The following is a 72,089-nucleotide window of genomic DNA, read 5'->3' on the forward strand; positions in this document are numbered from 1 at the left end:
ATATATATATATATATAGTTGAAAGGATATAATATACGAGGAGTCTTGAAAAACGGGTAAAACAAAATCGCAAAATTTAAAAGCGCAACTCTAAAAAATAACGTAACTTGCGTAAGAAGAAACTACGGTTCTTAAACATATATATATATATATATATATATATATATATATATATATGGAAAGTAAGAGTAGAGGATCAAGATACAAAATATTAAGCTCCAAACTCAGTCTGCGAAGCTAAGGCTGGCCAGAGAATAGTTACATGCATATATATAATTCATAACCCAAAATACATAAAAGCAACCCTAGTTGTCCATAAACCTCTATGAGGTGCAAAAGTAAAACAAATATACATAGGAAGAATCTATACATATATATAACAAAACAGAACAAAAGTATAATCCCCAAAAACCCACTTCGCTGTGGAGAACTCCAAACACCTAGCGAGGAGCCTCTCAACCTGCATCTGAAAAATACAAACATCGTATGGGATGATAGCTGGGGGTTCTTAGCATGGTAAAGGTGCTACGTACATAAGATTTAAGGTCCTGGGAATGCCAGAGGCAATCCTAGAACGCTGACACTCAGATTATAAAACTTAAAGAACTAAAGTAGAAACCATAAGTCAAGGAGGTTTTCTAGGAATTCCTAACTTAACTAAGTCTTAAGCCTAACTAAATCCCTAACTTCTCTGCCTATTCTCCGTTCCTCCAACTCCGGTGAATTTACATAGACAAACTAACAGACAGTGGCAAACACAGGTAGAATACAAGTAATACAGATAGCAAGTATAACAACTAGCATGTTAAAATCACTTAGACAATCCCAATTAATGCACAAGCAAGCAAAACACACATATGCATATGATGTATGCCTGCCCTATGGCTAATGATATCATCTGTCGGTTATATAGCCAATCCGACATGTCCTGGTGGCTAACCATGGACTAAAACAACTATTAGGGAGTATGTGGGTTTGAGCTACAACCCCCTTGCTACTACCCGCTTAACCTAGAGCCAGTGGAATAACCACTACTGTGGCTACTACCCAGGAAGGTATTTAAAAGCTCAACCTGGAGCAAGTGGAATAATCTACTACTGCTGCTATTACCCAGGCATTACAAACATTGACCTGGAGCAAGCGGGACGAACCACAATCCTTGCTACTGCCCAGGTATCTCCAACATACATTCATTCAATTAATAATCAATCATTATTATTATTATCAAGACTCAAACATTGACCCGGAGCAAGCAGGACGAACCACAATCCTTGCTACTGCCCAGGCTTCTCATTCAAAAATTCATTATCTTATCAATTCTTTCATAATCGAAATTCCATAATTTAACTCAGTTTTCATAATTCTGCTTCCCCATCTCATACCCAAAGCAAGTGAATAATGCCACTGCCTACTACCTAAGGATTACATATCACACTCACTTACAATCCATCCTTTTTTCACTTTTTCAATCACAATTCATTACTCCAAACCTTTCTTCTCAGTTAAGTTAACTCACTCTCAAGATTTAACACTCTCACTATGCCTAAAACTAAGTTTTAGGGTCTTAGAAAGTAAAAATAGAAGTTTAGAGGTTTAAAATCATGTTTTAAGACACAAAACTCATTTTTGCTGAAAACAGGGTCACGCGTACACGTGCATGTTCACGCATACTGGTACGCGGAATCGTGATTACACTTTAATTATGTAAAGTTCATTGCTCTTTCTTTCCCTGGAAATGGCGCCAAAAACATGATGCCAAAACCACGGTTCACAACCCCGTGTAACTGACCAGCAAGTGCACTGGGTCGTCCAAGTAATACCTTACGTGAGTAAGGGTCGAATCCCACGGAGATTGTTGGTATGAAGCAAGCTATGGTCACCTTGCAAATCTCAGTTAGGCAGATATAAATTGATAATGGTGTTTTCGAATAATAATTAATAGAATAGGGATAGAAATACTTATGTAATTCATTGGTGAGAATTTCAGATAAGCGAATAGAGATGCTTCTCGTTCCTCTAAACCTCTGCTTTCCTGCTATCTTCATCCAGTCAGTCTTACTCCTTTCCATGGCTGGCTTTATGTGATACATCACCATTGTCAACGGCTACTTTCGGTCATCTCTCGGGAAAATGATCCAATGCCCTGTCACGGCACGGCTAATCGTCTGGAGGCTTCACCTTTGTCAATGGCTTCATCTTATCCTCTCAGTGAAAATGATCAACGCACCCTGTCACGGCACGGCTATTCATCTGTCGATTCTCGATCATGCTGGAATAGGATTTACTATCCTTTTGCGTCTGTCACTAACGCCCCGCAATCGCGAGTTTAGAGCTCGTCACAGTCATCCAATCATTGAATCCTACTTGGAATATCACAGACAAGGTTTAGACCTTCCGGATTCTCTTGGATGCCGCCATCATTCTAGCTTACACCACGAAGATTCTGGTTAGGAGATCTAAGAGATACTCATTCAGTCGAAGGTAGAACGGAAGTGGTTGTCAAGCACGCGTTCATAGGGAATGATGATGATTGTCACATTCATCACATTCAGATTGAAGTACGAATGAATATCTTAGAAGCGAAACAAGATGAATTGAATAGAAAACAGTAGTACTTTGCATTAATCTTTGAGGAACAGCAGAGCTCCACATCTTAATCTATGGAGTGTAGAAACTCTACCGTTAAAATTACATAAGTGAAAGGTCCAGGCATGGCCGAATGGCCAGCCCCTCTGATTTAAGAACCAGGCGTCCAAAGATGGTCAAAAAGACTTGTAAAAGGTCCTATTTATAATAAACTAGCTACTAGGGTTTACATGAGTAAGTAATTGATGCATAAATTCACTTCCGGGGTCCACTTGGTGTGTGCTTGGGCTGATCTTGAGTGTTGCACGTGTAGAGGTCCTTCTTGGAGTTGAACGCCAGTATTTGTGCCAGTTTGGACGTTCAACTCTGGTTTTGGATCCTTTTCTGGCGCTGGACGCCAGAATTGGGCTGAGAGCTGGCGTTGAATGCCAGTTTGCGTCATCTAAACTTGGCCAAAGTATGGACTATTATACATTGCTGGAAAGCCCTGGATGTCTACTTTCCAACGCACTTGGAAGCGCGCCATTTCGAGTTCTGTAGCTCCAGAAAATCCATTTTGAGTGCAGGGAGGTCAGAATCCAACAGCATCAGCAGTCCTTTTTCAACCTCTGAATCTGATTTCTGCTCAAGTCCCTTAATTTCAGTCAGAAAATACCTGAAATCACAGAAAAACACACAATCTCATAGTAAAGTCCAGAAATGTGAAATTAACATAAAAACTAATGAAAATATCCCTAAAAGTAACTAGATCATACTAAAAACATACTAAAAACAATGTCCAAAAAGCGTATAAATTATCCGCTCATCACAACACCAAACTTAAATTGTTGCTTGTCCCCAAGCAACTGAAAATCAAATAGGATAAAAAGAAGAGAATATACTATAAATTCCAAACTATCAATGAAACATAGCTTCAATCAAATGAGCGGGACTTATAGCTTTTTGCCTCTTGAATAGTCTTGGCATCTCACTTTATCCATTGAGGTTCAGAATGATTGGCATCTATAGGAACTCAGATTTCAGATAGTGTTATTGATTCTCCTAGTTCAGTATGATGATTCTTAAACACAGCTATTTCATGAGTCTTGGCCGTGGCCCTAAGCACTTTGTTTTCCAGTATTACCACCGGATACATAAATGTCACAGACACATAATTGGGTGAACCTTTTCAGATTGTGACTCAGCTTTGCTAAAGTCCCCAATTAGAGGTGTCCAGGGTTCTTAAGCACACTCTTTTTTTTTTTTTTGCTTTGGACCTTGACTTTAACCGCTCAGTCTCAAGTTTTCACTTGACACCTACACGCCACAAGCACATGGTTAGGGACAGCTTGGTTTAGCCGCTTAGACCAGGATTTTATTCCTTTAGGTCCTCCTATCCACTGATGCTCAAAGCCTTGGGATCCTTTTTATTTGCCCTTGCCTTTTGGTTTTAAGGGTTATTGGCTTTTTGCTCTTGCCTCTTGGTTTTAAGAGCTTTGGCTTTTTCTGCTTGCTTTTTCTTTTTTTTTCTATATTTTTTTCGTCTATTTTTTTTTTCTGCAAGCTTTATTCTTTGCTGCTTTTTCTTGCTTCAAGAATCATTTTTATGATTTTTCAGATTATCAAATAACATGTTTCCTAGTCATCATTCTTTCAAGAGCCAACATATTTAACATTCTTAAACAACAACTTCAAAAGACATATGCACTGTTCAAGCATTCATTCAGAAAACAAGAAGCACTGTCACCACATCAATATAATTAAGCTAAGTTCAAGGATAAATTCAAAACTCATGTACTTCTTGTTCTTTTGAATTAAAACATTTTTCATTTAAGAGAGGTGATGGATTCATAGGACATTCATAACTTTAAGACAAAGTTACTAACTACTAATGATCATGTAATGAAGACACAAACATAGATAAGCACATAACATAGAAAATGAAAAACAGAAGAAATAAGAACAAGGAATGAATCCACCTTAGTGATGGTGGCGTTTCCTTCTTGAGGAACCAATGATGTCCTTGAGCTCTTCTATGTCTCTTCCTTGTCTTTGTTGCTCCTCCCTCATTGCTTTTTGATCTTCTCTGATTTCATGGAGCATGATGGAGTGCTCTTGATGTTCCACCCTTAATTGTCCCATGTTGGCACTTAATTCTCCTAGGGAGGTGTTGAATTGCTCCCAATAGTTTTGTGGAGGAAAATGAATTTGAGGCATCTCCGGGATCTCATGGTGATGAGCTTCATATGCCTCTTGAGCTCCATGAGTGGGCTCTCTTGCTTGCTCCATCTTTTTCTTAGTGATGGGCTTGTCCTCTTTGATGAGGATATCTCCCTCTATGTCAATCCCAGCCGAATTGCATAGGTGGCAAATGAGGTGAGGAAAGGCTAACCTTGCCATGGTGGAGGACTTGTCAGCCACCTTGTAGAGTTCTTGAGGTATAATCTCATGAACTTCCACCTCTTCTCCAATCATGATGCTATGGATCATGATGGCCCGGTCTATAGTAACTTCAGACCGGTTGCTAGTGGGAATGATTGAGCATTGAATGAACTCCAACCATCCTCTAGCTACAGGCTTGAGGTCCAATCTTCTTAGTTGAACCGGCTTGCCTTTGGAGTCAATCTTCCATTGAGCTCCTTCTACACATATGTCCATAAGGACTTGGTCCAACCTTTGATTAAAGTTGACCCTTCTAGTGTAGGGGCGTTCATCTCCTTGCATCATGGGCAAGTTAAACGCCAACCTCACATTCTCCGGACTAAAATCTAAGTATTTCCCCCGAACCATTGTAACATAGTTCTTTGGATCCGGGTTCTTACTTTGATCATGGTTCTTGGTGATCCATGCATTGGCATAGAACTCTTGAACCATTAGGATGCCGACTTGTTGGATGGGATTTGTTAGAACTTTCCAACCTCTTCTTTGAATTTCATGTCGGATCTCCGGATACTCATTTCTTTTGAGTTTGAAAGGGACCTTGGGGATCACCTTCTTCTTGGCCACAACATCATAGAAGTGGTCTTGATGGGCTTTGGGGATGAACCTTTCCATCTCCCATGACTCGGATGTGGAAGCTTTTGTCTTCCATTTTCCCTTTCTAGAGGATTCTCCGGTCTTAGTTACCATCAATGGTAATGGAAAAACAAAAAGCTTATGCTTTTACCACACCAAACTTAGAATTTTGCTCGCCCTCGAGCAATAAAAGAAAGAATAGATGAAGAAGAAGAAGAAATGGAGGAGAGGGAGAGTGGGGAGTGTTTCGGCCAAGAAGGGGGTAGAGGGGTATGTTGTGTGAATTTGATGAAGAATGGAGGGCTTTATATAGGGAAGGGAGGGGGGAAAGGTTTCGGCCATATGGGTGGGTTTGGGTGGGAAATTGGTTTTAAATTTTTGAAGGTAGGTGGAGTTTATGAGGTAGGTTTATGGGGAAGAGTGGATGGATGTGAGTGGTGAAGAGGTGATGGGGAAGAGAGTTTGAGGTGATTGGTGAAGGGTTTTTGGGGAAGAGTGTTTATGGGGTTGTGTGAAAGAAAGTGGTGAGAAGAAGTGAGTGGAGGTAGGTGGGGATCCTGTGGGGTCCACAGATCCTGAGTGGATCTTGTGGGGTCCACAGATCCTGAGTGGATCCTGTGGGGTCCACAGATCCTGAGGTGTTCAAGGATTTACATCCCTGCACCCATTAGGCATGTAAAAATGCCTTTGCATACAACTCTGGGCGTTCAGCGCCAGGTTGGTGGCCATTTTGGGCGTTCAACGCCCATTTGTGTGCCATTTCTGGCGTTGAACGCCAGAACCATGCCTGTTCTGGCGTTCAGCGCCCAGAAGCTGCCCATTTTGGGCGTTCAGCGCCAGAACCATGCTCTGTTCTGGCGCTGAACGCCAGACAGATGATCCTCTAGGGTGTGATTTTTCTTTTGCTGTTTTTGATTCTGTTTTCAATTTTTATATTTATTTTGTGACTCCTCATGATCATGAACCTACAAAGACATATAACTAAGAAAAATATAGTTAGATAAATAAAAATTGGGTTGCCTCCCAACAAGCACTTCTTTAATGTCAATAGCTTGACAGTGGGCTCTCATGGAGCCTCACAGATGTGCAGAGCTTTGTTGAGACCCTCCAACACCAAACTTAGAGTTTGGATATGGGAGTTCAACACCAAACTTAGAGTTTGGTTGTGGCCTCCCAACACCAAACTTAGAGTTTAACTGTGGGGGCTCTGGTTGACTCTGCTTTGAGAGAAGCTTTTTCTGCTTCCTCTCCATGGTTGCAGAGGGAGATCCTTGAGTTTTAAACACAAGGGAGTCCTTATTCCATTGAAGGACTATTTCACCTCTGTCAACATCAATTACAGCTCTTGCTGTGGCCAGGAAAGGTCTTCCTAGGATGATGGATTCATCCTCTTCCTTTCCAGTATCCAGGACTATGAAATCAGCAGGGATGTAAAGGCCTTCAACCTTTACTAACACGTCCTCTACTTATCCATAAGCCTATTTTCTTGAACTGTCTGCCATCTCTAATGAGATTTTAGCAGCTTGCACCCCATAGATTCCCAGTTTCTCTATTACAGAGAGGGGCATGAGGTTTATTCCTGAACCAAGGTCACATAGAGCCTTAAAGATCATGGTGCCTATGGTACAGGGTATTATGAACTTTCCAGGATCCTGTCTCTTCTGAGGCAATGTCAGTTGATCCAGATCACTTAGTTCATTGATGAACAAGGGAGGTTCAACTTCCCAAGTATCAATACCAAATAATTTGGCATTCAGCTTTATGATTGCACCAAGAAACTTGGCAGTTTGCTCTTCAGTAACATCCTCATTCTCTTCAGAAGAGGAATACTCATCAGAGCTCATGAAGGGTATAAGGAGGTTCAATGAAATCTCTATGGTCTCTAGATGAGCCTCAGAGTCCTTTGGTTCCTCAGAGTGAAGCTCCTTATTGATCACTGGACGTCCCAGAAGGTCTTCCTCCTTGGGATTTACGTCCTCCACTCCCCTTGTAGGTTCGGCCATGGTGCTTATGTTAATGGCCTTGCACTCTCCTTTTGGATTCTCTTCTGTATTGCTTGGGAGAGTACTGGAAGGGATTTCAGTGATCCTTTTACTCAGCTGGCCCACTTGTGCTTCCAAATTTCTAATGGAAGATCTTGTTTCATTCATGAAACTTACAGTAGCCTTAGACAGATCAGAGACTAAGTTTGCCAAATTAGAAGTATTTTGTTCAGAGTTCTCTGTCTGTTGCTGAGTGGATGATGGAAAAGGTTTATTATTGCTAAACCTGTTTCTTCCACCATTATTAAAGCCTTGTTGAGGCTTTTGATCCTTCCATGAGAAATTTGGATGATTTCTCCATGATGAGTTATAGGTGTTTCCATAAGGTTCACCTAAATAATTTACCTCTGCTATTGCAGGGTTTTCAGGATCATAAGCTTCTTCTTCAGAAGATGCCTCTTGAGTACTGTTGGATGCAGCTTGCATTCCATGCAGACTCTGAGAGATCATATTGACTTGCTGAGTCAATATTTTATTCTGAGCCAATATGGCATTCAGAGTATCAACTTCAAGAACTCCCTTCTTCATAGGCGTCCCATTACTCACAGGATTCCTTTCAGAAGTGTACATGAACTGGTTATTAGCAACCATGTCAATGAGTTCTTGAGCTTCTGCAGGCGTTTTCTTTAGGTGAATGAATCCACCTGCAGAAGTGTCCAGTGACATCTTTGATAGCTCAGATAAACCATCATAGAATATATCCAGGATGGTCCATTCTGAAAGCATGTCAGAAGGACACTTTTTGGTCAACTGTTTGTATCTTTCCCAAGCTTCAAAGAGGGATTCACCTTCTTTCTGTCTGAAGGTTTGAACATCAGCTCTAAGCTTGCTCAGCTTTTGAGGAGGAAAGTACTTGGCTAAGAAAGCCGTGACCAGCTTATCCCAAGAGTTCAGGCTGTCTTTGGGTTGAGAATCCAACCATAATCTAGCTCTGTCTCTTACAGCAAAAGGGAAAAGCATGAGCCTGTAGACTTCAGGATCTACTCCATTAGTCTTAACAGTATCACATATCTGCAAGAATTCAGTTAAGAACTGAAAAGGATCTTCAGATGGAAGTCCATGAAACTTGCAGTTCTGCTGCATCAGAGAAACTAATTGAGGTTTCAGCTCAAAGTTGTTTGCTCCAATGGCAGGAATGGAGATGCTTCTTCCATGTAAATTGGAATTAGGTGCAGTAAAGTCACCAAGCATCTTCCTTACATTATTATTATTTTCGGCTGCCATCTCCTCTTCCTGTTCAAAAATTTCTGAATGGTTATCTCTGGATTGTTGTATTTTAGCTTCTCTTAATTTTCTCTTCAGAGTCCTTTCAGGTTCTGGATCTGCTTCAACAAGAATATTCTTGTCCTTGCTCCTGCTCATATGACAAAGAAGAGGGCACAGAAAAAATAATAATAATAATATGGATCCTTTATACCACAGTATAGGGATCCCTGTGTGAGTAGAAGAAGAGGGGGAGATAAAGAATGTAATATAATGGAAGAAACACAACTGTGAGGAGGGTTGAGATGTGAGATGAGATGTTAGTAGATGAATAAATAAATAGAATAAGATGGGAGAGGGAGAATTTTCGAAAATAATTTTTGAAAAAGAGTTAGTGATTTTTGAAAATAGTTTTTGAAAAATGTTAGTAATTTTTCGAAAATTTTTTAAAATCAAAAATAAAAATAAGAATAATTAGTTAATTAAAAAGAAATTTTTGAAAAAGAGGGAAGATATTTTCTAAAATTAGAGAGAGAGAGTTAGTTAGGTAGTTTTGAAAAAGTTAAGAAACAAACAAAAAGTTAGTTAGTTAGTTGAAACAAATTTTGAAAAGATAAGAAGTTAGGAGGTTAGAAAAGATATTTTGAAACCAACTTTTTGAAAAAGGTAAGATAAGAAGATATTTTAGAAATTAGTTTTGAAAAAGATTTGATTTTTAAAATCTCAATTAATGACTTGATTCATAAGAAATCACAAGATATGATTCTAGAACTTAAAGTTTGAATCTTTCTTAACAAGCAAGTAACAAACTTCAAATTTTTGAATCAAAACATTAATTGATTATGTTATTTTCGAAAATTTGATATAAAAATAAGAAAAAGATTTTTGAAAAATATTTTTGGAATTTTCGAAAATAACTAAGAATTTTGAAAAAGATTTAATTTTTGAAAAAGATTTTGAAAAAGATAAGATTTTCAAATTGAAAATTTGATTTGACTCATAAGAAACAACTTGATTTTAAAAATTTTGAAAAAGTCAATCCAAATTTTCGAATTTGATGAGAGAAAATGGGAAAGATATTTTTTTGATTTTTTGAAATTTTTATGATGAGAGAGAAAAACACTAAAGAGATGCAATGCATGAAATTTTTAGATCAAAACATGTGATGCATGCAAGAATGCTATGAATGTCAAGATGAACATCATAGACACAATTTTGAAAAATTTTTAATGCAAAGAAAACATGCAAGACACCAAACTTAGAATTCTTTAATGCTTAGACACTAAGAATTCAAGAATGCATATGAAAAACAAGAAAAGACACAAAATATGCAAATGCAAAGATCAAGCAAGAAGACTTACCAAGAACAACTTGAAGATCATGAAGAACACTATGAATGCATGAATTTTCGAAAAATGCAAGATGCACATGCAATTGACACCAAACTTATAACATGACTCATGACTCAAACAAGAAACACAAAAAAAATATTTTTGGTTTTTATGATTTTCTAATTTTTTTTTTTGGATTTTTATTTCAAAAATTATATGAAAAAGAAAAAAAATAAGGATTCCAAAATTTTTAATATGAGTTCCAGGAATCTTGCATTCTTAGTCTAAAGCTTCAATCCAGGAATTAGACATGGCTCACTAGCCAGCCAAGCTTTCAATGAAAGCTCCGGTCCAAAACACTAGACATGGCCAATGGCCAGCCAAGCTTCAACATGCAACATAAGAGAATATACTGCTCATTACTTATCGAAGTAACTTGCCTCTATGTTGATGGTTTGGAAGCCTCAGTCCAAAAGAATTTAGACATGGCTTTACAGCCAGCCAGGCTTCACATGCTTCATGAAACACTAGAATTCATTCTTAAAAATTCTGAAGAAAAATATATAAAATTTTTTTTTCCGAAAACAGATGAGAAAATTTTGAAATATTTTTGAAAAAATTTTTTTTTGAAAAGAAAACAAAAAGAAAATTACCTAATCTGAGCAACAAGATGAACCGTCAGTTGTCCAAACTCGAACAATCCCCGGCAACGGCGCCAAAAACTTGGTACGCGGAATCGTGATTACACTTTAATTATGTAAAGTTCATTGCTCTTTCTTTCCCTGGAAATGGCGCCAAAAACATGATGCCAAAACCACGGTTCACAACCCCGTGTAACTGACCAGCAAGTGCACTGGATCGTCCAAGTAATACCTTACGTGAGTAAGGGTCGAATCCCACGGAGATTGTTGGTATGAAGCAAGCTATGGTCACCTTGCAAATCTCAGTTAGGCAGATATAAATTGATAATGGTGTTTTCGAATAATAATTAATAGAATAGGGATAGAAATACTTATGTAATTCATTGGTGAGAATTTCAGATAAGCGAATAGAGATGCTTCTCGTTCCTCTAAACCTCTGCTTTCCTGCTGTCTTCATCCAGTCAGTCTTACTCCTTTCCATGACTGGCTTTATGTGATACATCACCATTGTCAACGGCTACTTTCGGTCATCTCTCGGGAAAATGATCCAATGCCCTATCACGGCACGGCTAATCGTCTGGAGGCTTCACCTTTGTCAATGGCTTCATCTTATCCTCTCAGTGAAAATGATCAACGCACCCTGTCACGGCACGGCTATTCATCTGTCAGTTCTCGATCATGCTGAAATAGGATTTACTATCCTTTTGCGTCTGTCACTAACGCCCCGCAATCGCGAGTTTGGAGCTCGTCACAGTCATCCAATCATTGAATCCTACTCGGAATACCACAGACAAGGTTTAGACCTTCCGGATTCTCTTGGATGCCGCCATCATTCTAGCTTACACCACGAAGATTCTGGTTAGGAGATCTAAGAGATACTCATTCAGTCGAAGGTAGAACGGAAGTGGTTGTCAGACACGCGTTCATAGGGAATGATGATGATTGTCACGTTCATCACATTCAGATTGAAGTACGAATGAATATCTTAGAAGCGAAACAAGATGAATTGAATAGAAAACAGTAGTACTTTGCATTAATCCTTGAGGAACAGCAGAGCTCCACACCTTAATCTATGGAGTGTTGAAACTCTACCGTTAAAATTACATAAGTGAAAGGTCCAGGCATGGCCGAATGGCCAGCCCCTCTGATCTAAGAACCAGGCATCCAAAGATGGTCAAAAAGACTTGTAAAAGGTCCTATTTATAATAAACTAGCTACTAGGGTTTACATGAGTAAGTAATTGATGCATAAATCCACTTTCGGGGCCCACTTGGTGTGTGCTTGGGCTGAGCTTGAGTGTTGCACGTGTAGAGATCCTTCTTGGAGTTGAACGCCAGTATTTGTGCCAGTTTGGGCGTTCAACTCTGGTTTTGGATCCTTTTCTGGCGCTGGACGCCAGAATTGGGCTGAGAGCTGGCGTTGAATGCCAGTTTGCGTCGTCTAAACTTGGCCAAAGTATGGACTATTATACATTACTGAAAAGCCCTGGATGTCTACTTTCCAACGCACTTGGAAGCGCGCCATTTCGAGTTCTGTAGCTCCAGAAAATCCATTTTGAGTGCAGGGAGGTCAGAATCCAACAACATCAGCAGTCCTTTTTCAACCTCTGAATCTGATTTCTGCTCAAGTCCCTTAATTTCAGTCAGAAAATACCTGAAATCACAGAAAAATACACAATCTCATAGTAAAGTCCAGAAATGTGAATTTAGCATAAAAACTAATGAAAACATCCCTAAAAGTAACTAGATCCTACTAAAAACATACTAAAAACAATGTCCAAAAAGCGTATAAATTATCCGCTCATCACATACGTGGAAGTGTAAATTTTTCCAACACGCATACGCGACATACTCCCGCGTACGCGAGCACGTCTGGCTGAACCAAACGGCCGCGTCGCATGTACCCTGCGTACGCGAGCCTCCCAAAAATGCCAAAAGCTGTTAAGTGTTGCAGAATTTGCCTTTCGCACACCAAACTTCCGACGTGCATAAATTTTTCGTTTTAAAATATTTTCATCCGTTCTTCGAACGGTGTACTCATTCTAGACAAATTTTATAAAAATTAGAGGTCTGGACGACAAGTTATGACTCGTTGAAGTTTATCAAAAATTAAAGAATTCATTAAAATTTCAAACCTCAACTTTCAAAACATATTAATTTTAAATCCTTTCAAAACCAAAACCAAATCTTATCATAACAGCATCATACCCTCCCAAATCATATTTCAATCCTCCTTATTCACTCCATAATCTATCAATTCACCATTTTCATCAATTTCAATTCAATAAATCAAGTTCAAAACACATTTCAATACTAACTCAATATTTCATCATAAATCCATATCATCATCAAACATCACATAGTCTCATCAACTTCATCATTCGCTACAATTACCATCAGTCATACAACATATAATCCAACCACTCAACTCAACAACATTAATAACAAGTACTCATATGTTCATTAATCAAATCAACAACCGACTTCAATCCAAACTTATCCTATGGTCATCTAGCCTAAGTTTTCACAAGATATTATATATTAAATACGAGAAACCTAAACCATACTTTGGCCGATTCTCGTAAGGCTCGGAACACTACAATTATCACCGTTCCGCACAAATCCACAGCCCCCAAAACCTCTCCGAATTGAATTCCAGCCATCAAGGTCCAACACTCAAGCTCCCAACTTCATCAATGTGTTCCAAATCAATAATATTCAATCTAATCCCACAACATATCATTATAAACAATATTCAAGCTTGATAATTTACAAATCAACAAGGGACTTGGGGTCCTTACCTACTCATGTCTCAACTGAACAAAACCCGCTAATTCTTGCGAGCTAATTCGAATCTAAAATACCAAAATCATATAAATTCTCAATTTTCACACCCCTCAAATTCGAAACTGTAAAGAAAAGATTTGGGTAATAAAAAGTGAATTCCTTACCAAATTATTGAATGGGTTTCGTAGAGGATTCCGAGACGAACGCGTGGCTATTGACGGTTCGTCAATCAAAGCTCCGGATTGAAAGTTATGGCGAATTGAAATCTAGCCAAGGGTTGGAAGCTTTTGGGAATGTTCTTCCCCCTCTTTGCTGAACCTTCAGCGTTTGCATGTAGAGGAGAGAGAAAATGAGCTGAGCTCATGTATATAGTGGGTTGGGTTAGGTTCGGTTCGGGTTCGATTCATTCAGTTTGGTCCGTTCGGACTAATTTTGGGCCAAATTCTTTAAAATTAGTGTCAAAATTCTTATTTTAATTAATTTTACCTCACTCAACTATAAAATTCTATCTTCTAATTTCTTGGATTAATAATTAATTTATTCACTAATTATTTACTAATTTTATAGGTTTTATACGATATATTTTAAAAAATATTATTTTCAGCGATTAGTTTTATTTCGATGAGTCAATTTCGAGTTTTGAAGTAAAATAAATGATAATATAATTTATTATTATGTTATTAATTTATTTTACATGCTATAATTATAATAGAGCCTAGATAATAATATTATTATTATTATCAAGTCCGATATTTGCCGATATAAGTAATTATCGGTATTTCTTGAAAAGTTTAGAGTTGCTAATATTTTATCAAATATCTTTTATTCTTAAGTTTCTAATGTCATTTATATTAATAACTCATGTATATTTAACCCTATATATATTATTACTTATGTTTTAACATATTCAGTTTTCATAATTATTCGTTTACGATATTTATAACTTGAGTCAATTCCGAATTTTGAAGTAAAATAAATGATAATATAATTTTATTATTATGTTATTAATTTATTTTACATGCTATAATTATAATAGAGTCTAGATAATATTATTATTATTATTATCAAGTCCGATATTTGCCGATATAAGTAATTATCAGTATTTTTTGAAAAGTTTAGAGTTACTAATATTTCATCAAATATCTTTTATCCTTAAGTTTCTAATGTCATTTATATTAGTAACTCATGTATATTTAACCCTATATATATTATTACTTATGTTTTAACATATTCAGTTTTCATAATTATTCGTTTACGATATTTATAATTTGAACTGCTGACTCCGCAGCTCCAGAAACTTGACACCTAGCCACTATATTATCATTAATCATTATCATTGCCATTAGTTCCATTCAATAGGCCGAAGCCATTAAGGGAACCAAAGGAAAAGAAATTGAAAACGTGGCTTGTATGCATGTGTATATATATATAACCAATGACACCTAATGATGCTTTAACCACCACAAATTTTCATTCATTACTATTATCCCCTAATCATCTCCCTTTTCCCTTCATTCACCACTGAGTTAGAGCTTGAAAAAAAAGAGAGAAACTGAGAGTGCTCTTATATGAACCGTGACCTCCCATCAATTTTTGGCTCCGATTTCTTGTGATCCGTAACTTCAATAAAAAAAAATTTAATCTGATAAAAATGTTCGTATCTTCTTCCTCTACACGTTGATGTCATTTTTGTTCGGTAAAATTTGATGGTGACGTAGCTCCCTTTCCCTTTGAATTTGGCTAATTGGAGTTCTAGGAGGCATAAACGATTTCTGACGTTTTCTTCTTCAGCAGTTCGGTCAAAAAGCTTCTCCGGAGTTTCTGTTGTTTTGATTTTGTACGTGTAAAACTCGCAAAATTAATAAATAATTATCCAATAAATTAATTATTATTTAAAGAAATTAGAAACTTAAATTTTATAGTTTAATGAGGTAGAAATAATTAAAATACAAAATTTGACACTAATTTTAAAGAATTTAGTCCAAAATTAGACCGAATAGGCCAAACCGATTAAACCGGATCCAAACCAAACCCAAGGCCCAACCCAACATCACATTAGTGAATGGCTTCAGCCACTCCCTCCCCCCACATTATGAGTTTCACGCTAGAAACATAAAGGGAGAAGGGGAAGAACTTCAAACCCTAACCCCAAGTTTCATCCCATCATATCTTTCAATCCGAAGTTCCGATAGTCGCACCGTTTGTGATCACGCGACCACCGCATCGAGCTCTACAAAACTCGCTAACCAATTTGGTAAAAAATCTATTTTTTTATCCAAACTTCCTCTCTTTATTTTCGAAATTCATAGGTTTTGGAATTGAAATTTGTGATGTTTTGCCATTTTAGGATCAAACTAGCTTGAGGAGATTATTGGGTTTTGGTCCCATAATACTTGAGAAAGGTAAGAACCCTAAACCCTCTTGTGGATTATTGAGATTGTGAGCTTTGAGATTGATTATAATGATACATGTGGAATTAGATTGAATTATGTTGGTATAAAGTCCAATTGGTGGTTGAACTTGTGGAATTTGAACCTTGGGAGCTGAATCTTATGATTGGAGAGGAGTTGGAGCCTTGGACGGTGGTGGAACAGAGATAATTGAGGTGTTTTGGGATTTATGAGGAATCGACCAAGGTATGATTTTGGTTTCTCGTAGGTAATATGTAATGTCGCGTGAAAACTTAGGCTAGTTAACCATATGATAAGTTGAACTATGTAAATTGTTGATTATTAGTGATTAATGATGAGAATTGTTGAATGGTTGAATGAATTGATATGTTGACATGTTGTTGTATATGATTTGTATATGAGGGTTCGAGATATTTATGAATGGTGAATTGAGAATTGAATTGTGTAAGGTGTGAAATGACTGAGGAAGGATAGAGAGGTAATTGGTATTTAGGAATTGGTTGGAACTGTATAAAAGTGGTAAGTGATGAATTGATTGTGAACATGTTAAGTTTGTTATAGGAATCGTGTTGATAGATGTTATTGATGAGCATTAACTTGAAGTATATTAAATTTAGAACCTTGAATGAGTTGAGGAATTGAGAATTGAATAGTTTAAATGGTTGAATGATTGATTAAAGGTTGACGAGCATTTGGTATTGATTATGAGTGTTTTAGAAGTGTTTTGGTTGATAGTGGTTTGGCTTGAAAATGAGAATTTGGAAAATAGAGGTTTATAACTCTTTTGGCAAAATACATATTTTTAATGAACTTCAACGGTCCATAACTTGAGTCTCGAATTTTGGATTCGAGTGGATTTTGATTCAAATTAAAGACAATCTTATGAGCTTTAAAATGGTTTAAAGTTTGAGAAAATTGGAATTTTATAAAGGAAGTTATGAATGCCAGAAGTTGGGTGTAGAAAACTGAATTTTGGCTAAGTTGCAGAAAATTGGAAGTTCTTGTGTGTGCGTGTGTGTGTGCGCGCGCGCGCGCTTACGCACAAGCTGGGAAGGCACTCTGTTGCGTGCGTACGCACAGCAAGTATGCGTATGCACAAACCCTGTTTTTCACATAAAACTATGTTTTTCACCGTTTGACCTTCCCAGCAAACCTGTAAATCTCCAAAACTACTATTTTAATAGAAATTCACTATTTTTGAACTATTGACTATTCCTCTAATTTTTCAAACCTCTATAGTTACTTTCTAAAGTCCCTAATTTAGTTTTTAATCTTAGGGGGGGAACCTAGAGAAGTAGTTAACTTAACGGTGAGGGAAGGTTTAGAAATAATGATTTGTGGTTTGGGAAGTACTAAATGCCGAGATTATATGAATGAAGATAATGAAATGGGGTATAAAGTAATGAGGATAATGACAACGAATTATTTTGAATGAAGTAAAATACTATATGATGACGAGAATGAACTTGATTTGAAATTATTTTGTGGAGATCGTGGTTATTTACCGCCCACCAGATTTGATATGAAATTATTTTGTGGGGATTGTGGTTATTTACCGCTAACATGTGTTCTGTTTTCTAATTGAAAACGTCTATGGGGATCGAGGTGGTTTATCGCTCACATATAGTGGGGATTGAGGTAATTTACCGCTCACAAGGTGAGGATCGTGGTACTGTACCACTCATCAGTTTTCAAGAGAATGATGCCTGGGTTAGCTACCGGACATGTCGAGTTAGCTGTATAACCGACAGATGAGACTCATCAGCCATAGGGCAGGCATACATCATATGCATATGTGTGTTTTGTTTGATTGTGCATTAATTGGGTTTGCCTATGTGATTATTATGCTTACCTGCTATATTTGCTACCTGTTGTATCTGTATCCTACTTGTGTTTGCTTTGTTTGTATTGCTTGTCTGTGCACTGGAGTTTTAGAGGATTGGAGGAAGGCGAGAAGCTGAGGGAATAAGTAGGATTGAGTTAGACTTAGAAACCTTAGATAGCTCACCTTGTATTATGGTTTTAAACTTTAACTTTAAGCTTTAAATCTAACTGTTGGAGTTCTAGGATTGCCTCTGGCTTTCCTGGGACTTTACATATTATGTATGTGGGCACCATTATCATGCTAAAAACCTCCGGTTCTTATTCTATACATATGTTGTTGTTTTTTAAATGTAGGTCGAGATGCACCTCGGTGAGCGTCTGGAGCTTCTTGTGGCAAGCGGAGTTGGTCCTTTCGGGGATTTATATCTTGTATTAGGCCATGTTTATATATATGTACTTAGACTCTCCTTTTATGTATTTTGGATATATGTATATATGTATATGCATTTATATTCCGGTCGGCCTTGCCTCCGCAGGTCGAGCCCGGAGCTTGCTATTCTGTATTTTGGTATTCTATCCTTTATATATTTCATGTCTTATCCTTATCTGTTTTCCAGTTTTACACTTTCAAGTGTGACGCGCTTTTCTTTTTGCGGTTTTTGCTTAAACTTTTTTTCAAGGCTCCTAGTTACACATTTTCTTCAACTATATCTATACATATATTTTATTTTTAGAGGTCGTAATGCCTCACCGCCTCTGTTTTATAAACTTAAACGTAAAGCTCTGTGTGGTAGAGTGTTACAGTACGGAGGTAGTGTTTTGGTAAATTTTCACCGATTAAATTTATATTTGATAAGTGAATTGATATTGTAATTGATCATTGATTGAATTTGCTTGAGATTATGTTGAGTTCTTGTGAAACTTTAATAATTAGTGATTGATGATGGTTCGTCCAGGGAGGAGCAGCCCAAACTGTGATGCATCGACGAAATTTGGGCTATCACAATTTTAAAAATTAAGTAAAATTTGATGAGGTTTAAGTGGCTAAGTGATCATATAAAAGTTACGACGAATCGGTAACCGTAAAACTCAAGAACGGATTAAGATTTAAATTTAAATTTTGAAAAGAAAATAAGAAGCATTTTGTTTCTTTGTGAAGAGAAGAAATAGCCATGAATAATTTTTTTTGGGGATATAAATATATTTTTATGAAAATATTGATTTTAATATTATAATTATATAAGTTTTTCAGATATTTTGGGTAATAAATAAAGTTCGGAGATAAAACGGGTATTTTATAAAAGTTCAGGGTTATTTTTATAAATATGAAACAAAAGGTGAAGGTTTAAATATAATTTTATAAAATATTGAGGTCAAAAATAAAATATTAAGGAGTTCGTGGTTTAGAAAGTAATTAATAAAAGTTTGAAAATAAGATTTTATAAAATAAGTTTTTAAGAGTATATAAATATTATTTTAAATATTTGCTTAAAATTACTCATTTACATTAGAGTAAATTATTATTATAATTATTATTTATCAAAGATATTATATTATAAGAATATTCTTATATGTATTATGAAGAATAAAACAAAGAGTAGTAAATAGAGTAATCTTAAAAGTTTTAGAGAACACTGACTTAATTAAAGAATATTATGATTATCTTTTCATAAAATACTTAGTGGATGATGAGAGAATAGTGTGAAGATAGTTTGAACTATTAAAGATAAATAAGTAAAAGACTGAAGAAAAAGAGAAGATAAATCGGCACGTGTGATTATGGGGAGGTCACGAGAGGGTGACGATAGTATGGTTATGTTGCCGAAGGATAAATGTTAACAAGCCGTGGACTTTGTATGTGAATGATTATGTAGGGACACCCATAATTATGGAATGGCTTCCAGGAGAAAGGGTCATATGCTTCAGCTGGAGAATCAGCGCCTGCAAGTACTTGCAGAGGTCATGTTCGATATACTTCAGCTGGAGAATCAGTGCCTGCAAGAAGTAGAAACTTGCAGAGGCTATATCGCTGGAATGCCTTATCCGACTTGCGAGTTGGATTGCGTCAAGTGCGGGTCAAAACCGACAAATGAGCTCATTACCTGTGATAGGACTAGGCATACATCATCCTTGTTTGTGCATTTGCATTTTACTTGATAATATGAATTATTTGTGATTCTCTTCTTGTGTTTGTGTATTCCTTAATGGTATTCTGAAATATTGTGACTGGTTATTTCTCTGTGATTCTTGTATATTTGACAATGAATTAATTGAACTGTGACAATCCTGACTTAACTGATTACCCTCGACCCTACTAAGAACCCCCAGTTCTTACCCCTTCCTTCCTTCCCCATCAGATGTGATCAAAATTTCCTCTGACGATGACAGTTGATGCTTGAGAGCTGAGAATGAGGCTTTTGGGAGTTTTTATGTTCGTCTAGCTTTTGTGTTTAGTCTCTCACTTTTGATTAGACTCATTGAGAGAGTAGGGTGTGTATAGTTGACTAGGCTAGCTTTTGGGCACCAGCTTAGGGGCTTCTTATATGGACCAGGGCCCAGAGTGTTGATTATGTATATAGTAACAAGATGTGAAGGGCTGTACGCTAACTTATGACTTGTATGGCAGTATATATATATATATATATATATATATATATATATATATATATATATATATATATATATATATGAAAATAGTATGTATGATGTATATTATCTCTATCTCTGATGTTTGTGTTATTTAATCATACTTATTTAATTATTTCAGTTTTTTCAATAAATTCGATCGCGCGCTAATACAATTACAGGCTCAATAATAAATACTTAGTTAAGTGTTAAGAAAGAAAGTTAGTGACGCTTGATTTTCAATATAATCATGACATACTGAAAATTGGGTTGTTACACCATTCATGATTCCTTAAGTCCAAGACCAAATGGTATACAATTTTATATGATGAGCCCTCACCAAAATACAGAAACTTTTTATATGCTTCTTTCTCCTAAGACCAAATATGCATACTACACTTAATTAATAAGAGACCTAGCATTCTAGAAAGCTTAAGCTAAAACTCTCAAATTGAAAACCAATGGCATTCAAGTTCAATCCTAACACCATTCTTCTACAATCAAATGACCAAAATAAACAAATTTTCTTTCCAACAAAATTAAAAAAAATTACCAGTGTGTTGTCTAAAGTGACATTGAGGATGAACTTGCCATTAGGGGAGAACTTGACAAAGGAAATAGAAGGGTTCTCATCGTCAATGAGAGTCTTCATACAGTGGCCAGTGGAAGCATCCCAAATACTGCAGAGCCCATTGTAATGTGCTGGAAGGACCTTAAGGCACATACCGGACTTAACGTCCCAAACCCTAATGGTCTAATCGATGGAACCAAAAACAATGACGTTCGATTGAGGTTGAAGTTAACACAAAAGACGTAGTTGATGAGGCCATGGAGGATTTTGATGAGGGAACCAATTGGTATGTCCCAGAGGCTCAGGGTTTTGTCATCGGAGGTGGAGACCAAGAAGCGAGAGTCTAAGGAGAAAGTCAGATTGGAGATGGCCTGCTCATGGCCCTCATATTCCTCATTGTGGACAATAAGGCTCAGCCAGTAGTGATAGAGGAGCTGACTTAGTGCGTGCAAAACTAACTATTATATGTGTGGAGTTAGTTATGCTGCAACTAGCTACTGCTTCACTTAGTTTATTGCAGCTAGATATTTAAATATTAGAGTTAATTAGCTTAACTTGAGTTAGAAGTTAACTTAAGTTTGTTAGTCCTAGTTAGAAGTTAGTTACTATTTTTTATTCTGTATATAAATACCTTTGTGTAACTAAATTAGATGGGATTCATCCATAATTCCATTCTTTTATTTTTTTTATCTTTGCATGTTCTAACCGTTCTCTCTTTCAACTCTACTCTATCATCGTCATCAACTTTGCACTTAGAGCATGAGTTTTCTCATGCATCAGCAATAGTGTCAGCTCTTGGACTCAGAGCCTGAGTTGGTGAAGGTGTAAGTGTGGAGGGTCTTCTCTATTGACGTGGACACCAGAAGATGGCCGTTCAAGAAGAGCTTGACAGCGAAAATGACGCGCTTCTGTTTGGTTAGGGTTTGTGAGAGAGTGTATGCTTGAACGATTCTGTTGGCTTCGTCGTCATTTTTTTTTAAATAATCCTTAACTTGGTCCTGATCTGCTCAACTTAGTCTTGGAAGTTTCATTTGTCTCCATTTAATTTTCAAATTTTACAAATATGACTCATGTTAGTCTTTGGGATAATTTTCAGTGCACAAATGTTAACGGAATGCTGACATAGGCTATTTGTGGGTGTAAAACAATATCCTAAATGGTATTTATTGAAACCTTTTCTCTTACATCAAGTGATATAGTGTCTTGTGGGCTATTTGTAAGAAGGGTATTCACGGATCGAATTAGTTTGGATTTAATTGGTTCAAGTTGGTTTGGTTTTGTGTTTTTTCAAAAATGTTATTCGTACACCAAAATCAACCACTAAAATCAGCTACCAATGTATTTTTGGATAAATACATATGTGGTTTAATTTATTTTTAAAATGTGTTTGTATTCTAACATGTATTTTATACTGGTGACCGACTTTAGTGTACACATAGTATAGTCGGTTTTTTTTTTTTTTTGTATCAGGTCAATTCAGTTTGGTTCTGATAATTGGATACTCAATTAAATTAAAATTAAAAAAATGAGAATTTTTTTTGAATTTTTGTAAATATTATAAATATGTAATATCAATTAACAAGTCAATAATAATAATCTAACAATAACAAAATATCCATAATAATCCACAATTATAGCCAAATACATAAGAAATTGCCATAATACATAAGTTACTGGAGAGGATTTGCTTCTAATGATAATGTCACTAGTAAGATTAGTTTTTTTTATTGTACAGCTGCAAAAAAATAACAGAACATCAGCCACAAAATTTTTTTCTTTATAACAACAGACCAACTTTTTATGACACAGATTTTTTATAACAAAACAATCTCAAATTCTCAAAACAAACCAATTTTTTTGTATAACAATTTAACAACAGAGACCATAATTGAACAAAAAATATTAAGAGAACTTAACAGATACCATAATTAAACAAAAATAAAGATCATAATTAAATAAAATAGAGACCAATTTTTTATAACAACAGAAAAACTCACAGGCTCAGGCAAGCAATAGAGGGAAAGACAAAAAAAACCGAAAGCTTGTTGGAGACGAAGACCACGCAGCATAGAAGATGACCACCACACACCGAAGAAGACAGCCACCACAGATCGGAGGAAATAACAACCACGAGGCACTGTTGACAACTGGACGATGCAAGCAAGGACGACATACGTGAGTCTAGCCTGGCCGGAGACGATGACGTTGCTGCTGGTGACAGAGGACGGTTGCTGCCTTGAGTGAGTGATCTAGTGCCTAGCTCCTTAGGAGAGAGTGATTCTCTCTTGTGGACCATTGGACCATAAGACTTTCGGCGTTGAGAACCTTTGTATCCGAGAGTAGACCTGTCATTCAAGAGCGAATTACTTTACTATCAGCCCAAGGATCAGGACAACCTCTTGGATATCTCACTTCGTGGCTGCTCTTTACGCTGTCCCACCATTTGGTGGTGTGCGGATAAGATATATCCGGGAAAGCGCTTTTATAAGTATGCTATCCTTGGCAACGATATTTGTATCGCCGACTCAAAGGTCGCAGAAGTCTACCTATCTACACTTAAGGATTTAGGTGTGACTATATCACTTCCTAAGTCTTTAGTGTCAGATGTGGGTGGCGCTTAGTTTGCTAAGAAGTTTAGGTCTATGACCGTGGTGGGGAGGGAAAGAATACGCCGATGAGGAGGGACCGCTACTGTGAGGGAGGGGGAGTAAGAGATCACCGATTTGCCGCTTGAGTGAGTAAGTGACAGTGTGAGCTCAGTTTCAGAACCAATTTAATTGGTTTGGATCGGGTTTAGATGGGTAATCGGGTTATCCAAACCTGTGAATACCGCTAGCTATTTGAGCATCAAAACCAAAGCGATGTTGTTTTACAAGTTCAATCGTGGCGTCTGGTTGTCCATGTCAGCGCTCCATTAACATTTACGTGTCGGGATTGTCCTGAGACTAATGTGAGTCACATTTACAAAGTTTGGAGACTAAATAGAGGCAAATGAAACTTTAGAGACTAAATTGAGACTCACATACAAATTCAGGGATTAACTGAGAATTAACTCCATTTTTTTGCTGTAATTGAGTGCTTTAGCTACTGTTCGTCAAATAAAAACTTTGGCTTTTGTTTTCTTTTCTTTGAGCGTGAACTACTAAAATTGTCTTATTTTTTAAGACAGAAAAAAATTTATTTTGTTTACGATAAAAATATCTAATGTTAAATATATGTTTTTTTAAAAATATTATAAAAATTAAATTTTGATATAATTTTTTGTAAACATAATTAAAAATGAGACCATTTATGCTTAAAATAAAATCTGGTCAATTTTTTAATAACTAATTTTTTTGTATTTTTTATTAATAACTAAGAATACTTTTAAAAAAAATCTAGAGATCAAATTTTTATCTCAACTTTTTTGTTTTACTTTTAGAAAAATCTAAGAACAAAATTCATTTGACACCTATAAATAATATTATTATTTTTTATTATATTTGTCGCATATTATAGTATTTTAAAAATATTTTTGCCATTATGAAAAGTGAGGTTATTTTTGTTTGTATTTTTAAAAACTGGGTACAGTTTTAATAATTTACCCTTCTTTTGATTATGTGCAGTATAGCGAGTGATGAATACACTTCAATGCTTTTTTTTATCAACAAAGATGTACTACATTCTTTATTGATTAAAAAATTGCAGTTTTATATTTATTAAATTTTATTCCATGGCTATTTAGATTTTAGAATTTATTGTTTAAACTTCAGAATTTTAGGATTTAGTTTAGGGTTTATAATTTAAGATTTAAAATTTAAATTTTAGAGTTCAAAAAATATCATTGTCTTTATTTTTTTTCAAAACGCGTTAACATTTGCGAGCATAGAGTTTTGGTCTTTGGCTGGGAGTTATTATTTCTGTGGTAATTATTGTATATGCATTCTTGTGTTTTTGTTCAACTATCGAGAAAAAAAAGAAAAAAAAATCTTAGTGTTTTGATCTATGAAAATATCAAAAGTGAGAGATCCTAATTGCAAACAACATAGAAAAGCAAAATACAAATTTATTACATATTTAATTAAGTAATAAATTGATTTGGTGCACAATTAAGGAAGGAGAAACAATCATTTGCACCCATGAATTCTTTTACGAACGTTAACAAAAGTATCCATTATACAAGAAAACTAACGTTATACCCATGAAAGATGGGTTTCATATGACAAAAGTATCAAAAAAAAAAAAAAGAAATTTTAGTGTTTTGATCGTTGAAAATATCAAAAGTGAGAGATCCTAGTTGCAATTTGCAAACAACATAGAAAAGCAAAATACAAATTTACTACATATTTGATTAAGTAATAAATTGATTTGGTGCACAATTAAGGAAGGAGAAACAATCATTTGCACTCAGGAATTTTGCAAACGTTGACAAAAGTATCCATTATATAAGAAAACTAACGTTATACCCATGAAGGATGGGTTCCGTACGACAAAAGTATCAAAACCCACTTTTTGTTGATTTTTCAATAAAATTTCTAAACTACCACACCCTTTATCTTCAACCTTGTGAAGGTACCAGAGGCTCTTCAGAAAAGAGAACGGGAAGGCGAGTTGAGAGAAATCAGAGAAAGAAGAAGAATTTAGAGAACTCTCATGATGTATTGTTGAAAAAATAAGGAGTACATTATGAGTATGCACCTTGTTATTACATTGATACATGCCTTATATAGTGGTACTAATTAGTCACAAGTTTAGCACTACTATCCTCATTTAACTACTTTCTCTAACTGACTAACAACCCTATTACACTTAGCACAAACTACACTTTATCTCTAATATCCCCTTCAAACTGAGGAAGGTTGTCAAACCAACCTTAGTTTGGTTCTAAATCTCACAAATACATCATGAGACAACGGTTTTGTAAGAGTATCCGCAATTTGATCAAAGGAAGGAATATGCATAGCATGTGCCTGCTGCTGAATCACCCTGTCTCGAACAAAGTGCAAGTCAACTTCGAAGTGTTTTGATCTACTGTGGTGGATTGAATTTTGACTCATCAACAGGGTGCTTTGATTATCACAGAACAAAGTAGGTGTTGTACCTAGAGGAAGATGCATTTCAAATAGCAACTTCTACAACCACATGGTATCCATCATGGCATCAACCAATGCCCTAAATTCTGCTTCAATGCTAGACCTGGACACTAAAACCTGCTTTCTACTTGATCAGCAAATAAGATTCGAGCCTAGAAATACACAGTATCCTGTGTGAGATTTTCTGTCCACCGGATCTGTTGCCCAATTAGAATCACAAAATGCCAAAATTCTAAAATTCTCACTCTTATGAAACTCTAAACCCATGTTTGTTGTCCCTGCTGGATATTGCAAAATATTCTTCACAACCTTCCAATGTTGCTCTAAGGAAGTGTGCAAAAATTGAGAGACCTTGTTCACCGTAAACGCATTGTCCGATCTTGTGATGGTGGCGTGTTGTAATCCACCTACCACAGAGCGATACAGCGATGGCTTATCGAAGACTTACTAGATGTATCAAGTTTGAGAATGTTCATCATATAGGAGTGGGCATAGGCTGAGCATCAACCATGTCAGCCCTCATGAGTAAATCTCGTACATACTTAGACTGCTTAAGCACTAGGGAGCCTATGGCTGACCTCTTAGCCTCAATGTCAAGGAAAAAACTCATTTCTCCCAAATCCTTGAGTGTAAAGACCTTGGTCAAATCAACAATCAGCTTGTTCACTTCACTTACAGTAGTACCTATAACTAGAATGTCATCGACATATGCTAAAAGATAGATTATGGAGAATGAGGAATGTTTGGCAAATAGACATGAATCAGAGGTGGTGCTTGTGAAACCAAAGCCCTCAAGAGTGCTCCTCAACTTCAAAAACCAAGCATGGGGAGCTTGCTTGAGATCGTATGATGTCTTCTCAAGTTAAGATCGCTGTCAAAACTGTACCCTTCAGGTTACACCATTGTTGCCTTTCAGTGTGGCAAAGACAAGGCTTGAGCAACTGAGGATGGCTTGAATTTTGTGAGATTTGGTAATGCAGATGTAGGAGATACGGGTGAGAGGGTGGCATTGTAATTTGTGAGGTTCTGATTGGGTGATGGGAGATTGGCTCTCTTGACAAGTTGTGATTGTGGCAGGATTTGGTGAATTGGTTCGTGGTGTTGGTGCTACTGAGATTGGCAAGGCTTCAGGAGGGCATTCTGGTTGCTTGTTGGGTAATGCAGGGACTTTGTTAAGGGTAATGGGCATTATTGTAGGTTGAGATATATAGGGTATTGATGCCTTTGGGGTTAGCTTTTGACTAAAGAACAATGACTAATATGGAAATTCAGACTCATCAAAAACTACATGTCTTGACACACAGAGTTTTTCAGAGGGACATAGGCATTTATATCCTTTGTGATGTGGTGAGTATCCCAAAAAAAGATACTTGTGGGTCTTGAAATTGAACTTATGTTGCTGATAGGGTCGAAGTTGAAGGAAGAGAATCCAAAGACCTTAAGGAACCTATAATCTGGAGTTCTATTGTTCAAAAGCTCATATGGTGACTTATACTGTGTAGTGACAGATGGCAATAAGTTAATGAGATAAGTGGCAGTGAGACAAGCCTCATCCCAGAACTTAAAAGGCATGGAGGCTTGTGAGAAAAGTGTTAAGGCAGTTTTTGTCACATGTCGATGTTTTCTTACGCCTTTTCCATTCTGCTGATTTATATACGGACAATTTAGTCTATGTGCAATCCCATGTTCAATCAAAAATTGTGTGAAGGAGTGTGAGGTGTACTCCTTGCCATTGTCTGTTTGAAGTGTTTTAATCCGATGACCAGTCTTATTATCTATTAACAGTTTATATTGAATAAATGCGTGAAGAGCTTGACTCTTGTTTTGGAGGAGGTATAGACAAGTATATCTAGTTTTAACATCAATAAAAATTATATAGTACCTAAAGCCTGAGCTATTGACAATAGGTGTTAGACTCCATGTGTCTGAGAAGACTAGTTCTAAAGGTTGATCATAAACTGTTTGAAAATTTGAGAAGGGTAAATTGTACAGTTTATCCTGACAGTAAGCATTACACAGTAAGTCATTTGATAAAAATTTGGTTTTATTTATGCATCCAACATTACAATTTTGTAAGACTCTTTCAACAATTCTTGTAGAGGGGTGGCCTAACCTTTTGTGCCACATATTGAAATCATACACTGACTTATCATTACAGGTAGTGTTTACATTATTGGTACTGCCTATTATTACAAGACTAGGACCTGAATTCAAAGGACTGAGATTGCAGACTCTATGCAATGTGGATGTGTGAGATGTTGCATCTGATTGTGCTGTTTTTGCAAGCACTCTAATATTCTCAAAGTGGTATAATTCTCCTCTAAGAGACCCTTTTAACAGAGTTCTCTTGGTCTCCTGACATTTCACAAAACAATTAAATAGATGAAGCTCAAAGAAGACATGATTGTCAAGAGCTTAGCCATACTAATGAGGTTTTTGGTGATGGAAAGCACATGTAGTAGATTTAATAGTTTAAAGTAGTGGTAATTAGACTTAGCAAATAGTATGGGTTTGCCAATGCTATTTATGTTTATAACTTGGCCATTACTTGTTAACACCTGATCTGTTCCTTCATACTCTGAGCCTGCAATCATATTATTTGCATCAAATGTCAGATGATATGATGCACCAGTGTCCAGGTACTAGGCTTGATTTGTGAGAGATGTTCCTGGCTGTGCTACTGCAAGCATAGCTCTAGCTTGTTGATCAGTCTGTGGTATGTGAAAGGAGGATGAAGGTGGAGGTGGTGCATTTGTCACAGCCTCATGAGGATTCTGGAAGTCTTGATTAAATCTATGGTAGCATTTCCATAGTCTATGTCTAAACTTCCCACAAAGATGACATTGCGGCCTAGAATTGCCACAGAAACTAGATCTTCCACCTCTAAAACCTCCTCTTCCTCTAAATTTCCCTCTAAATTTCTTACCTCTTCCTTGAAATTGATGCTGCTGCTGGAAGCTTGATTGATACTCTTGATAGTTATATTGTTGATTTTGTGGCTTTTGATCGATACCCTGAGCTAAATTGACTTGTATTGTTCCTATTACAGTTCGTTTAAACCTTTCAACTAATTTTTCTTGAATTACTAGCAGTGATTCTACCTCACTTTCTATTATTTCATCAGATTTGGTATTAATCATAGTAATAAATGCACTATACTATTCATTTAAACCTTGAGACACTGCTTCAACAAATTCTTCACTCAAAAGAGGTACACCTAGGGCAGATAGGACATTTGTTACCTTCTCAAGCTTGGTCATGTAATCAGCCACCGATCCTTGCAGTTTTATAGTCTTGAGTTACGTTTTGAGCTGTTTCAATTTAGATTTCAACCGGTTTGCAAAATAATCTTCCAATTTGTACCACATCTCACATGCAAATTCACAATTTGCTACTTGACTTGTGAAGCTTGGATCGATCAACGCAAATAACCACAACACTAGGAATTGATCATCCTATACCCAATCGATGAACTCCTGAGCTCAATTTCTTCTTCGTGATCTTCATCGGTCTTGTATCGCTTCAGAATCTTCTTTGGATTGAGATGCTCCTTTAATCTGTTTGATTTGATGAATGCTAGTGCTTGACACTTCCAAGGAACGAAGTTATCATCATCGAGCTTGAAAGAGACGGTGTTTATTGTCGCTCGTGCAATAGAGTTTGCGAAAGCTTGGGATTTGCATGGAGTTGCCTTGGATTAAAACCTGAGAGCTCTGATACCATGGGAAGGTACCAGATGCTCTTCAGAAAAGAGAACAGAAAGGTGAGTTAAGAGAAAATAGAGAAAGAAGAAGAATTTAGAGAACTCTCATGATGTATTGTTGAGACAATGAGGAGTATATTATGAGTGCACACCTTATTTAGAGGTTCAGATTGTGTTATTTAAAGGTTCAGATGAGTCATCACAAGTTCAACGAGTCGTTGCTGTCACTGTCCAAAACTGGTGCAAGCTCCACCTTGGGATTTGGGGAAGAAGAGATGGTGTGGAGTTGAGGTTGAAGATAAAGGGTGGGAATAATTTGGGAATTTTATTAAAAAGTCAACAAAAAATTAGGGTTTGGATACTTTTGATGTACGGAACCCATCTTTCATGGGTATAAAGTTAAAAAATAGTTGTTTTTTCGTTAAGGAATATGTACTTTTAAGGGTGTGTTTGTGAAACACGTTGGAGAGGATAAAAGTGCGTTTCAGTGCTTTGAACGCTGTTCTTTGATGTTTGGCAACTTTTCTTCTCTCAATGCCAACGTGATTCTGCATCCCAAAAACTCGTTCACTAGAAGCAAGAAATTATAGCTTCTGCGTTTACTCAACGCACGCTTAGGTTGTTTAGGTTGTTGCTAGTTATTATTGGTTTTTCCATAATTTTTTTTATATAAATACTGAGAATATTAAAACAATTATTTTAATTTTTGTGCACTGTTTACTATTTTAATTTTTTATAATATATATTATTGTTCCTATTAAAAATGATAAATTAAATAAAAAATTAATTATAAAGAATAATAAAAATATAACTTGTAAAAAATTAGAACCTAAAATAATAATAAAAATAAGATTATTAAGAGTACTTAAAAAGAGTACTAAAATATATTATTTTATATATTATTTTTAATTTAATAAATAAATATTAATTTTTATTATAAAAAAATACTTAAAAAGTTGTCAATTTTTATATGTTATTTTTAATTTTATAAATAAATATTAATTTTTATTATAAGAATAAAAAATTATAATATATTAAAATAGAGTACTATAAAAAATAATAAAAAATATATAAAAAATTAAATATATTTAAAAAAATAATATTATAATTTAATATTATATTTTTTTAGTAATTAATTAATTATTTATCTAGAAGTGATTTTAACTAATATTATCCAAACAATATTTATTTTATCAAAATCAATTTTAGTAAAAATTGCCAAACACAAATCATATTGGCACAAACTCACTTTTAACCAAAATCAATTCTACAAAATCACTTCCATTCAAACTCCAGTTTGCCCAACGTGAATCCAAACATACACTAAATCACTTTGTATTTTAGTTCTACCAAGACCTTTTGCTAATGACAAATGTGCACTTTTCAATTATAGGATGTGAGATAAACTCCATCATGTATAAATTTAATCAAGAATCAGTATGTTAAAAATGACATAAGAATATTTAAGAAGCAATTTATATTTGTGATTTTATTTACAAACTTAATTCATATAGGATAGATATTATTTTTAACTAGATCAAGAAGAAAGTAATGAAGAAACTACAGTATTGAAAGCGTTTTTTACTGTTAGCCAATGGACGGATGTTTTATTGAAGGTTGTTGCTTCAATTATTCTAATGTACATGCTAAACTGTTTTCAGTTACCGATTCTTTAATTGATGAACTATACAAGATTATGATGCAATTTTGGTGGGGACAGCACTATAATGAGAAAAGGATGTAGTAGATTAGTTGGGATGTCATGAGTAGACCTAAAGCACTGGGAAGACTTGGATTCAAAGACCTCAAGGCATTCAATCTGACTATGTTGACGAAATAATAATGGAGGCTGAGCACTAAGGAACACTCCTTACTTTTCAAGGTTTACAGAAGCAGGTACTTCAATATTCAACTTTTATGAAGGTGAAGATTAGTTCCAACCCATCGTAAGGTGCTTGAAAAGGATATTAAATGGTAAATACGAAGAGGTGAAACTATCAAAATCATGGAAGATCCCTGGTTTGATGATAACCCTCCATTTAACATACACCCAATCAACAAATCCTACTCTCATCTAGGTTAAACAACTATTTAAGGAAGATTGAAGGTGAAATCAGAACCTAATCCAAAGCAATTATCCTATAGAGGTGGCGAGAATAATCTGCCAAACCACTATAACACAAACAGAGAATAAATTAATTTGGAGCAAGGAAAAAAATAGGTTATATTCAATATCTTCAGGATATGATGTTGCATTCTACTTCTATCATGTTCATGAACAACAGTTAAATAACGACTTAGAGACAGAAAATTCTGGAAAATAATTTGTGAACTCAAATACACTCCAAAAATTAGAGTATTTCTATGGAAGTTAAGTCACAATGGCTTACCTCTCATGGAGAGACTCCACTCCAGATTAGCCCATATTCTGTCGATTTGCCAATGATGTCACCAACACCCTAAATCGGCTTTCCGCTGTTTCTTCACATGTCATTAGCAGCAATCTAGACAAAACTCAAATAGCACCTTGTTCCTGCAAATCAACATTACCAACCGCCATGGAACAAGCTTCAATTTTATTAAATTAAAATAACAAAGCAAGAATCTTCTTACCTAGTTCGCATACACACTTTGGGAGATTTGGCTTGCAAGAAATCTTCAACTCTTTAAAGGCAAATGCTTAACACCTAAGAAAACTGGCTCTGATAGAAAAATTAGCTCTAGAGTTCATAAACCATCCGCTTCCTTCTTTGTGAATATTCTTCTTCTTTTCTTCTTGAATATGCTACTTCTTTTCTTTTTAGCTTTTGTTTGTTTCGATTATTGTTCACTCGTGATTAGGAGACTCCCATTTCCTATGTCTTGTTGTCCAAGTGTGGACCAATATTTATTTCTTATGGAATAAAATAATATCTAGCTTTAGTTAAAAAAAGGATAGATGTTATTTTTTTTTTCTCATTTTTTTTTATTTCATACTAAATATTTGAGGATGATAGGTATACGGATGAAGTGACATAAGAAATTTAATTGGATTTAGTTGGTGTTCCAAGTAAAAAAATGATCCGAAATGAAGTAAAATAGGTTGAAGTAGCCCATAATGTGTATGATGATGAATCTGTTTTTGCTCTCTTATATCTACTTGGCTTTGAAGAAACTATCAAAAATGAAACTCTACATAATGAATCTGTTAGGTGTAATAAAATCCAAAAGAGTAAGGTTGCAGTAAGTCCTAATGTCACAATAGCAGAAAAAAAAGTACAAATAACCAAAACCTAAAAGAAAATTAAGAGTAAAAATTGGTGCTATAGAGCGTCTGAAGGATAAAAGAATTACTACGAATATTTCTAGAAATAAGAGAGCTATAAAGAAAAATCAACAAAAAGAGAAGCAAAATTGATCCTCACCAAGAAGAAAAGAGAGGCTATATAAGGAAGGAATCATAGTAGCGATGGAGAGGATGTAAAATTCAAAGATGGGCTCTCAAAACTTAGAGAATGGGAGCTCAGTTGAAGTTGAGCTGCAGAGTGAAGAAGCAGCATTAGTGTATCTTAGAAAGGTGTCAGTCGAAAGTGAGAAGATTGAAGAGTTATCCATCAAAACTAGTTCAAGAGGGAGAAAGAGGGTTGGCTAAAGTCAAGAAGGTGACATCAAATAAAAGCTTCATATACTTGGAAAAGTGAACAGCTATTGCATACTTGCCCAAAAAGCATAATGTGGTGCAAGTAATCTTGGTGATTTTCCTCTGTTTTGGTCGAGATGAATAACATTTATTCACGTGGACGGCAATGCTAAAGGTTTGACTGTTGTTATTGTCTTTGGTACTATTATGTGGGTGTTATAATGTTATATTTGTTAGAGATAATTGCTTATGTACTGTTGTTGATCTATGTTTTGTTATTCTCAAATGTTTTTTACTGGCTTTTAAGCCAAAAGTTTCTCCTCCCTTATTCATGGGTGGTCGAACTTTCAGTCTTAAATTATCAAAAAATAAATTGAGACATCTATCGTTAAATATAATGTTAGGTGTTTATGGATTAGATCCGATTCGCATATTCGCGGTATTTATCCGAATCCAATTCAAAAGTTTTCGAATGTTGATCCGATCCACATACTAAAAGGATCGGATTGCAGATTTTAGATAGGTATCCGCATATCCGCGGATTCGCAAAAAATAAATAAATAAATATTCTTTTTATGTTTCATTTCAATTATTAATTATCATATATATTGTATTATTTTGTTTTTATTATTTAAAAAAAGTATGTTTAATAATATTTTAGGAGTAAACATGTTTAAAAGAGTGTAAAAAAGAGATTTTATAATATTTTTTAATAAAAATAAATTTTTAAAAATATTTTTATATTTTGTAGATATATCCGATATCTGATCCGAACTTAAAAATTGTGAATATTAGATCTGATCCGATAATTTTAGTACAGATCTAATCTGACAATTTTAGTGTAGATCAAATCGAGATTTTGGTCATTTTCGATCCAATTCACATTCATCCCTAATAAACACTTCAATAGCTGACAATTGCCAATTGTGTTAGACTTGCATTCCATTTGAATTTAGTCTTACTTTTTTGTGAAAGAAAAATAATTTAGAATCCTCTCTATCATTTTAATTATTCTCTTAACTTTTAAACAAAAAAAAATTGAATTTTTGTTTTTGATGTTTTTAAAAAGTAACATGTATATTTGAATCTTGTACTCTTTTAAGTAGTAGAAAGATGCTTAGAAAGATAGATTAGGGTTTCTAATCGTTACTTTTTCTTTTAAACTTTTTCTTTTAAAAGTATATTTTTATTTATTATTTTTTGTCATATCTTTTAATCTAATATGTTAAGGATTAATTTACTATGAATTTAAATATTTAAGAATTTGTTATTGGCTAATAAATTACTACATGCAAAAAGTGAGATTCAAATCCAAAATATTTATTTAAGCAAATTAACGAATTAACCAAAAAAATTTTGAAAAATAATTAAAAAATAGTGTAGCCCAAAGCGCAACTGAAAGTCCAAAAGGAATTTTGCCAAACAAAAGAAGTTCATAAGGAAAATGAGCATATTTCGTATAAGGAGCCCAATATATGTGTAACACCCAACTTCAGGAAGTGTCAATATCTATATACCGAAAATACATGAGAAGCGCGGTTAAGTAGAAAGAGATGGTTAACCGAGTGTTGAAGGTTGATCCAGATATAAGAAACTAAGAAAGTTTTAAAATTTTGAGCGAATTGTCCCACTTACAAATAGGAAAAGTGAAACCCCCTTCTCTCTGATCAGTGCCCAATCACTCTTATTTTTACTTAGAGCTAATTTCACTTTTGTAATTGGATACAATTTAATTATACACATTTTATTTCAGAAACAAATTATAAAGTAGGGTTTAGCTAATCTGGATTTTTAAGACACATGATAAAATTATTAATTAATTTTTTTTTAAAAGAATACAAAACTTAAATTTTCAATATATTTATTATATATTTATTAAAATAAATTATTTAAAATTTTCTATTACTAACAATCTAAACTTATGTTTTCTAACAATCTTAATTTATGTCTTCTATATACATGTTAGCTAAATCATATAAAATATTCCTTGTTACGTATGCCTTTACAGATTTCGCATTAGAGACATCAATTAATTAATTACTGAATGAAGTGGAAACCGAGTGCCAAACCCCACTGTTGCAACATGTTCCTAGTTATCCGGATCCGTGATGGAATTTTCAATTGTTCTGTTCTTGCATTCACTATATTCCTGCGTTTTATTTTATTTGAATGTTAAAACATTTTTTTCATTTTAATAATATTTCACTATACTTTAAAATGGGGAGTATGGTTTTCACCAGAAATGGGGGGAGGGGGGTAAGGTAGAGTGCTTATTTATTAAAGTGGTTATTTCTGTTCTGTTACAACCTCAATAAATTCTACATATGTGGCATATTTCTTTTCTAACTAATTCTATCCGGTAAATAGGCTAAAATTGAATGGGATGGACCCCAAATCCATTTGAAAATTTCATGATTTTTGCATTGAAGGAGTGTGTGTGAGAGAGACGTAAGAAGATTACTAACTAGACAAAGATGATCACACCCCCATACGACCTTTCATCACTACGAAATTAATGAATTGCAATATTATATTCCTCCCACACACCAATCCTTTTCTGATTGGCCAAATCGTTATCTATGAGGTGCTAATTTTCTCTTTTAACATTCGTGTTCAATTATTAATGTTTGATTTATGAAGGTGATAATTTCTCCCTAGCAAAAATTGGGGCCGACCAACTCAAGTATTCAACGTGATTAGTCAACATCACGTGTTCCCCTATGACTCACTAAACAATAATATGCTCAAGTGCTCAACACAAACATAAACATTTGAATGAAAAATGAAGAAAGGATGAAGACAAATATGCAATCAAATTTGATTTCGTTTTAAAAAAATTCAACTAGATAGATATACAACAGTTTGGTTGTGGCACTATGCAAGTAATTGTAAAATTGATTTCTCCTATCAACCACATTAATTAGTTACGCACAATGAATTCATTAACATTTTCAGGCCTCATCAGAATTAGACAGAAACAAGACATGAGAGTAATAATCTATGATATATCTTTGAAGAAAAAGCAATGTACAAAAAGAGAATCCTGCTACTCTATCTAACCTTTTTTCCTTTCCAAGATGTTGCATTGCATCAGCAAAAATTCTTCTGTGTGTTGCAGCTTCTTTCAGTTAACCTTTTGAACAGCGGTCTTAAACAAGAGGATGTACAATTTCTGATCCATTGAGAAATATAGGAACCCTCCAACTGAATGTGTCACATATGACCCAAAACTAGTCCCCACTATACAGTGCCATGCTGGCCCATACACCCCATCAAATTCCTGCTCAACATTTTCAACCGCTTCATTTCATTGACCAAAATAATTCTCGGCATTCTTAGCATAAAAGAGAATTACACGTGTATTGTATTTAATTAAGTAATTTCATATCAACAAAAATAATATTAACAATATTAATAGTGATCTAAAATAAAGATTGAACAAAATATTTTATACCGTCAGAATTTAACTCAAATTAAATTAAATAATATGCACCTTTTTGAGGGAGAGTGCAAGGGTCTTGGATGTGAACTTTTCCATGCTATCAAGAGTCTTTCTGGCACAATCAACGGCGTGGATCTGCATAAACGGTGGCATATCAGCTGACACCAATTTTACACCGTTGATCGCAAATACATCTCCTAATTCAGCTTCTGAGGGTCCACACATGGACCTCCTTCTTCCGCTACTCACCGAAGAAACCACACAGCTTCTTCTCTTATCACCATCACCGTGTCCTTCTTCTTCTTCTTCTTCTACAGGATTCTTTGACTTTTCAACCACAGAACTCTTCTTCTTCCTCTTCTCGTTCTCGTTCTTCATCGCCAACAAACCGTGAAGTTTCGATTTCTGTGGCTTCTTCTCCAATGAACTTCTCTTAGCACCCTCTTTTTCAACCTTCGGTGCAAGTTTATTGTTACTGGAGGCGGTGTTCGGTTTGAGAAGCGAGAGCTTGGAGGAGGAATCAACTATGCAAGATGATGTCATGGATTTTGCGTGTGAGAGAGCGTGTTGTTTGGTTTTGTGAGTGTTTGGACCCAAGTTTAGGCTTGAGAACTGTTTCGCCATGAAAGAAGAATGGTTATTAGGTCTAGATAGTTGTGCTATGAGATCTGGATTTGGTTTCGGGTACGGAAAAGGGACGGCGGCGGCGCCGGCGGTGGCGGTGGCGGTGGTGGTGTGCTTTGCCTTTGGCGGAGCGGTAACTGTGGATGATGAGGGATTGTATTGTAGAGGCGCCGCCTGATTCCGCCGCTGAGTGGGGCGGTGCGCCATGTTTGTAAGGAAAAGAATATGAAGTGACGATGTTACCCTTCTTTTTTATTTATATTAAGAAATATATATTTATATATAAAGTAAATAAGAAAGATATTCAGGTTTCAGATAGTAAGGTACATAGAGTCATAGATAGATATAAATGTATAGAGAGAGAAGGAAAGGTTTGTAAAGTGAGAGTGGGGGAAGAAGGAACTTGAAAGGGATGAATGAAGAAAACAAAATAGGGGGTGGTGTGGTGGTGGTCGCTATGTTTGATGATGTGTAATAACTGTAGACGGTTGAAATTACTGCATTTATTAATTAAGCTGAATTGCTACTTATTTATTTATTAGTATTAATTGTTAATTATTGATTTAATATTTATTGCGCATAAATTTGAAAAATAATCCAATAGAACACAATCCATTAATAGAGCGTTTAACTATTATATTTTTAAATTCATCAAAAATTTAATTTTATACATTATTAATATAAAAGATTAAATAAATTTAATTAAAATAATTAATTTTTAAACATACTATTTAAAATACTATATAAATATATAAAGTTAATTAAATAATAAAACTATGAGTGCATTGGAAATAAATTAATCGTATAAAATTTGTTTTTGTTAATATTGGTAATAAAACTGATTTATTATTAACATTTGGATTAATTTTCATTGGTAAATTTTATTAATAAACACTATTAAAAAAAATATAAGTTTAATTATTCTATTTGTTACTATAATTTTACTGAATTTATAACTAAAATTTTATTAATTTTTTTAATTAAATTCCTGCATTGTTTTTAATTTTGTAATTAGATTATTTTTGTGTCAAATTCTACTAAATTTAATAGAATATTCTTCTACAAAAATTATAATCAAATATTTAATTAATTTTTTAATTGTAAGTACCTTTAATTTACAAAAAAATATTTCGTTAATTCTATATTTTTTACGCTGACAAGAACCTAAATACAAAATTAAAAATAGGATAAAAATTCAATTGAAAAAAAAAAACAAAATATAAAAACTTAATTATAAATTTGATAAAACTATAAGGACTAACTAAATAATTAAATTTATATATAAAAAATTTGAAATATTTTTTAAAAAATAAATTATTATTTTTAATTATGAAATTTTATAATATTATAAATTTAATCATAAATAAATAAAATTAGTTTTGTATTTATAAAAATTAATTTTTGTGTGATAAAAATTATTCAAGTATTAATTTTATTTATGTATAAATTTGTTAATACTTTAAATTTTTATAAATAAAAATATTTTATATTTTATAAATATAAAATTAATTTTATTTATCTATATATAAATTTATTAATATTTATAAATTTTTATGAATAGAAATAATAAGGGTTAAGTACTGAAATCGTCCCTAAAGTCTGGGTTGAAAATCAAAATCGTCCCCGACCTTTTTTTGTTATTAAAATCATCCTCAACGTTACAAAACGTTATAAAATCGTCCTTTTCCACTTCAATTTTATTTTTTTACCATATTACCCTTCATTATTAATAAAAATAATTAAAAATAATATTAAAAAAATTAAAACAAAATCCCCCAAACTCCCACCCCTCAACCCTCCCCCCTCCGCCCTACCCCCTCCCTCCCGCCTCCCCCCTCAGCCCACTCCCGCAACCCTCTCCCTCCGCCCTCCCTCACTCCCTCCCGCCTCCCCCCTCAGCCCACTCCTCACCCCACCCCTCAACCCTCCCCCTCCGCCCTCCCTCACTCCCTCCCGCCTCCCCCCTCAACCCACTCCCTCACCCCCACCCCTCAACCCTCCTCCTCCGCCCTCCCTCACTCCCTCTCGCCTCCCCCCTCAGCCTACTCCCTCCCGTCTCCCCCCTCAGCCCACTCCCTTACCCCCACCCTCAACCCTCCCCCTCCGCCCTCCCTCACTCCCTCCCGCCTCCCCCCTCAGCCCACTCCCTCACCCCCACCCCCTCCCTCCTTCGCCCTCCCTCCCTCCCTCACTCCCTCCCGCCTCCCCACTCAGCCCACTCCCTCACCCCCACCCCTCAACCCTCCCCCTTTTGCCCTCCCCCCTCCCTCACTCCCCCCTTCGTCCTCCCCCCTCCCTCACTCCCTCCCGCCTCCCCCCTCAGCCCACTCGCTCACCCCCCCATCCCTCAACCCTCACCCCTCCCCCTTCCTGTAACATCCCTCACCCCCACTCCCGTAACCCCCTCCCTCAGCAACAACAATAATCAAAACTCAGCAACAATTCAACAAACTCAGCAACAACAACAATAATCAAAACTCAACAACAATTCAACAAAAGAAGAAGAAGAAGAACAGTGGCGGATCACAGGCGGCAGGGCGGCGGTGCAGCGGTGCGGCGGTGGCGATGGCAGCGAAGATCCGCGGCGAGGACCCTTCCCCTTCCCCCCTCTTCTCCCTTCGCATTCCCTTCCCCCTTTCCCCGAGGAGCAGAGCAGTGAAGATCGGCAGCGACAGCGAAGAGCGGCGGCGCACGGCAACGAAGAGCGATGGCGGTAATGAAGACCGGTGGCGGCGGCGAGGAGAGAAGAAGAAGAAGAAGAAGAAGAAGGTGGTGGTGGTGCGGTGCGGCAGGGCGGCAGGGCGGCAAGGCGGCGGGCTGCGGTGCGGTGGTGCGGCGGTTCCCTTCCCTCCCCCCTCCACTCCCGCCCCCTTTTCCTCGGCCCCCCCTTTCTTTCTCTCCCCACCCCCTTCTCTGATCTTTCCTTTCTTTTTTATTTATTTTATATTTATTTTATTTTATAATTTTTTAATGAGGGATAGTTTGGTAATAAAAAAATAAAATTGGTAAAAAGGATGATTTTAAAGCGTTTTTGAACGTTGAGAATGATTTTAATAACGAAAAAAGGCCGGGGACGATTTTAATTTTCAGCCCAGACCTTAGGAACGATTTCAGTACTTAACCCAAATAATAACATACGCAATAAATAATTTCCCAAGGCTATTTGGTGGTGTTTGTCTGTTTGATACGATCAGCGCCGGGGAGAGTGCAAGCGTGGGTGTAGGAGGTTTCGTTGACCGTAGACCTTAATCATACGTCTGAGAATGTACCTTGCATAATGTTAGGTTAGAATAGTAAGACCTTAGGAATACCAAAAGAGTAATACTACATATAGAGGTTCGTCTATAACTTAAGTCTAATTAAATTAAATAATAAAATTTATAATAATATTAATTATAATTAATTTTTATTATATTAAATTAATTTAATTAAATTTAATTAATAAAAAAATTTATATCTACAACATTATTTTTATCAAAATAGATTAGTATTTATTATTTTATCATTTATATTATGTATTTGAGTTAAAATTTGTCAAATTAAAATTTAAATATAAGTAATTTTATAAAATTAATTTTAAATAAAAATAAATTTGTATCAATATGATTTATATTTAAAAATTTTATACTAAAATTAATTTTGATAAAATAAATATTATTTAGATAATATTAATTAAAATTATTTTTATATAAATAATTATTAAAAAAATATATCATTAAATTATAATATTATTTTTTAATTATTTTTAATTTTTGTAATACTTTTTTAGTATATTTTTTTATAGTATTTTTTAGTATGTTATAATTTTTTATTATTATTATTTGTGTATTTTTTATTTAATTTATTTTATCTAATGAGATCAATTCATAGCATAAAAATATAATAATAAATATAATATATAAAAATTACAATAATAAAAATGTATAATGTCAAAAAAAATAAAAATTAACAAAAAATAAAAATAATAAATAATAGAAAAAGAGAATCCATATAAAACAAACAATAAAAATTTCATAAATAAAATAATAACATATATGAAGGATAGAATTAGTAAAAAAAATTAAAAAATTAAAATTAATGGTTAAACGTTGGATAATAAACGCAAAAGCTAAGAATTTTTGCTTACTATAAATAGAATTTGAGAAGAAAATCTTATCTGGTTTACAAAAAAAAAAAAGTATCCAAAACAAAAATTAAAACATTCAAACAACTTGAACATGCTTTTCACCTCCCCAATGCCAAAACGAACACACTCACATCACCGTTTATCTTCTAAATTCTTAGAGTAATTTACATAAAGAAATGAAATGCAAACTAATATTACATAAATGTCTTAAAACTAAATACTTCATATGCATGTCCGAATTTAGAGTCTACTTAATGTAAATCGAAGCTGTTAAGCTTGATTTAGATCACTCAATATAAATTAAATGAAATAAAGTCGATTTATTTTGGTACATAATAAATCAAATGGAATATTTGATTTACTATAATGTGTAATAAATCGAATGAAGTAGCTTTTATTATTAGGCGGAGAGATACAACTCATAATACTCGAAGTTGTTTAAGGTAAATTGAATGAACAAACTTTGATTTAGTGATTTTGATATTTTTAGTAAATCGAATTTACATACATGCACCCAGATAATTCGAATGTAATATATTCGATTTACTCCTAACATCTTCTATAATTCAATTGGTGAGATAATTTGATATCCTTTTTTCACACTCATTGTAACAAGTATAATATTGACCATTTGGGATATTAACCTTATATTTTTATTTTTTTGGGTTTAAATTAGTAATTTTTAGTAAATATCAATCAATTTTTTTAATTATATTGTTATTATAAAATTTAAATATTAAACTTTAAATTCTGGTTTCTAAATTAATTTTTGCATTTTAATTTAAATTTTAAATTCTATTTTTAAAATTAGAGGATTAAAAAATAATTTTACAATCTAATTTTTTATTATTTTTAATTGGTATTTTTATCTATCAGTTTGATTTTTTTAGTCTAATCATCTAATAATATATTTTAAGTCACATTTTAAATATTGTTAGCTAATTAATGACAAAAAAATAATAAGTTTTACTTATTTTCTAGTATTTTTCAGTGTATATAAAATTACTTTTTAATTCTCTAATTTTAGAGATTGAATTTAGTGTTTAAACTAAAATTCAAAATTTAAATTAAAAATCAGAGTTTAAAGTTTAATATTTAAACTTTATAATAACAATATAATTAAAAAAAATCGTTTGATATTTACTAAAAATTACTAATTTTTAATTGAACTCAAAAAATAAAAAATAAAAATATAAGATTAATATCTCAAACTGTCAATATTAGTGTAAAAAAGTGTGTCGAATTAGTTCACCAGTTGAATTATAGAGGATGCTAAGAGTAATTTGAATCTATTAGATTCGAAATACCATAGGTACATGTTGTGTGTAAATCGAATTAATTAAATTTAATTTATTAGAGACATCAAAACCACTAAATTAAATTTATTCATTCGATTTACCTTGGACAACTTCAAATATTATGTATTGTATTTCTAGTAAATCGAAGCTACTTCATTTGATATATTATACATGATAGTAAATTGAATCTATTCCATTTAATTTATTACGTACTAGAGTAAATTGACTTTATTTTATTCAATTTACATGGAGTGATGTTAAATCGGATTTAATAACTTCGATTTACATAAAATAGACTCTAAATTTAGATATACTTTTAATTTTAGGATATTTATATAATATTAATGTGTATTTCAATTTTTTACATAAATTACCCAAATTCTAATGTGTAAATAACTTTGGATTGGCTGATATGTATTTCAAAAGATAAAATAAGTGCTCTAATAATTTATAAAGTAAGTTAATATGATTAATTTTAGCTGTTACTTAAATATTGAGTTTTGTGATATAAAAAGAATGTTTATAATTTTGATAAAAATAAGATAGAATAAATATTATTTGGGTTTAACTAATATTTATTGTATAGCAAATGTTAAAATTACTATTTAAAAAAAATCATGAAAAATATATAAAATTTAGTATATATTTAATGTATTTATTAAAATAAAAAATTTAGAATTTTTTAACAAATAATAATTTTAACATGTATTTTTAAGATATATATGAACTAAATCCATTTAATAATGTACTATATTTTTGTTTAAATAATTAAAGTAGATGACACAATATAAAATATCATACTCACTTTATTTTAAATATTAACCATCTCTTTTTAATTGTGTATAACTACTAAAATAATTATTAAATTTTATCAAAAATATAAATAATAAAATAAAAGACAAAATATTCATGTTATTATTTTTCTTTACATTAATTATTTAATCTTTTATTTTTTTATTTAATAATAGAAGGTATAATAGGTCAAAAATAATTAATTACTTTTTAAAATTTTAAAAATATTTAATATACAGAAAAATAAAAAAGAATACCGACAATTCATTTAAAATGAAAAGTATCATATTAACTCGGTTTATAAACCAACCAGAAGCCTTTTATTAGTATTTATTTCTTTTGGTGAATCATTAATACTAGAATTAATGTATTATTATTAAAGTACAGTCTATTATTAACACAATTAACGGATTAAAAGCTCGTGTTGGTATTGGCAGCATTTTCAGCTTTGGTCTTCACCAATTAATGACCCCACCGTTCACCGACCACATGTGTGCGATAAGATAAGAGAAGAACACGATCGCCTAATTGTTTATTAGAAAGAGAAAAATAAATTAAAAAAAACTGTTATTGCACACGGACATACTACTATATTGTGGTCTTGGTGGGAACTAGTCATTAGAAATAGTTGTGGGAAATTCTAACTTCATAATTAGAAGAGAGTCAATAATTAACAACTATATAAAATAGGATTTAGTTAAAGGACACATTATTAAATTTATTTAATAATATACAATAAATATATTAAAAATTAAACTTTGAATCTTTTTAAAAACGCTTTTTTAGTTGGTAATTTTAATGTGTTTTGAGCAAATATTAGTTAAAGAGGAACATTAGAAAACTATCACAATTTATTATTATTGGTTATTAGTTAATTATTAATATTTAAGAGTATGGAATAAAATATGTTGTTCGATTATTAGACTAAATAAATTAAGTTGATGGTTAAATAATGGTCAAAAACAATAAATTATAATGTTCCATTAGCATTTCTATTAGTTAAATTAAAAAAAAAAAACTAATGAAACTCTTAGTCATAGTTCTAAAAATCGAACCGAATCGATCAGTTTAACTGGATTAATCAAAAACTGTTCACATAGTCGATTCGGTTGACTCTCAGAATTACTTAGGAAAACACCGATCAAAAATTTGGTTGAACTGGTAATTAACCAATAAACCGTCAGAATGGGCCGAGTTTTTTAGGAGCTTTCGGTTCGAAAAAACGGTGCCGTTTTAATTGAGAGAGAGAGAGGGGTCCAGATGCTCAATACCCTTATCTTGGCCATCCCACCCTTCTCTTTCTCTCTGAACTTTGAAGAACTCTAGCCCTCAGACCTCCTTGGAAGTTCGAATGCAGCCCGCAGCTACCGTCCCTCTTCAAGGTGATTGCCAAACTCTTCTCCTCTGGGACAGACCGTGGATGCCACGTCACGTGTGGAAGCTCTGTTTGGCAGTTCGGCTTTCCTCGATTCATTCCTCCTGTCGTCGCATGTGGAAGCTTTGTTCAGCGATTCGGCCCTCTTCGATTCATTCTTTCTGTCATCACTGTCGTAGGAAGGTTTCCTCTCCTCTCAACCTAGCTTTATCTTTCTATCTTTGCCGGCAGTTCCCATTCCTCTATCACCGTCACTTCCCTTCCCCCCTCTGTGTCGGTAAGCACTGTTGCTTGAAATTATTTTTGCTTGTTTTGTAATTTATACTTTTGTTAATAATACTAAGTTACTAATTTTCAGAATTTGTTAATATTGTTGTTAATAATATTGGATTCTCATCATTTGTGGTGGTTCTCAACGTTCCCCTCCTCATCCGAGCTCTCTATCTTCAATTTATTTTTGCTTGTTTAATTCTGAGTTGCTGAGTTAGGTTTAATTGTGAGTTGCTAGGTTTAATTTTGAGTTGCTGAGTTAATAATAATGATTTTGTTGATGTTTGCTTATTTTGAGTTGCTAATTTTCTAAAATGATATTATTGCTGATTATAAAAAATGAATGAAGTTGTTGTTGATTTTCTGATGGTTAAATTTTTTTGATTGTATGTTGAACATTATGTTTATCATTTATGTACGATTTGATCTAATTTAGTTATAAACTTTGATGTTTGAAGTTTGTTTGTGAATTTATTAGGTGAAATTGTGAAATTTTAAATTTTATTAGGTTGAAAATGTTTGAATTTAAATATTTAAAATTATATATTAAATTTTTAATAATTTTATTTAATATTCAATTAAACCAGTTGAATCTCGGTTGAATTCTGATTAGACCATTGAACTAGTGAATCAGTCACCTTACTAGTTTATTGACCGGTCCGGTTCTCACAACCTTGCTTTTTTTTTTTTTAATCAAAGTTATTGGATATTTTATTGCAAAAAAGAGTAAGCAATACATCTGTCCATGAGGCCAGAATACAAGCATAGTAGAAAGGTGGGATATTCCCAATTGAAACTAGAATCAGACAAAAAGCTTAGAGAGAGAAAATATAAAATAGAGAAGTGGAATAAGAAGATTGGGAGTGGTGTATCTGGTTCTTGAGGAATTCATGAGCGAAGTACAAGGTTTGGGATAGAATTTCTCCAATCAGCTTACGCTATCCTTCAAACACCCAAAGATTTCGATCAATCCATACTCCCCAAAGAATATTAGCTACTCTGGCTAAGTTATTCTTGAAGTTCGGTTGTTTTAACATAGTTTTCACAAGTTGTATTTACTATTGCCAAGGTTGAAACTGTGGGTTGTTGGGGATCAACCTGTTCAAAGGTGAGTCGTCCCAGACACATATTATTGAGAGCAAAAAACTGTTGCATGAAGTGCTGATTCCGAAGCAGTAACACAATGGGGGCACTGTTCATCCATATGAAAAAGGTGTTCATAGAGTTTCTCTTTCACTACCAGCCCATTATGAAGTAGTTTCCAAATAAAAATACGAAATTTAAGTTGGCACCTTAAACCCCAAATAGATTTCAGATTTTTTTTTCTTAAATCTTTCTGGGAGAAGGACAATTAGGGGGGGTGGAAGAAGTGATATGCTGTGGAGTATCCCGATTTGACAGTGTATTGTTCCAAAATGTTTAGAGTCTAGGTGAGGGAGTCTTCTACTTCATCTATTAGAGTTTGACCGATTTGAATTGCAATTCTAAGCTAAAATGTTCTTGAATCAATTGCAGGTTTCAATTTCCAAATGTATCTAGAAGTTGTTTCACCCAAAGGAGATCAAGGTTTCTAGCTTCATTGGAAAGGAGTCTGAAAGGGGATCAAACCCAACCATGGGCCATCTCTTAACTTCATAGATCCCTATTTCAACACTCGCCATTTAACACCTTTTTCCAGCATCTTCCTTCCTTCCAGGAGGATTCTCCAGGCCCAGGATGGTCCATTTTCTGCTTGAGCATTTAAGAACGAGGTAAGCCTGAAGTATTTGCTTTTTTTATATCTTATAGAAGAGCGAATGTGGTTTCGTTAGTAGTCGCCATCCTTGTTTAGCTAGCATTGCTAGGTTGAAGGCCTTTAGTAGATCTTTGAAATCCATGCCTCCTTTATCTTTTGGTCTGCTCAAAGTATCCCAACCAATCTAATGCAACTTTCATTCATTTTGTCTCTGATCCCACCAGAAGTTTATCATCATTTTCTGCAATTCATCAATTAGAGATTCTGAAAGCTTAAAGTAACTTAGTGCGTAGATTGGAATGGTCGTCCCTATAGCTTTTATCAATACTTCTTTCCCACTAGCCAACAAAAAAGAACGTTTCCGGTGATTCAGCTTTTTTGCAACTTTGTCATTGACATAAGTAAAGATCTCTATCTTTGATCTCATAACTGTAGAAGGTAATCCTAGTGATATACCCCAATTTTGTGGTTTATCTTGTGCTTAATTTAGGAGATTTTATCAACTTATCTCACATTTATTCAATGAAATAGCATGCTTTTGTAATTCTCCCTAAATTTGTGCTTAAGAGTGAAAAATGCTTTTTAGGCCTTAAAATAGCTAAATCTAATTCACTTTAATTCCATTCGATGCCTTGATATGTTTGTTGAGTGATTTAAGGCTTATAAGGCAAGAATTTGATGGAAGAGGTGAAGAGAAAAGCATGCAAAGTGGAGAATTCATGAAGAAATGAGGATTTGCTGAACTCAAGGCCACGCGCACGGGTACGCGTGAGGAAGAAATCAGCCAGCGACGCACACGCGTCACCTACGCATACGCATGAGGAGGAATTTTGCAAGGTGACGCGCACACGTCGACCACACGTACGCGTGACGTTAGTCACGTGACCTCATTAAAGTGAATACGCTAGGGGCAATTTTTGAGCTTTTCCAGGCCCAAATCCACCTCATTTATGAGGCTATTTAATGGAGAAATCAAGGTTGGACAAAGGGGGAGCAATTAGATTAGGTTAGGATGATGCTTTAGGTAGTTTCTAGAGAGAGAAGCTCCCTCTTCTCTCTAGAATTAGGATAGATTTAGGGTAGATCTCTTCTATGTTTAGTCTTTAATTCTTGTTTTCATCTAGTTTTCTTTGCAATTTCTTGTTCCTACATCTTTGTTCTCTTAAGTTTTCTTGTTGATTTCCCTTTTTATGTCACTTTTATGTTGATGCACTCTTGTTGGATTTGGATTTTCTTAATTGCAATTTTATATTTTCATGTCATTGATGTTTAATTGAGCTTTTATTGTTATTTCTTACTTTGAGTAGTTGTAGAATTTATAGTTCTTATAATTTGACCATGCTTTTATTTTATGCTTTCCAAGTGTTTGGCAAAATACTTAGTTGGATGTTAGAGTAGCTTTTTCAGAATTCTTGGCTTGGAAAGAGAAATTAGGTAATCTTGAGTCATTAATACCCAACTCATGTTGGTGATCTAGAGTTGTTAGTTAATATTGTTTCCATTGACTCTAATCTCTTGCTAATTCAATTAGTAAGTTGATTAGGATTTTTGGATTGAGATTAACTAGTCTTATTTGACTTTCTTCCTATGTTGAAGATAACATTGTACCTTCTTTCGATGTTGAAGATGACTTAATAGGATTAGCTCTTGTTAATTATTGTATGATAATTAATGACTAGGATAGAAAGCCTATATTCTCAATCCTTGCCATGAATGTCTCTTCTTAGTATTTGTTACCTTTAATTGTTTGCTTCATTTTCTTGCCATTTAATTTCTTGCACTTTTATCAACCCAACCCCTTGAAACTCATAACCAATAATTAGGTACTCGATTGTAATTCCTAGGGAAAACTACCCAGGACTAATACTTTCGGTTATCTTTATTAGGTTGGACTTGTGACAACCAAAATGTAAACTTTGATTGAGCATTACTTGTCGGTTTGGAACTATACTTGCAACGAAGTTATTTCCTCTAACCGAAAAGAAATTCCTAACCGACGGGTTTTACTCACATCAAGTTTTTGGCGCTTTTGTCGGGGAATTGCAATGTGTGCTTGTTATTGGTTATTGTATATATGTTAATATTGTGAATAGCTTGATTTTGGTTTGTTTGCTAGTTTTTGTTAGTTGTAGCATCTTGTTTTTCTTGTTTCTTGTTCGTTTTTGTTTTTATTTTCTCTTGTCACTATGAATTCTCACCACTTTGGCTATGAGTTTGGTTCAAACTATGTTGTAGAAAATGGAAGCTTCAATGAGGATGTGCTTCAAGGAATTGGAAATCAAAGGTGGGAGGAGCCTCAAGCATATGAATACTCTTCTTGGCAACAACCTCCACCGATTTCTTATAGGTATAATCAAACTCCTAATGCATATCAACCTAATGGATGTGGTGACCCTCATAGTGGTTGTCAACCACAATCACCATATGCATATGACCCTCTCCCTCAACATAGCCCCCAACAACCTTACTCACAAGCCTCATACCACCATTAACCTCCATATGATCCTAACCTATATCCACCATACCAACCACCATATGAACCACACTTGGAGCCACCACCATTCCAATACCAATACTCCCAAGAACCACAATTTTCTTATACACCACCTCAAGACTTTCACCAATATGAACCACCTTCCAACTACAATACCTTTTCCTCAAACAATGAACCCTCTCTTCCACCACCATCTTCATTGGACGAATCTCTCCAACCCCTAATGCAAGAACAACAAGAGCTTCTAACTCGTTGCCAAAAGCAAGGAGAATTCGTGGCTAGCTTGATCGAAGTGATGAGCCAATTGGCATCATTGTGCTCAACTATCCAAGACACCTTTATTGTTAAATGTGGAGGATTAGTTGAGGAGCACAATGAGAAGGAAAATTTGGAGTTTCAAGGTGGAGAAGAGGAGTTGAAGCAAGAAGTGCAACAAGAGAAGGAAGCCGAGATTGTTGGAGAAGAGGAAGAAGTGGTTGAAAATTTAGGAGATGTTGAATGCAAAGAGGAATCTCAAGTTGAAGAATCTTCTTCCATGGAGTTTAAAGGTGATGTTGAGGAGGATAGTGCACAACCTCCAAGGCATATTGTGAGTAAAGAATTGGAAGAAATGGTGCAAGCAACAAGTCCCCCTATCTATGATGATTCCGCATCAACATATGATCCTTTTGAGTTTGATGAATCATTTCCCATTGAATTTGAGATCGATGTTGAGGTAGATTTCACTCAACCTCCTATTTATGACTTGAGTGATGGGGAAGAGCTAGAAGACATTAGTAAAGAAGCATGTGAACTTGAGGAAGCTTGACAAGGGGTAAAGCTTGAAGAATCTTGCCAAGAGGTGGAAGCCCTTCAAAGAGGGTGGACGGGAGTAGAAATTACCCTATCAAGACCGTTGGAAGCATCTTTCCCTAGGTCACCATCATCTATTACATTATTCAAGTGGGTAAATCTCTCATCTCTTAGCTTTCTTATCCCACTTGAATATAGTTTGCTAGAGACGGATGGTCAACTTAGGATGCTTTGTGGGTTGAAGAGTAGAGGAGAGATGAGTAGTGGTTGGTATCATAACTCTCGGTTCATTATGGTTGAAAGCTCAAAGTTTAGGAGCAAGGATTGGTGTGCTACTCAATTGATAGGATCTAGGAGGATGTTTGGGTGTCTTCATGAGAATTCTAAGAATTTACCACTCGGAGGGAATTACCATGATCAACTTGAAGATGGTGTGAAAACAAAGTGTGGAATCCCGTATCACAAACCATTTCCATCAAGCACAAGCTACCTTGATGAGAGCTCCCCATAAGTCTAACTTAAGGACAATAAATAAAAGTGCTAGGTGGGAGAAACCCCACCATGGTAACATCTTTCACTTTTTCCTTTTGTAAATAGTGGTAAAATAAGTTTAATTTCAAATTTAATTTTGTTTGTTTGGTTTATTTAGTAGTCTAGTATGTTACATAAGGTTTTATGGTGTTTTGTTAGCTGTTGGGAGGTTTAGAATGCTTGGTTTGGTGCTAGAAATTGGAAAATTTTGAAAAACAGAGCACTCATCCACGCGTACGTGTCACCCATGCGTACGCGTGACCCCAAGAATTTCAACCCCTCACGCGTACGCCTTGCCCATGCGTACGCGTGACCCCCCAATTTTTTCAGGTGCAGCACAAAAACCAGAGAGTTGTGTGCGTAGTGTGCTGAAATTGTGCCTCTAGCACAATTTTGACCCACGTGTATGCATGACCCACACGTACGCGTCATCTTTCTCTCTCTGCACTATCACGCGTGTGCGTCGACGATGCGTAGCCGTCGAACCGGATTTCTGCCACTCACGCGTACGTGTGACCTGATGCGTACGCATGAACCCCTGCCCTGTTTCACCCACTTCTTTTCTTCCCTTCTCTCCATTTCTTTTCTTTTTTTCCTTCTCCTCTTCTCTTTCCCTCTTTCAACTACCATCTAACACTACCAATCAGCATCTATCACCATTTCTTCTAGTTAGTTGGTTAGTTAGTTATTTAGTTAGTTTGATTTATGTTTAATTTTTTGTTTTTCATTATAAATGTTGGATTATTAATCTTGTTTGCTATCTATTGCTGCCGATTACTGATAAGATGTTATTTTAACATCATTATTGTTAATATTCATTGTTGGATTCTTTATTGAGGTTACAAATTATTACTTGGTTTTGAACTCTTCATGCCTAACATTTTTGAATACCAATTACATGTGACATTGCCTTCAAAGCATTTTAAATCCTTTGAATTGCATGTTTTGGCCAGCATGTGATTTGAATTCATTATCTATGATGAGGCAATTTGTGTATTAGCGATGCATTTTTTTTGTTAGGTGATGATTGTTTTTGATTGACCCTTATTGACATCATCTATTTCATGCATTGAGATTTGTAGAATTGTGAAATTGGATCATGAGCTTACCTAGTGACATATTTTTGAGCTTTCCATGCTTTGTGGACCATGCTTGCTATGTGATTGATTTTCACTTCTATCTTCTTTTTCCTAAGTTTCATAGCACCCTTGTCTTCCACCATTATGTCACTTAGGTATTGCAAACAAACTTTAATGTGTCATTGTTTGATGTGTGAGCTCCATATTTCAATTGGTTCACTAAGTTTACTTGCACATCAATCAATGTCCACTCATTCAATTCACAATTTCTTGATTATTTGCTTGAGTGCTTTTATACTTCTTTACTACTTGTTGTTGGCTTTAACTTACAAGTTTTATTTAGAGTATCTCAAGCACACTAGAATGAGTGAAGTGCATGCTTCTTTTGTGTAATTGTGACATAGCTTTTTATGCTAGTGTGTGTATTCTAAACCGCGCGCAAACTTAGAACTTACACATTATTCTCCTTAATATCACAAATTGAGTCACTCACTTCATTTTAGTGATCTTTACCTCATTCCAACAATCTATGCTTCCTTGCTTGTGCATTTACCTGTCTCATTATATCTTATTTTCTATTTTTAGGATAAGTCATCATAAGCAAAAACGGAAGCAGAAGAAAGAACATGCAGCAACCGGTTGATCCACCAGCTGAAGGTGGCAATCTGGAAAGTTGCCGTATCCCCTTGCTCATCTTTGAATGCACCGAGGATGGTGCAACTTTTTAAGTGTGGGGAGGTCGTCCGACCGAATTGGCCATTTTTAGGTGACAAATTTCTAATCCCAACACTTTCGCATTTCATTTTTAAGTCTTTTAGGATTTCTAGTTGCATTTTCTTAGTTTGCATATATACATAATAAGCTTAGTCAAAATAATAAAATTTTCCAAGGAATTTATCTATAGGGCACCCCAATTGATTTGGAAAAAAAAATTTAGAACTTGCTTAAATTATATATTGTGGAACATGTTTTTGAGCTAAGAACACATAAGCATGTGAGTTTTGAGCCTAATTGTGTGGTTACATCATATAACTACTATCTTCCATTCTTGTGTGTATTATTCTCTTTCTATGATTACAATCTTGGATTTGTTTGATTCTTTATGTCCATTATTTCGTGTATGAATGAATTTATATGATTGAGGCCCTCATTTCAAATAGCTCACTTACCCAAATGGCCTTACCCTTTTATCTACCATTGTTAACCAATTTTGAGCCTATGTTAAAACCCCTTTTGTTCTTAATTTTAACACATTACAAGCCTTAAAGCAAAAAATAATAAATGTCATTTGTTTAGATCTTTGATTAGCTTAGGCTAGTGAGAGTTTTTATCATTTAATTATGGGAGAGTTGGGAACATTGGGTAGAGGTAAAAGTGTATTTTTATATTTTTATTGAAAATCTTGGGAATTTGGTACATACTCATGCATTAAATGTTTGAACCATATGCATTGATGTTCTTGTATATATTTTAGTTTGAAAAAAATGAGAAAAAGAAAAGAAAAATAAAAAGAAAAGAAAAAATAGAAAAAGAAAAAGAAGGAAAAAGGAACCAATAAAAAGGGGACAAAATTCCCCAAAGTAAAGTTCAATAAAAATCAATGCATATGTGTGGTGATAAAAAAAGAGAACGCATAAGTGTGTGGAAAAAGTGAAGAATGGGTAGTTAGGTTAGCTTTGAAATTGTATAGGTTGTCATAGGTTAGGAGGGAAGTTTAAGTTAATTAAATATTCAAATCCTAGTCCACCTAACCAAAATACAATCCTACCTTGACCCTAGCCCCATTACAACCCATGGATAAGTCCTCATGATATTTGTATGCATGCATTGAATAATTGTTGATTGTTAAATGGAAAACAAATCTTGGAAAGCATGATTAGAGGAGAATTGAGTGAATCAACCCTATACACTTGAGCGACTAAAGCAGATACACATCCGGTGAGGGTTCGATCGCTCAATTACATGTTTTCACCTATGATCATCTCTTTTCTTGCAAGTTTGTAAAATCTTTTCAATAACTCAATTCAATTGTGGGTTTGATTTAATTGCTATTGCTTTAGTCCTTAAGTTCATATATGTATTCTTGGGAATTGATTTATTTTGACCAAGTAGTTGCATTCATTTAGATAGATTGCATGTAGGTAGATTGCATATAGATAGTTTGCATTGAATATGTGTTGATACCCTTTATCTCTTTCTTAAGTTTAGCAATGAGGACATGCTTGGTTTAAGTGTGGGGAGGTTTGATAAACCCCAATTTTGTGGTTTATCTTGTGCTTAATTTAGGGGATTTTATCAACTTATCTCACATTTATTCAATGAAATAGTATGCTTTTGTAATTCTCCCTAAATTTGTGCTTAAGAGTGAAAACATGCTTTTTAGGCCTTAAAATAGCTAAATCTAATTCACTTTAATTCCATTCGATGCCTTGATATGTTTGTTGAGTGATTTCAAACTTATAAGGCAAGGATTGGATGAAAGAGGTGAAGAGAGCAGAGTGGAGAATTCGTGAAAAAATGAGGATTTGCTGAACTCAAGGCCACGCGCATGCGTCATCCACGCGTACGCATGAAGAGGAAATCAGCCAGCGACGCGTACGCGTGGTGAGGAGGAATTTCTCAAAGTGATGCGCACGCATCGACCACGCGCACGCGTGACGTTAGTCACGTGACCTCATAAAAGTGAATATGTTGGGGGCGATTTCTGAGCTTTTCCAGGCCCACATCCAACTCATTTCTAAGGCTATTTGATGCAGAATTCAAGATTGGACAAAAGGGGGAGTAATTAGATTAGGTTAGGATGATGCTTTAGGTAGTTTCTAGAGAGAGAAGCTCCCTCTTCTCTCTAGAATTAGGGTAGATCTCTTCTAGGTTTAGTCTTTAATTCTTGTTTATTCATCTAGTTTTCTTTGCAATTTCTTGTTCCTATATCTTTGTTCTCTTAAGTTTTCTTGTTAATTTCCCTTTTTATGTCACTTTTACATTGATGCACTCTTGTTGAATTTGGATTTTGTTAATTGCAATTTTATGTTTTCATGTCATTGATGTTTAATTGAGATTTTATTGTTATTTCCTTGCTTTGGGTAGTTGTAGAATTTATAGTTCTTGCAATTTTACCATGCTTTTATTTTATGCCTTCCAAGTGTTTGACAAAATGCTTGGTTGGATGTTAGAGTAGCTTTTTGAGCATTCTTGGCTTGGAAAGAGAAATTAGGCAATCTTGAGTCATTAATATTCAACTCATGTTGGTGATCTAGAGTTGTTAGTTAATATTGTTTTCATTGACTCTAATCTCTTGCTAATTCAATTAGTAAGTTGATTAGGACTTTTGGATTGAGATTAACTAGTCTTATTTGACTTTCTTCCTATGTTGAAGATAACATTGTACCTTCTTCCGATGTTGAAGATGACTTAATAGGATTAGCTCTTGTTAATCATTGTATGATAATTAATGGCTAGGATAGAAAGCCTATATTCTTAATTCTTGCCATGAATGTCTCTTCTTAGTATTTGTTACCTTTAATTGTTTGCTTTATTTTCTTGCCATTTAATTTCTTACACTTTTATCAACCCAACCCCTTGAAACTCATAACCAATAATTAGGCACTCGATTGTAATTCCTAGAGAGAACGATCCGGGACTAATACTCCCGGTTATCTTTATTGGGTTGGACTTGTGACAACCAAAATCTAAACTTTGATTGAGCATTACTTGTCGGTTTGGAACTATAATTGCAACGAAGTTATTTCCTCTAACTGAGAAGAAATTCCTAACCGACGGGTTTTACTCACATCACCTAGATATTTGTCTTGTGCACTCACATAAGAGATACCTAATACGTTGGTCAGGTCTTGTTTACTCTGCTGCGAAGTGTTTTTATTGAAGAAAACTGCAGATTCATTAAGGTGTATCGTCTGCCCACTGAGATCACCATAAAGTTGTAGAGTATTTATTAAGTTTGTACAGTTGAATTGGTTTACTTTACAGAAAAGAAGCGAGTCATCTGCAAATAGTAAATGATTAATAAAGGGGCATTACTGTTCAACCAAAGTTCCTGAAATAAGTTATTATGTTCTCCTTTATGGAGCAGAAAAGAAAGACCTTCTGCACATAGTAGAAATAGATAAGGGGAGAAGGGATCTCCTTGATGAAGCCCTATAAATGGTTTAAAATAATCAGTAGGAGTACTATCCATAACAATAGAATAAGAGATAGTAGACACACATTCTTTCATCCGATTAATCCATTTATCAGAAAAACCCAAATTTCTCATAACAAGCCACACAAAATTTTATTCCACTCTATCATAGGATTTACTCATGTCAATCTTTAAAGTTAAATCATAATCACAAAAGCTTTTAGATTTAAGAAAGTGCATGCATTCATGAGCTACCATAATGTTATCACTAATATATCGTCTTTGGATAAAAGCACTCTGATTATTACTAATGATTCTATTCATCAATGACTGGAGTCTGTGTACTAAGATTTTAGAGATAATTTTATAGAAAATCGTACTAAAAAAGATGATGGATCTAATGAATCATAAACATAGCATTTAGGATCTTAGGAATGAGATAAATTTGAGTATAATTAAAACTTTTGAGAATTTTGTTACTTCTAAAAAAGCTTTAATTTTCACCACTTTGCACACCTCTGACTTGATAATAACCCAATAGAATTGAAAAAATTTGGTTGTAAAGCCATCTTCTCCCGGGGCAACTTCTGGATTAATGAAAAAAACAACATTTTTGATTTCTTCATATGTTACCGGATTGGTCAGATTGCGGTTAGTCTCAGCTGACACTTTTTTCCGTAAATCACCTAGCACATCGGAGGGGTCTTAATTATCCCTTGCTGGAAACAACTCTTGAAAGTACCTCTGAGCCCTCGACCCTATGGATTCTGGTGTGATACACCATAGCCCATTCTCGTCTTCTAACCTCCATATCTTATTCTTTTTGTTTCTGATCTGATTATTGGAATGAAAAAATCTAGAGTTTTGATCCCCATAATGCAAGCACTTCACTCTAGATTTTTTCTTCCAAAACCTCTCTTCTTTAAGATAGTCTTTGGATAACTTATCCTCAATTTGTAAAATTTCAGACTTCTCAACTAGGTCTGGATGCTCCTTCAAAATCATGAGCCTGTCTTCTAATCTCATCATCAATTTCTTACTATTATTCATACCTGAAGATTGCCACTTCACCAGTTCTTATCTGCATAATTTCAGTTTTTGAAACAACTAGTACATAGGAGATCCTTCTATATGAGTTGGCCAAGTGTCTTTAATTATTTTATCAACCATCTCTTTTCCACACAACCTTTATTGGAATTTGAATCTCCTCTTACTTTTCACTATTTCTGAATTAGTGATCAACATGAGGTGCCTATAATCTGATTTCAAGTCTTCCAAATGAGTAACAATGGCCATCGGATATTCTTCTCTTAGTTTTTCAGAAACTAAAGCACGGTCTAACCGTTTTCTGATGGCCCTTTATTGATAATTACGATTCTACCAAGTGAATTTTTCACCTGTGAAACCCATATCCATTAGACCACTCCTATTAATAAATCTCTGAAAACTATGAATAGATTGTGGAGATTTCTCCCTGTCGCCCTCTTTTTCGTCTTCTGACAGTATTGCATTGAAATCTGCATAACTACAAATCTATCTTCTGTTTGATTGAGTATGTTGAGCAGTTCATCATATTAATTCTCTCGAATCTGATTTATACTGCTTAGGTAGACTCCCAAGACTTGCCAAGTGATCTGTCTTTCTTGGTCATCTACTGAAACCCATATAAAGAAATCCTTCATCATCTAAATCTCCAATTTCACCTATCCCACCATGCAACAACCAACCTTCCTGCGATTCCATTTGAATCAGCACAGTAACTCTTTTTGTATCCACACTTTTTCATCTGCATCTCCACTCTTTTCGTGCTGATAACGTGTTGTAAAATAAATAAATAAGGAAGAGAAAATAAATATAAAATAAAAAAAATATAAATAAATAAATCTAGTATTAATGTTTACCACAATTAATATCTCAATATAATAGAAATGATTCATATATATATATATATATATATATATATATATATATATATAAAAGAGAGAAGAGTATTTATATATATTATTGTAGCATATAAAAAAAGAGAAGAATGCTTTGTTTTTACTGTGTGTCTCGTTAGAGGCTTAAGCCTCTATTTATATACATACATAAAATTATTTTTTCAAACTCTATTAAATGTATTCTGTTTTAAAAATACTAAACCGTCCATCATAAATAGACATCTACCTAATTATCCTTATCACAACATTAAAAAATTTATTTCAAAACGGAAAAAAGGAGGTAATAGATAATTTTTTCTTATGATATATTTATGTACAATATGCAAATCACCTGCACCTTTATTTAAGTTGTTAAATCGTAGCTAGTATTTCAGTCAACTAAGTACTAACAACCACATTACAACGCCTTATACGCCAGCATTTACTTGCTTGATTAGCGGCCCGAAACCATCAAAACAAAAAGGAAAACTTTGGGTCCATGAATAAGAAAAATTAATAAGTTGTTTATAAGATTTATTTATAAATATGGATACGAAGTTATTTTGTATTATTAATTTATTATAAGAATAGTTGACTAGTAGTTTATTTTTATTGATCATATAAAATTATAATAACTGTTCATAAGAATTATTTAAGTTTTATAATTATTCATAGTTAAAAGTATAAACATTTAAATATTTAAATTGTTATAATTATTCATAATTAAAAGTATAAACATTTAAATCTTTTTTATTTTCTAAATAGAAAAAAATGACTTATACTTTTACCATGAATGAGTAAATAAACTTAAAAAAACTTAAATTATTTTTGTCGACAAACTTCAACAAGACATGGGCGAAAACCAAATAGCAAAAGCCTTAATATTTTTTTAAAAATAATACATTATAAATTATTTCTAAAAATCATTTTAAAATAAATGTAACTTGAATATGAGCCACTCGTATATGGTGAAAATGAGTCAAATTGAACCTGTTAAATAGACATCACCTCAAAAAAAAAAAAAAAAAAAAAATCAAGAGAAAGTCTTGAGAGTTAGTTTCAGTTTGTCAATAAACCTTCCCACTACCTTGGCCTATAAATAGATGTGCAGCCTCTTGTACTTTTCAATGTTGCTGTAATACACTCAATTTCTTTATGATCATTTTTCAATTTATAGTTTTATTGTTCTCTGATATCTTTTGCAACACTTCTCTGTTCACTCTCTTTTAAATCCACATTCAACTCAATCAGCAACCACCTCAATCTGCAGGATTACAATCTAGGTTCATGGCTTTTAGCATCAATGGATGTCTTTTTTCGGAATCAGATGGTGCATTGCAAGACTGCTTTTGATATTTGGAAAAATTTACAAGCTCTTTTTGCTTCCTCAACCAAGATTAATCTAAATAGTTCAAATTAGAACTCAAGACTATCAAGAAATCCGATCTTTCTGCTTCTCAGTATGTAGCCAAGATCAAAGGAATAGTTAACTCCCTTGCAGCAATTGGAGCACCAATCTCCAACGATGATCACATAGAAGCTCTATGTAATGGTCTTACAGAAGAATATGCTTCCTTTATTATTACTGTAGGAGCAAAATCAGATATGTACACAATCAGTGAAGTTGAAGCTCTTCTCATATCACATGATGCTATGTTGGAAAGGTTTAAACAAATCAACTCTTGCTTAAGTAAATTTAGCTCAGTCTTCATCATCTGCTCCAATTTCTTTGGTAGAGGCAATTATGGTGGTAGAAGAAATAGAGGAGGAAGATTTAACAGTGGGGAAAAAGCTCTTGGCAATTAGAAAGTAGATCTTTTTGCCAATTGTGTGGAAAAGCTGGTCACATTGTCTTACAATGTTTTCACCGTTTTGATAATAATTTTCATGGTCTTTCCTCTTCCACTCAGTCATCAATCCTTGGACAGCAACTAAAAAATTCAATCTCTTCACCAGTTTCAAATCCTCCTCCACCTCCAAGCTCTTTTCATCAACCTTTTTCATACCTAGCTACACCTTTTAGCATCTCTGGATCATCATGGGATTCAGATTCGTGCGCTTTACATCACTTGATTAATGACCTTACAAATCTCTATTCCTCGTTAGATTATCAAGGATCTAATTAGTTATATGGTGCTAATGGCACAAGTTTGCAAATTTCATAAATTGGAATGACATATCTCACTAACTCTGTAAACAATAATACTTTTGTTTTGAGAAAACATTCTTCATATTCCCAAAATCACCAAAAATCTCATTAGTGTATCTCAATTCTGTTTAGATAATAACGTTTATTTTGACTTTCATCCTTTTGTTTGTCTTATTAAATCACAAGTTACCAAAGACATCCTTCTACGGTGCCATCTTAGAATTGACCTCTATGAGTTTCAAGGCCTCACTTTAAACAAATTTGTTCATAATATTTTCTGCGTATCATGCTTCTGTAAATCAATGTAATCTTGCAGCTAAAATTTGGCATCAAAGGCATGGTCATCCTTTCAATTCTATTGTTAAAGCTATGATGCAATCTTGTAATGTTCCTTCTAACATCAGTAAGAATGATTTTTTTTTTCTGTAATGACTGCTGCCTTGCTAGAATGCACACATTTCCCTCTGTTGATTCTAATACTAAGTATAATTCCCCTTCAGAATTAGTGTACGTTGATGTATGGGGACCGGCCCCTGTGACTTTTAGATCAGGCTTTAAATATTATATCAATTTTGTGGGTGCCTTCACTCGCTATACCTGTTTATATTTGCTACACTCCAAAGAACAAGTTTTCCAAATTTTTGTTTAATATAAGAACTTGAAAAACAAACTGGTTCATCTCTTAAAGCTTTGCAAACTGACAATGCAAAGGAGTTTCTCTCCAATACTTTCAAGAATTTTTTTACAGGAACATGGCATCATGCATAGACTCTCTTCTTCTTATACTCATCAACAGCAAGGAATTGTTGAAAGAAAGTATTGACACATAGTGGAGATGGGACTTTCTCTTCTAGCTTCTGCTAAGTTACCTCAACACTTTGGGAGGATGCCTTTTTGAAAGCAGTATTCCTCATTAATCGCCTTCCCATAAAAGTTCTTGCTATGAAAACTCCTTATGAATTACTACATCATAAAAAGCCTATTTATAGCATGCTCCATGTGTTTGGATGTGTCTGCTTCCCTCATACACGCCCTTACAGTATGCATAAATTAGACTTTCGATCACAATAATGCATATTTCTTGGTTTTGCACCTCAGCACAAAGGTTTAAATGCTTAAGTTCTGATGGCAAGTTATATATTGCTAGAAATTCTGTTTTCAACAAAACCAGCTTTCCTTATAGTGAAATGTTCCCTTCTAATTCATCCTCTAACTCTTCCCTGCATTCTGAACAAGTTTCTAGTGACAGAAGCAATCTCACTCCTTTATATTTCTTTTCAGACACTACACAGTCTTATGATTTATCTTCTCCTATTACTCCTCGTACATCTTCTCAGGAACAAAATTCATAAAATTTCACAACTTTAACAACTAATACTACTTCTGCACATACTTCTGCTGATGTTATTCCCATTTCAGGCATTGAGAGCCACCTCCCTCTACCAGCATCATCCACTTCTGCATCACCTCATATCACTCATAATTAACATCCTATGGTCACACGATCTGAAGCTGGGATTCATAAGCCTAAGGCTCTTTCTGCTATTGCTCCAGAATTGGATTTGATTCAAAATGTTCCACGCATAACTAAATAAGCTCTAACTTGCACTCACTAGATTCAGGCAATGAAGGAAGATTATGAAGCCTTTCTTCGAAACAACACATGGACGCTCACTCAACTACCACCAAACTCGACTGTCATTGGCTGCCGCTGGGTCTATGCTACTAAGAGAGCTTCTGATAATTCTATTTTGAAGTATAAGGCCAGATTAGTAGTCAAGGACTGTCATCAATAGCATGGTGTGGACTTTGATGAAATCTTTAGTCCAGTGATCAAACCGGCAACTATAAGGATTATTCTCACTATTGCTTTATCAAAAGGGTGGTGTTTAAGACAATTTAACTTTAACAATGCCTTTTTAAATGGTGATTTATATGAAACTGTGTTTATGATTCAACCACCAGGTTTTCAGACAGCCAACTCAGCTCTTGTCTGTAAGCTAAATCAAGCCATCTATGGCTTGAAACAGGCACCCCAATCCTGGTACACAAATCTGAGAATGACTCTTTCAAAGTTTGGTTTCTCTTCTACTCATGCTGACCCTTCCTTATTCACTAGATTTACTAACTCCTCTACTATTTTTCTCTTAGCATATGTTGATGACATAGTCATCACTGGTAGTGATCTTCATGAAGTGAATTCTTTAATTTCAAGTCTACATTCCTTATTTTCTTTAAAAGTGTTGTTTTTTAGAGAACTAAATTATGATTAAGAAGATGACTAAACATTATTGGGTTAATTGTCAAATTGTTTGTGTAATGTGTTTTATTTAGTGTGCAGAGAACAAATTAAATGGAGAATGGCCAAAGCTATAACCCAAGCCATATAGTAATCTGGCCCACAAATACTCACAATAATGGTCCAAGAGTTACTTGCTCTATCACAAAAGTTCCTCATCAGATACAAAACAAGTCTCTAGCCAAATAATGAAAGAAAGAAAGCAAGCCCAAATAAAAACATAAAGACCAATCGGTGGACCACACACTCAAATCCATACACTTCACTTAGACTCCAACTAGGTAATTCAAAATTCTTTTCATTTAAACATCACATCATACCACCAAAAGTAAATTTTCTCTTTTCTCTTTCTTTCATATTACATCACTCTGTGACAAGAAGAAAGAAAAAGAAAACCTCTAGAATTAGGACAAAAGGAAGAACAAAAAGCGAGTTTCCTTTCTCAAGCAAGAAGAGAAAATAAAAGGGCTATAACAAGAGAGAAAATCTCATCCGAATAGAGAATCTCAAAAAGGATATTTCTACATTTGTGCTTCATCAAGAATTGTTGAAGAAATCCTTTATGTCACAAGCACCGTTATGAAAAAATGAAGAAAGTGAAGTCAATGGTGTTCTGCTGCTTATCAATGGTCAAGAAATAAATTTGGGGCCAAAGTAAAGATGCACGACCCAGATTCAAGAAGCATGAAGAAAAATGTTGAAAGAGAAATGTATGGTTGCATGTTACTGCTTCTGCCCTCTCCCTCACTCCTCCGTGAATGCCACTGCTGATTCTGATTATTAGAGAAGAAGACAAACAAAGTGATGAAGATGTTTCAAGTCCTAGAAACTTCACTCCTCTATAATAGGGGTGAACGGCCAAAGATTGAGTAAGAGAAAAAGAGCACTAGTTTCGGTTTCCATAGCTCCCTGAGCTGTTAAGTTATTCTCTTTTATAGTTTTCATGTTATATTTCTTCTTCTCTGTTTAGTATGTCTGAGTTTCATTGGTAAAAGGCAAATGACATGGTTTGTAAGAAAAACCCAATGAGTGAAAAAAGACAGTGTTAAACTTGGAGAAAAAGTCTGAGTTATCTCAGAAATCCTGTGTAAGTATTTCTGTTTTGTGTTATGATCCTGAGTAGATTTTTTTACAAGTTGGGTTAGTATTTTGCAGTTGAAAGCTAGGGTAAGTCATAGTCAAGTTTAGGTTGGGTTAGAATCTTGACTTGTGCCATATAGGATTGGGTAGATCCTAAGGAGAATTGGTGATTGTAATCTGTTGAAAAGATAGTAAAATTCCATCATTATTGTGATGTACACTAGATGTAGGCTACATTTAGGGGTGGCAAGCGAGGAAGCTCGCCCCGTCAAAACCCGCTCTTTGGTGGGCTGGTCCGCCCCGCCCCGCCTAATGAAGCGGTCCTAAAATCTCACCCCACCCTGCCTAACAACGGGTTGGTGGGCTGGCGGGCCAAACCCGCCAAATCTCCTTTTTAATTTTTTTATGATTAAGTATTAAATAATATAAATTACCAAAAAAATATTAAATAATATATATAATTTCACAACCATTTTAATAGGTTTATAATTTCTAAAGACATAAAAAAATTATAATTTCTAAATTCACAAACATTAAAGTCTTTATAATTATAAATATGTAATAAATATAATCATAAACCTAGTTTTTTGAAACAACATAATAAAACCAACATTGTCCAAAGAAAAATAAATATTGTCTAAAACATATAATTAAACATCTACAAGTTTAGAACATAATCAATCAAATGTAAAACATAATCTAAAACACTAAATTAGAATATTTTCAAAAAATCCTAAGCTCGACGGGAAAGCCCAACCCGCCCCGCCAAAGCCTGCCAAAGCCCACGGTTTAAGCGGTGCAGGTTAGGCGAACTTTTGATGTGTGGCGGTCTCAATTTTTCAGCCCAGCCCACCTTTTTTGGTGAGTTACGCGGGCTGGTCTAGTGGGTTTAGGCCTGTTTGCCACCGTTAGCTACATTGCAATGGGTAGCTGAACCAGGATACATCTGTGTATCATTCTCTACTCTCTTTTCTGTTTTTGATTTTGCACTAAAGGAGACAAAAATAAAGTATCTCCTGATTTCTCTACTAAGCCTCTCTTCATTATAACTCTCCTTGCAAGTAACACTATTCTGGCTCCTCTCCGCGTTAGGAGATAAAACCAAAGTCTCTCCTGTCTTTTACTCTCAGAATCTCTACAGAACGCAAGATTGGAAGCTAAATTAAAAGGAGGCTAAGATTCGACCCCCTTCTCTTAGCCCCTGATAACCATTAATTGGTATCAGAGCTTGGTCTCAAAGAGGTCAAGTTTTGTAGCTTGAAGGAAAGATTCTGATGGCGAACAACATTGGTTCCAACATAATGGCTTACACACTGACAGAAGAACAATCCAATAACAGATCTCCATTTTTCAATGGGAAAAACTACAACTATTAGAAAGAAAGAATGAAGATCTTTGTTCAATCCGTGGATGACGTTAGAATTTTTGCCAGTAAAGAATTTTATAAAAACAGTCGCGTTGTAGATATAGTCTCTAAACCAACAGAATCCCTTCGTACAAACGTTTTGGTTGTCATAAGTAACAAACCCCTAAATAAATTGATAACCAAAGTATTCAAACCTCGGGTCGTCTTCTCAAGGAACTGCAGGGAAGTATGTTCTTATTATTGGTTATGGAGATTGTAAATTGGGGTTTTGAGAATGAGGAGTGAATAGTTTAATTAGCAATTAAAGTAAATGAAGAACAAGCAATTTAAATGGCAAGTAAAATAAATCAATGACTGTAAATAGACTTTTGGCAAGGTATGAGAAATTAGAGGTCCTATCCTAGTTACCCTTATCAATGATGATGAGAATTGAATCTTAATTTCACTTTGTTAACCTTTACTAAGATAAAGGAAGGTCAAGGGATTAATTGGTTTGATCTTCGAATCCTATTTATTTCCTAACAAAAGATTGGGATTATTGAAGTTCAATTTAATTAGCAAAGATAACAATTATCAATCATGTTTGAGTTTGATAACTCCTGAGTTACTGATTTCTTAATCAAGACCAAAAGGAGAAAAGTAAATCTACTGGAATAAAAATGTCTTCAGATGGGAATAACAATAATGTAAATAAAAGAAAGCAATATTAAACTGAAATACCTCAAATAACATTAATTCAAAAGAGTAATCTGTAACATGGAAGAATTCATAAATTAAATTGCAAAAGTAAATAAAAGGGAATATTGAACCTGATAAAGAGATAATCCTGAAAGCGAATAAAATCCTAATTCTAAATCCTAATCCTAAAGAGAGAAGAGAGAGGAGAGAACCTCTCTCTAAAACTAAATCTAAATCATGAAAAACTAACTAAAGTGGAGACTCTCCCTGAATGGATGCATTCCCCTACTTCATAACCTCTGGTCTATGCCTTCTGGACTTGGATTTGGGCCAAAAAGGGCTTCAGAATTCGCTATGAGCGTTTTCTGTAATTTCTGGTGCGTGGCCTCTGTCACGCATCCGCGTGGGTCACGCGGTCGCGTCATTCGGAGTTTTCCTAGTCACGCGGTCGCGTCAATCATGCGACCGCGTCAATGCCTTTTCGCGCTGGCATGCGGCCGCGTTGCCCATGCGATCGCGTGGCTACCAGTTTCTGCAAAAACTCTGTTTGGTGCTTTTCTTCCATTTTTTGTATGTTTCCTTTCCATCCTTTAAGTCATTCCTGCCTTAGAAGATCTGAAACTACTCAACACACTAATCACGGCATCAAATGGAAATAAAGGTAATTAAAATAATTAATTTTAAAGCATAGGAAACATGTTTTTCACATACATCACATAATAAGGAAGGAAAAGTAAAACCATGCAATTAATATGAATAAGTGGGTGAAGGATTGAATAAATTACTCAAACTAAGCACAAAATATATCATAAAATATGGGTTTATCAGTGGATTATAATCTATGAAAGATTATTATGAATAGTCCTCAACTCCCTACCAAAACTGGTGTTGATGGTGTTGTTACTTCCAAAATTGAAGCAGAATAGAATGAAGATCACAAGAAAAAGGTAGAACTCAATGCCAAAGCAATCAATATGCTTAACTGTGCAATCAGTTTCGAGGAATATCAAAAGGTTTCAAGATGCAAAACAGCAAAGGAAATATGGGATAAGTTTCAAGTCACACTTGAGGGCACCACACAAGTAAAGAATACAAGGATTGACATGCTGAGCAAAGAGTATAAAATGTTCTCTATGAAGGAATGAGAATCAATCGATGACATGTTTGAGAGATTCTCTATCATCATCAACAATTTAGATGCTATGGACAGGCACGGACCTACGCTTGGTGATGGGGGGGGGGACTTGCCCCACTCTCATTTTATTTTTTAAACAAATATATAATATGTCCCCATTTTAAATTTTAAATGACCCCACTACAAATAAACTAAACCCAATTATTAAAAATCCCAAACCTATTTTATCTTTCTATTATGTTGACTATTCATTAACCTAATTAAATTTAGTCTTCTTCCATTCTCAAATTTTAGCCGTCACTTATTTATTCTCTTAAACCCTCTTCTTAGTTTTATATTTTCAACATTCTTTTTCTATTCCTTGTCTAGTGGTCATCTTCTCTTCATCCAAAGGTAATTTTTAAATTCTCTATTTTATTTTATATAGCTTTCTATGACTCCATGTTCAATTTCATTATTTCTCTTTTTGATATTTTCAATTACAAATTTTAATTCAAACAATTATAGTTTAGGTATTAATCTATTTTTTATTCTCTTCATGAATTTATATATTTTATTTTATTCTCAATTTAGTGATCCTTATTATTTATTTGTTTATCTTTCGTTCTATTCTATTATATGTAATCATGTTGCATATAAATTTTTAAAGTGAATTGATCAATTTACTAATTTAGAATATATATTTTTTTTATTTTTAGAAATAGTAATAGAAAAATATTTCAAAAGAAAGTTACCCCTAGAATCTGAAGTCACTCCATTAGATTTAAAGTGAAAAAAGTTAGTGGTTAATGTAATTTTTGATTTTTTTGTATTCAAATAATTAATGTGCACTTTTATGTTTTTAAATTTAAATTAATATATCTTTTGATAGTAATGTGTATTATTTTTGCTCTCCTGACATAAATTTTCTGGGTCCGTCACTGGCTATGGAGATTACTCATTCCGAACAAGTGCTGGTGAGAAACTAAGAGTGGGAAACTAAGACTATTGTTATCTCTGAAAGCAGTAACCTAAGTCAAATGACCTATAATGAGTTGAGAGAAAAGTTACTAGCATATGAAATCACTCACATAAAAAATGATGCAAAAAAGAAAGGAGTAGCTCTTAAATTATGTACTGAATCATTAGATAACGAATCCAGTGATTATTTATCAGATGACGAGTTTGTGTGTTTTGCTAGAAAACTCAGAAGGATGATGAAACTAAAAGAAAAAAGCAGATAGCATCTCAAAGAAACCAAAGAAGGACATAAGCAAAGTCATTTGCCACAATTGTAGAGAAACTGAACACTACAAGTATAAATGTCCGAAGCTAAAGAAAGAAGATAAGTTTGGAAGGACAAGAAGAAGGGTCTTATGGCTTCTTGAGAAGATCTGGAAAATGACTCTGATGAGGATAATGAATCTGACCACAGCTCTCAAGCATGCTTGATGGCAGACCACAGTCACCCTAATAAGGTAATCTTTGTTGAAACCTTCTAATGAATAACTCCATCTCATGATTGATGATCTTATTGAAAAAATAAGAAATTTTATGAATCAATGCCATGTACATGAATATGAAAATGACATCCTAAAAGCAGAAAATGCCATTCTCAAAGAAAAATTGAGGGAATCTGAGACCACTGTTGATCTTGTTGAAGAAAACAAACGGCTTAAAGCTGAACTCAGTAGTTGTGATAGACAACATTCTGTTGTTGCACAATTAAACTATTTTGAAGAGAATGAAAGGTTGCATAAAGAGGTTAAGAGTCTAAAACTAGACTTAGCTAAATTTGCTCAAAGTTTTGAAAATTTAGATAAATTGTTAGCTAGTCAAAGACCTATTTTTGAAAAGACTGGGTTGGGTTATTGTGAAAAATCTGAATCTGTTTTTAAAATTTCACACATTGAAAATGAATCTTCTACTTCTAAAGACAAAAGATTTCAAAACCCAAATCACCTTAAAAAAACCAGCAACCAATAAATTCTGTAACATATGCAATAGAGATGGTCACTTTTCTATTCAATGTTTCATTTTTGAAAGAAAAATTGGCAATAAAGTTTACAAAATAGCTGGTAAATACAATGCACTTAGACAACCAAAAAGGTTTAACATTAAAAGATCAAAAAATATTTGAATACCTAAGGTCACTTAAGAGCTTTGTGCAATTTTGCCTAGCATCCAAAAAGAAGAATGACATGTGGTACTTGGATAGTAGATGCTCTAGGCACATGACCGGAAAGGCCACATACTTCATCAAACTTGATAAGTACGATGGAGGTTTTGTGGCTTTCGGTGACAATGGTAAAGGAAAGATTGTGGCCGTAGGTAAGGTTGGTAAGAGTTTCTCAACTTTCATTAACGATGTATTTTTAATTGATGGATTAAGCCACAATCTTCTATGCATTAGCCAATTGTGTGACTTAGACTATTTAGTCATTTTCAAGAAATTGGAATGCTTGGTTGTGTGTAAAAAATTTGATGATATCTTGTTTGAAGCTAAAAGATACAACAATGTGTATGGACTAACCTTGGAGGAACTAAAAGAACAAAATGTAGTTTATTTCACATCCATTGAATATGAAAAATGGTTATGACATAAGAAATTAGGACATGCTAACATGTTCCAAATTTCTAAACTTGTGAAAAAGAATTTAGTTAGAGATCTTCCAAAAATAAAATTTGACAAAGACATCACTTGTGATACTTGTCAATCGGGCAGACAAACTAAATTTTTTTTAAACCCAAGAATGATATCTCAACCAAAAAACTATTGAAAATGCTACATATTAATCTTTTTGGTCCTACTAGGACTCAAAGCTTTGGTGGTAAATACTATGGTTTAGTGGTGGTTGATGACTATACTAGATTTGGATGAGTTTTTTCCTTGGCTCATAAAAATGATACTTTCATTACTTTTTCAACTCTATGCAAAAAGATTCAAAATGAAAAAGATTTTAAAAATAGTTTCCATAAGAAGTGATCTTGGAAAAGAGTTTGAAAATCAAGACTTTGAATAATTTTGTGATGAATTTGGTATTTTTCATAATTTTTCATATCCTAGAACACCTCAACAAAATGGAGTTGTTAAAAAGAGAAATAGAAGCCTCCAAGAAATGGTTAGGGCTATGCTTTGTGAAAATGAAATTTCAAAATTTCTTTGGGTTGAAGCTATAAACACAGCTTGTTACATGTTGAACTGAACCATCATTAGAAAAATTTTAAAGAAAATACCTTATGAGCTTTGGAAAGGAGTACCACCCAATCTTAAGTACTTTTATATTTTTGGATGCAAATATTTTGTGTTAAACACTAAAGATAATTTTAAAAAATTTGATCTAAAATCTTATGAAGGTATCTTTGTTGGCTATTCAATAAATTTACAACACATTACTAGACAACACCGAAATAAAATTATCCTTATCAGTATTGCATTTCAAGAAATTTTTTGAGGGACTAAAACCAAAACATCCTAAATTAATCTAAGCCCTTTTAGATTAGTTTGTATATAGTTTTCACTCAACTTAAAGTCCTATTAACATCGATAAACAATATGAAAGGCCATGAGCAAAATAAGATTAATTAATTACTTAATCCTTTCAATAGTAGTTATTCAGGCAGAGCATATAACACAAACCTTAAAAATAGACCTGCAATGGTAATCCTGGTCAAGCTACTCTCATTTTCTTCCTCCAAAAGACTTGCCTACAAGGAAGATATATAATCAATTAATTGTTCCCCAGGGATGCCAGAAATATTATGGCACATCAAAGGACCAATAGACACGGCAACTTGCCAATGCAGAGAGAACTAGATAAACATTTTTCATTAATGTATTTAAAATCAACAAATGCTGAATAAGATCATCTGAGATAAACATGTAGAGGAAGTTTCTCATCTCTAGAATTTGAATACTGAGATAATAACTAAAGATTTTTTAACCTCATCAAGCCAAATTCAAATACATTTTCCAAATTTACTGAGTAATACTTCGTGTATAGATTGCATGAACATGCAAGACAAATATGCCCTTAGGTATTAACCATTATTCTAGAGTCAGCTTGCTTTTCAAATATGAAGGCAAGGGTTTATGTTTATGTACCTCTAGATCAACAAAAGTATTGTAATCATAACTCACAAAATGATTCAGCGGTGGATACACCCTTACATTCTCCTTTTAGAGGAACTTTTTCTAGTTGATTATATTGTACCTGCTAGATATAAGTGTAATGTAGCATCGATGGTGAAGAATAATGTCAGAATATCTCAGAAAAAATTCAATATATCCTACATATTTAATGTATCTCATGATAATCTTCCGAATATAATATGGAATGTCATTAAGGAAGGATTTTGTTATTTGTCATTTGCCAATTGTACTATGTTTATTATTTTAATTAGGGTTAGGAATTTTACTTTGCATGCAGATTTTAGCTCTTACTCATAATACTAGACCAGCACCTGATCCGATTCTTAATATATATATATATATATATTTCGGTTGATTTTTGTTTAACTTTTAAACACTTACATCATTCCATGCATGTTATAAATCTTCCTTTCCCTACACATATTCTATGGCATCAACAGGTGATGCAAACGGTATCAGGAAGGGAAGAATGATTCACAAATAAAGACACAAAAAAGAATATAATCAAGGAAATTACCCAAGAGAGAAAAAGGGATTGCATTAATAGTTCAAGCTGGAATTCTGCAAATTAATGGCAATTGTATGGTTATTTTATATGCCATGTATATGCAAAAACTATTAGCTTTATGATATTTGATCATCAATAAAGGAGATTACAATCAAATAACGTAAAAGGTTGTAGATATACCAGAATCTTTGATGCAAATAAATATATGGTCCACAACAACTGAGACAAGAGAGTGCCCAGCAGCTTCATTAGATCACTGTCATGATTCAAATTCAAAGACGACTCAAAAATCTAGAATAATAGAAGAGCTTTGTCCAAAAACGAGCTTTTGAAAACTGATTTTCTCAAAGGTGGGAAAAGTTAAGGCAATTCAAACCTAGGCCTTCAAATTCACATCTCCTCTATTTAGACAGATAGATAATCCTGTCATAAAGCAGAGAAGTGCACGAAGTTCTGCACACATGATATATTAACTTCATACAACATCTGTGTCACTTGTATCGATTCAATATGGATACATGTAGAAAGTGTCCTTTTAATTACCTGGCTCACTTAATGTAGGACAAAGAGCTTCTGTGATGTGCAACTGAAACTCAAGCCCAAGTGGACTGTTGCAGACTGTTCTCTGAATTGTGATATGAGGAATAGCAAACATAGTAACATATCAAGAGTCAAGAATCTTAGCCTTTTAGAAGAAAGTAGATTACAATAATTAGAGG

General features: G+C 34.2%; 1 protein-coding gene, 1 long non-coding RNA gene and 1 other non-coding gene across 33 annotated transcripts in view; 1 reads left to right on the plus strand and 2 right to left on the minus strand.

Annotated features, from left to right (window-relative positions):
• Nucleotides 1-8,342: 8,342 nt before the first annotated feature.
• LOC148578151 (small nucleolar RNA R71) lies at nucleotides 8,343-8,450 on the plus strand. Its single transcript, XR_015903455.1, has one exon. It is a non-coding gene; the product is annotated as a small nucleolar RNA R71 (small nucleolar RNA).
• A 3,356-nt stretch (nucleotides 8,451-11,806) lies between these two features.
• Nucleotides 11,807-37,912, minus strand: LOC107633823 (uncharacterized). 7 transcript variants are annotated; one of them, XR_015902409.1, is made up of 4 exons: nucleotides 36,902-37,912; nucleotides 36,469-36,688; nucleotides 32,180-32,322; nucleotides 11,807-12,450 (listed from the first exon to the last, which is right to left on the minus strand). XR_015902409.1 is itself a non-coding variant. In XM_016337423.3 (2 exons), exons 1-2 carry the CDS (start codon nucleotides 37,679-37,681, stop codon nucleotides 36,533-36,535), a joined length of 936 nt encoding a protein of 311 aa, XP_016192909.1. In that variant the 5' UTR covers nucleotides 37,682-37,912; the 3' UTR covers nucleotides 36,215-36,532. The 7 variants fall into 7 exon arrangements, 1 of the variants encoding a protein (XP_016192909.1); XR_015902406.1 differs by lacking the exon at nucleotides 11,807-12,450 and adding an exon at nucleotides 22,598-22,749; XR_015902408.1 differs by lacking the exon at nucleotides 11,807-12,450 and adding an exon at nucleotides 22,807-23,359.
• Nucleotides 37,913-65,623: 27,711 nt separating this feature from the next.
• Nucleotides 65,624-72,089, minus strand: part of LOC107633810 (uncharacterized) — a 7,576-nt gene continuing 1,110 nt past the window's right edge. For 3 of the 25 annotated variants that reach the window (XR_015902416.1, XR_015902426.1, XR_015902412.1), the window contains exons 2-4: nucleotides 71,551-72,089; nucleotides 71,380-71,423; nucleotides 65,624-71,287 (exon numbers count right to left, since the gene is read on the minus strand). The exon at nucleotides 71,551-72,089 is cut by the window's right edge. This is a non-coding gene — a long non-coding RNA (uncharacterized LOC107633810). The remainder of the gene's footprint in view (nucleotides 71,288-71,379; nucleotides 71,424-71,550) is intronic. The other 22 variants (XR_015902414.1, XR_015902429.1, XR_015902431.1 and 19 more) reach the window with 22 other exon arrangements.

Source organism: Arachis ipaensis, chromosome B1 (assembly GCF_059453495.1).
Source record: "Arachis ipaensis isolate K30076 ecotype BB chromosome B1, ASM5945349v1, whole genome shotgun sequence".
Taxonomy (NCBI): Eukaryota; Viridiplantae; Streptophyta; class Magnoliopsida; order Fabales; family Fabaceae; genus Arachis; species Arachis ipaensis.

Excerpts from the sequence above, each read along its gene's own strand:
- LOC107633823 (XM_016337423.3), bottom strand. The coding sequence starts at position 37,681 with ATGGCGCACCGCCCCACTCAGCGGCGGAATCAGGCGGCGCCTCTACAA. Across the intron at positions 36,689-36,901 it reads TTGCACTCTCCCTCAAAAAG|GAATTTGATGGGGTGTATGG; the intron begins GTGCATATTATT and ends AATGTTGAGCAG.